The sequence below is a fragment of the Nicotiana sylvestris genome, chromosome 7 (genome assembly GCF_000393655.2).
Source record: "Nicotiana sylvestris chromosome 7, ASM39365v2, whole genome shotgun sequence".
Lineage (NCBI taxonomy): Eukaryota > Viridiplantae > Streptophyta > Magnoliopsida > Solanales > Solanaceae > Nicotiana > Nicotiana sylvestris.
The window spans coordinates 24621601-24693689 of NC_091063.1; the positions used below are offsets into that span (position 1 = coordinate 24621601).

Below are 72089 nucleotides of genomic sequence, written 5' to 3' on the forward strand. Positions count from 1 at the left end.
GTGGAATTTTGCACGTAGGTTTCCTTTTACTTACCGTACCTACTTTTGAGAATTTCAAAAGAAATTTGTTTTTAACCTTGTCTCTTCTTGGTTTTTTATAGCAACCATGGGAGATGTGGAACCTATTCCCAACTTCCGTGGTTGGGTAGACTCAATTTTGAAGATTGCTTCTAGGGAGCAAAGAACTTAGAAATCGATTTCTTCCTTACATGGCTGGAAGGTGAAAACACATGGTATGCCCCTTTTTATATGTTTTTTTTCTTTCACATGTTAAGCATTTTTTCCTCAATTTTGATCGTGTATATCCTTCCTTTAATCAGGATTTGGCGTTAGAGGAATGACAGCTGAAGTAGTTATGGCCATTCGCATGTCTGCTAATGCTGCTCTTGATTTGGATAAGGCTCGAGCCTTGCTGCCAAAAAGGAAAGCTATAAAAGAAAGTTCTGAGGAAGAGGAGGGTACCTCCCTAATTACCAGGCCAAGGGTCAGGAGGCGAATAATCATTGATGATGAAATTGAAGACACTCTTGCTCGAACCTCAACCACCGAGCCTGTTTTGATTCATTCTGAGGAGGACACCGAACCAAGAGATAATAATGAGTCAATTCAACATCTTTTTGATTGTGGTTTCGAGAGTGGCGAGCTCGGCCCTGTTTTTGATGAAGCTCCTCTTTCCTCATTCGTTCCTATTTCCTCCATTCCACTGCCAACCGTAAGTATTTCTTTACCAGTTTTGATGACTTCCGTTCTTTTGCCAATTTCTACTGCTCCTATGTCCGTTCCCGCGTTGGTTTCTACATCTTCTCCTTCCATTCATGTTTCTACATCTTCTCCTACCATTCCTTCCATTGCTCCTCTTCCCTCTGTTCATCATACAGAGACGGGTTCTAGCAGTGGAAGTATGACTATGAGAAGTGTTACTCTTGAAGTTCCTGCCAACCATAGCCTCTTGAGAAAGACTGGTAGAGCCGATGTTTGGCTCGAGCCCCTAATTGGAGATATTGAGAAGAAGAAAATGGAGAGCCCTAGCTGCTTGACTCTGATGAATGACATAGTTCATTCTACTTTGAAGGTATTTTTCCTATTCTTACCAACAAGTTTTTTTTTTATTATATTCAATCCCTCATTTCTATGAGTTGTCTCTGTAGGCTAACCTCATTGGTACGGAATTAATGGGAAGAATTTCCCTTCTGGAAAGAAAAGCCCGTGAGTATGAAAAAACTGTTTACGAGGCCGAAGAAATAGCCAGGGGAGCCCAGCTTGAAGCAGCCAATTGGAAAGAACAGTTTGAGAATGCTCAAGGGACCATAGAGGAGTTGCAAGAAAATAAAAACCTCCTGGAGCAGCAAAACCGTGGTTTGACTTCTGAACTGGCAACTGCCAAGGCTTCTTCAAGCCAATTTAAAAGAGACAAAGAGCTTTTGGAATGCTCTTTGTCAGAACAATTATCAAAGGCTAGTGAAGAAGTTAGAGAGCTTAAGGAACTTTTGGCTAAGAAAGAAGAGTATGCAGGAGAGTTAGTGCAAAGCTTGACTCAAGCTCAAGCTGACTTACAGACCTCCTCTGACGAGATTCATGCTTTGAAGAGTTCTCATGCCTCTCTTGAAGCTTCCCTTGATTCCCATTTAGCTGAGCACCAAATCTTGAAAAACGATCTTGCTATGTGGGAAAAGGAATATGGACTTCTGGAGGAGAACTTCAACATAGAGGTGAGTTGGGCTTTCCTAAAATCTCGCCGTGATGCTTTGATGGAAGCTGCTCAATAAAGCTTTGACTTGCAGTCTGAACTGGCCAAAGTCGTAGATACCATCGAGAAAAGTCAACAATCTACTGATACTCCTTCTCCTGTACTTGAAGCTCCTGGAACGGAAGAGCTTTTGAATGAAGAAGTGGCTACTGCAGCAATTGGGGTTGCAATTCCTACTCCCGAGGGTGAAACTTCTGATGTTCCAAACCCTTCAGTGACTAGATGAAAATGAAATTGTTGTTTTTGTTTTTATTACTTGGTGGTGTTATCCCTTGGCAACTTTAAGGGATCTTTTGATGAAGTCCCCAGTTATCATAATGGGGCATTTGTAAAAAACAAATATTTTGCTGACTAAGTTCGTACTTGGTCTTTTATATTAAGAAGTTTTTGTTGGTACTTCTGTATATTTTATTCTTGACCATTTATCTAGGACTTATAGAATAGCTTAGCATTTTTATCCTTTTAAAATGCTTTATGATTCTTCTCATGGATTATCAACATGAGGCTTATAAAAGAGGGCCCTTTTATTTTATCGACACTTAATGAAGAAGACGTCTCAACTTCATAATGGTGTTATAATACGATGAAAGAAATAGGAATACACACGTTTTGTATGAAACAACTTTGGCAAGTTTTTATTCATAAACTTTAACAAGTGTTTGACTATTACATGTATTACAATACATCTACAACTTTCTCGTAACTGTTTTTCTTGTAACAGATTTGTACATAACATAGAATAAACAAGGTTTTTCTTTATAACCTGTTTCAGTACATAGTCATGACCCTATCTTTATATATTAAAAAGGGTTTGAGAGGTGACTTTGTTTATGAGTTTTGAGAGATGACTCTATTATTCTCGTGAATGCTGAAGACTTCGTAACTTTTACTCAACACTTGTCTCTTTGTGGCCGACTTTTGTTCGATATTCGTATCTGCACTTCTACACGTATCTGTGTACAATATGTAGTCCCCCAAGTGTTTGAGCGGTGAAGTATGAAGCCTCGAGCACTTGTTTATTTCTTTTACTTTGGCCCTTTTCCTGAAACAGAAAGATATACGGGACTCGAAGGTGCGATTATAGATGAAGACTGTCTAACTCGTGTGTATTTCCATCAGATTAATTGTAACCCTGGGCTAGGAATTTAAGAATACTCCATTTTGCCTTGCAGGTTGTGACTCATCATTTGGCACGAGTTAGGGTATTTTGCCTAGCATCTAAAATCGTTAGTAAAATATTAATAATCCAAGAGAGAAATTTTAACATGGTGATACCTGACCGTAGGTACTTTCTCAAAAGTAATATCTTTTTATGTGGACGACATTCCAATGTGAGGGTAAAACTTTGTCGTCCATTGTCTCCAACTGGTATGCTCCTTTTTCTGCAATGTCACGGACTTTGTACGGTCCTTCCCATGTTGGACTTAGCTTTCCTGAGTTAGCAGCCTTTGCAGATTGGAACACCTTTTTAAGCACGAAGTCCGCAATTTTGAAAAATCTGAGGCGTGCTTTCCTATTGTAATATCGTTCAATTACTTGCTTTTGTGCTGTCATCCTTATCAATGCAGCTTCTCTTCTTCCTTCAAGTAAATCAAGGTTGACCCGCATCTCTTCATCATTAGATTCCTCCGTTGCCTGATCGTACCGTGTGCTTGGCTCACCTATTTCAACTGGAATTAAGGCTTCCGCACCATAAACCATTGAAAATGGTGTTTCTCCAGTGCCTGTTTAGTCGTTGTACGATAAGCCCATAATACTCCAGGTAACACCTCAGGCCAATTACCTTTTGAATCCTGTAACCTCTTCTTCAAGTTGTTGATAATGACTTTGTTAGTAGACTCCGCTTGTCCATTACCTACTGGATGGTATGGCGTAGATGTTATCCTTTTGATCTGCCAACTTTGAAGAAATTTTGTGATTTGAGCTCCAATGAATTGTGGTTCATTGTCACACACGATCTCCTTTGGTGCTCCAAAGCGGCATATTATATTTCACCATATGAAGTCTTTAACTTCCTTCTCTCGTACATGTTTAAATGCCCCTGCTTCTACCCATTTAGTGAAATAATCTGTAAGTACAAGTAGAAACTTTACCTGACCTTTTGCTTGTGGAAGTGGACCTACGATATCCATCCCCCATTTCATAAAGGGCCACGGGGCTATAACAGGATGTAGTAACTCAGCTGGTTCTGTGCATATTGTTGTCGTACCTTTGACATTTATCACATTTGGACACGAAACTGGTTGCTTCTTCTTCCATCTTAGGCCAATAATATCCTGTGCGAATTAATGTTCTTACCAGTGACCGTCCCCCTGCGTGATTCCCACAATGTCCTTCGTGCACTTCTCTCATCACATATTCTGTTTGAGAGGGTCCGAGACACCTTGCTAGTGGTCCACCGAACATCTTTCGATAAAGATTTCCTTGATATAAACAATATCGAGCAGCTTTTTTGCGAAGCGCGTGAGCCTTTCCTTTGTCATTAGGCACGGTACCGTGCTGTAAAAAGGCAACAATTTCGTTTCTCCAATCCCATGTTAAATGATTAAAATTTACCTCGTTTTTATCAGATTCGAGAACGGAATGAAATAAATGTATGACTGAAGCATTTGTATCGTTTGCTACGTCCGCTGCAGATGCGAGATTTGCTAAAGCATCTGCCTCTACATTCTCATCTCTTGGGATCTGCACTATTTTCCAAGTTTGGAATTGTTTTATTAACTCCCGTACCTTTGCGAGGTACTCTTGCATTCGCGTCTCTCTGGCTGTATAAGTCCCCAGCATTTGATTGACCACGAGTTGAGAATCACTCTTGATTATAATCTGCGTTATGCCGAGTTCTCGCGCCAATTCTAAACCTGCAATTACAGCTTCATACTCTGCTTCATTGTTAGTTATAGAATGACATTTTATAGCCTGTCTTATAGTCTCACCCGCAGGTGGTACAAGGAATATTCCTAGGCCTACCCCTTTTATATTAGATGAACCGTCAGTGAATAAAACCCAAGTCCCCGGGTTTGCACCATTAAAAACTAGTAATTCTTTTTCTGCTTCTAAATGCATCCCCTGGCTAAAATCAGTCACGAAATCAGCTAGTACTTGAGATTTTATAGCGGTCCTGGGTTGATAAACAACTTCATATTCACTTAGTTCTATAGCCCATTTTGCTAATCTTCCTGAAAATTCGTGTTTATGCAAAATATTTCGAAGCAGAAAAGCAGTAACTACATTAATGGGATGACATTGAAAATAAGGTCTTAATTTTCTAGATGTCATGATCAAAGCTAATGCTAATTTTTCTAGTTGTGGGTATCGTGTCTCAGCTTCCAATAAGGACTTACTTACATAATAAATAGGAGATTGTTTACCTTGTTCCTCGCGGACTAAAACAGCACTCACCGCGACTTCAGATACAGCCAGATAGATGAGAAGTTTTTCCCCCACCTTTGGTTTTGCCAACAACGGTGGTTTTGACAAATAAGCTTTCAAATTTCTAAGGGCTTGTTGACAATCTTCATTCCATTCAAAATGATCTTGCTTTTTGAGTGCAGAGAAAAACTTAAAACACCTTTCTGAGGATTTGGAAATAAATCTCCCCAAAGCTGCAATTCTTCCCGTTAATCTTTGTACTTCCTTTTTATTAGTAAGGATATCAGGGATTTCTTCTATTGCTTTGATCTGAGAAGGATTCACTTCAATACCACGGTTAGAAACAAGAAAACCCAAAAACTTACCTGATGCAACTCCAAATGCACATTTTTCTGGGTTGAGTTTCATATTAAATTTTCGCAAAATTTCAAATGTAACAGATAGATGAGAAATATGATCATGAGATCGCTGGGTTTTGACGAGCATATCGTCTATATATACCTCCATTGTTTTCCCTAAATGTTCTTGGAACATTTTGGTGACCAACCTTTGATAGGTTGCCCCAGCATTTTTGAGACCAAAGGGCATTACTTTATAACAGTAAGTCCCCCTGTCTGTGATGAAAGAAGTTTTTTCTTCATCACCAGGATCCATTTTAATTTGATTATATCCCGAGTATGCATCTAAAAAACTTAAAAGTTCATGACCTGCGGTTGCATCAATTAGTTGGTCTATATGCGGTAAGGGAAAGGAATCTTTTGGACAGGCTTTATTTAAATCGGTATAATCTACACAAACACGCCACTTACCATTTTTCTTGGGTACAACCACCGTGTTAGCTAACCAAGTAGGATATTTTACCTCACGGATTGATCCGATTTTTAATAATTTTTGGACCTCATCCTAAATCACCTGGTTCTTGAAAGCACCTTGCTTTCTTTTCTTTTGCTTTATTGGTGTGAAATAAGGGTCCTCATTGATTTTGTGAGGCATCACATCCGGTGGTATCCCTGTCATATCAGCATGGGACCAAGCAAAGTAGTCTAAGTTAGCTTTTAAAAATTTGATTATCATACCTCGCATGTTTAAGCTTAAATTGGCCCCGACATAAACCTTCCGTTCAGGCTATTGCTCAAATAATATCACTGTCTCGAGCTCTTTAATTGTCGTTTTGATGCTTTCATTTTCTTCAGGTTCCTGAATTGTGTCAGGCCTTGAGTCCAAATCTGTCTTTTCTTGTTCAGCTGAAGTTTGATCTTTTTTACCTTCAACTGTTTCCTGTAATTGCTATTTTTCTTTATTTACGGTGCTCGTACTTGTTACAGCGTTGACACTTCTAGCCATCTACTGATCCTCACGAATTTGGCAAATTCCCCATGGTGATGGGAATTTAATAACCTGATGTAGAGTTGATGGGACAACATCCATATCGTGTATCCATGGTCTCCCCATGATCATATTGTAGGCCATTTACATATCAACTACCTGAAATTTAGTTTCTTTAACAACACCCGTAGCAAAAGTTGTTAGAATTACCTCTCCTTTTGTTACTACACTTGAATTGTCGAAGCCTGACAAGGTGTGCGCCTTGGGTATCATTTTGTCTTCAGCTTGCATTTCCCGTAGTACCCTTAGTAATATAATATTTACAGAACTCCCTGGATCAATCAAAACTCATTTTACATTAGTATCATGTACAAGTAAAGATATTACCAGTGCATCATTATATGGAGTTGTCACTCCTTCGGTATCTGCGTCATCGAACGAAATACTTTCATTTTCTAGGACCTTCCGCACCTGTTTCCCATGTGTAATTGTTACCTTAGAAACCTTGTTGGAGGTTGTGTAGGTTATGCCGTGAATATCTTCTCCCCCGCTTATGACATCCACTGTCCTCTTGGGTGAAGGAGGTTGTGGTGGCTCTTGCCTGTTTTTCATATAAGCTTGTTTCCTTTCTCGCTAAATAACTCAGTGAGGTACCCTTGCTTCAATAGATGATCCACTTCACTCTGCAAGAATCTACATTCTGAAGTTTTGTGCCCGTGATCATTGTGGAATTCGCACCAATGATCTGGATTGCGTCTATTTGGATTTGACCGCATCTCTTTTGGCCACCGTACCTTATCTCCCATGCTTCTTAAAACAGCTACGAGCTCGGAGGTAGAGACATTAAAATTATATCCGCCGAATCGTGCCTTTAAACTTCTGTCATCATCTCGTGATTCTTGTCTGTTCCGATCATTCCTGAACTTTGAAGAAGAACCAGAGTCCCTGTTCCTCGATTTTTGATCATATTGCTGGCTATCTTGTTTCGACCGTGGGTCTTTTCCTGCAGGTCCCATATATGGATCGTACCTGTTTTTACCTGATCTTTTTTCGGTTTCTGATCTTCGGGGACCACCCCTTTCTTCATGATGAAACTTAGGTACAGTATCTTCTTCAATTCGCAGCTTCGTACTATACCTGTTGTAAACATCATTCCAAGTGGTTGCAGGAAATTCTCGAAGACTTTCTTTGAGTCGTCTCGTGGCTTCAGAACTTTTGTCATTTAAATTACTTGCAAAAGCTATTGCAGCCCAATTGTCAGGCACACGAGGTAGAGTCATTTTTTCACTCTGGAATCTATCAACAAAATTTCTAAGCAACTCTGAATCCCCTTGTTTGATTTTGAAAATATCTTCCATTCTTTTCTCAACCTTTTGTGCTCCCGAATGTGCTTTAATAAAAGAATCTGCAAGCTCAGCAAAAGAATTAATAGAATTTTCAGATAAAAGAGAATACCAGGTTAATGCACCCTTGGTGAGTGTTTCTCCAAATTTCTTGACCAGTACTGATTCAATTTCTTGTTTGGTCAAGTCGTTGCCTTTCACGCCTGTTGTAAATGCAGTCACGTGGTCACGTGGGTCTGTAGTACCATCATATTTCGGGATGTCAGGCATTTTGAACTTTTTCGGAATCGGATGGGGAGCAGCACTTGGCTTCCATGGTTGTTGTGAGTATTTGTCCATGTCTACTCCTTTTATTACAGGCGGAACTCCAGGGATTTGCTCAATACGCTCATTTTGTTCCTTAATCTGTTTCTGCAAGGTTAGTACTAAATTTTGCAAATATGAATTATTTGAATTACCTGGTCCCCCTTCCTGTGGTTCACTGGGGGTTGCTCCATTTCTAGAATTATCAAGACCAGAACGGGGATTCTCCAATGTATTATTATTAGGAGTTGGTGTGGGTGGTGCAGCAGGCAATCGACTAACAAGTGCCTGAAGAGCTTTGCCGACCTGTGCATCAATTAGCTTTTGTAAAGCTTCAGTTGTAACTCCTTCAAAGTGTTCAGATTGTTCTTGTTGATCAGCACGGGATTCAGTAACAGGAGTGCCTTCACGAGATTGACGTGGTGAATCTGGAGGGGAGGGAACCACGTCATTTTGATTTTGATGTATTTGATTCTCATGGTTTCCCAATGTGTTATTACTATTATTGTCGGTGTTGTTGTTTGACATGGTGACGACAATGGACAAGATATAGCTTAAAAGAAAAGATTATCAGATTCCCGGTAACGGAACCAATTTGTTTAACCAAAAATCTGAGTCTTTGGTCAAAGTTAAAAAGAAATTCGGGTTACTGATAATCAGGAGACGAAAATAAAATACTTTTGAGAATGATGGTAAAGCAGCAAATAGTTTTGTATTTCAATAAGTTCCCAATAGTATTTCGTGTCCTTACAAATGATGATACTTCTTCCTTTTATAGGTAATTCTAGGTAAAGGAATGAAGCCTCAGCTTTAATGATATAATTATGAGTAATAAATGATATTAAATAAGCCGTTATACAATCATTCCTATTAAATACCAATTTTCTAACGTATCAGGTATTTAATAATGAATTTGGACTCCTTTCTGTCATCAGATCTTTGTCTTTAATGCCTTCTAATCCGTTGGCTTTAAATGACTTGAATTGGTACGAGACTCGTATCTACACTTCGTCTCGTACCTATTTAAATTCCTCTTCCCGTGGCTGTCTCCATCCGTGCCTCTTAGTCAATTGTTGCGCTTTGGCCATTTAACCAAACCACGTGTCATGCCACGTCATCTTTAATATAAACTCAGTTTTTTCCCAATACAGTATGCTTATGCGATCCATCACAAGATAGTATCGACTGTTGCGAGGTGTACAAGCAGGCTCCGGAAATCAGCATCAACTACTTCAGCAGGCTGATCTGATCCGACACTTGCCAGACATCCACCTTTGCAGCCCAAGTACTTTTGCATTGGTTTGAGCAATAAGAATTTGTTGGGAACACAAGATTGACCACTTGATTTGCACACTGAATTGCTTGATTCACCTTGTCTTTCCTATCACGATATTTATACCAGCCAGTCTTGCTTCTGCTTGTGCACCAAAAGAATTTAGATGGTATAGAGAAACAATGATGAAATTCACTGAGATAAGCGTTTTCATGAACCACACTCTCTGAATTGTGACGGCATGCATCTTCCCATGCAAAAATTAAAAAGGCTTGAATAAGTCCCTGCTGTTACAGGCTTAGCTATCTTGACATTTAGAGCCAGATCCTTTTGTGTCCTAGACGGATTCAGACAGCAAGAAACACAAAACTCATAGGATCGGAGTTGCAACACTGTGAAACAAGATTGCAACCATGACAAGCAAATTGCTCTCTTTTTCCACGGCAGCAGCGAGAATGTGGATCAATGGACAGTGCATCACAGACTTGACCCATATCATCAGCAACCAAATATCTTCCTTGAACTGTAGTTCTACAGGTATATCTTTCTTGAAGACTTACATCCTTCCTGATAGCGGATACTGGAGAAGGAAATTGAAGTATGAAGAATAGAAATACCAAAAAGGACAATGCTATTAAAAATAATTATATCTATATATTTTTAAGGAAACTATTATTAAAAACAGAAAACATATATAAATAAATTACTTCAATATGTAGAGATATAAAATGATAAGACTAATTTATTCTTTGATGTGAGAAATTTTATGAATAATAATTCATATGGTCATGCCATATAGATAAGATCATATAACTATAAATATTATAATAGTCTATTTATATAGAATAGGAGAAGCACATCAATGTGATAATGCCAAAATTAGTGTTAATTCAAGAAGTGTTAATTTTTAGGATAAAATTAGTTAAGTTAGTTAATAGTTAGTTATTTTTTTAATTTAAATTAAAAATAATTAAATATCTATATATTTTTAAGGAAATTATTATTAAAAAAGAAAAAAAAATATAAATAAAATACTTCAATGTAGAGATATAAAATGATAAGACTAATTTATTTTTTGAAATGGGAAATTTTATGAATATAATTCATATGGCTATATGGATAAGATTATGTAACTAAATATTATAATAAATAAAACTAAAGACAAAAAACATAAACAATAATCTCAAGAACTAAATATAAATATATAAAGATATAATTTAACTTATTATGTAGTAATTTTAACTTATAATAAAAACTTTCATATTAAATACAAATGGAAAGAAGAATTCAATTTGATTTCTTCCTGAAAATAATGCAAAAATAATATTCGTATTATAGATAAACACTAAAAAAAATTAAAATTCAATGTGATAATGCCAAGTGTCACAATAAAAATTCAATAAAGTGTCAAAATTTTGGACAAAATTAGTTAGGTTAGTTAATAGCTAGTTACTCTTTTTTAATTTGAATTAAAAATAATCAAATATTTATATATTTTTAAGGAAACTATTATTAAAAAAGAAAAAGTATATATAAACAAATAACTTCAATGTAGAGACATTTTGAATAGTACAACACGAAATTGATGCTCGTTAGCCAAATAATTTTATACGTTTTGAATCGTACAAATTTACTTTAAAGTAAAAATAATTGCTCGATACATTTTCTTTTTCAAATTCTCATAGTCTAGTGATTTCAGATTTTACCACTTAATAGAGAGTCAATAATTTTATACATGAATAGTTCAAATATAATTTCGTCCATTCAGAGCCTATAATAAATGGAACATAAAATAATTACTTTAGTAGCCACGTCCAAAACTTCAACTTTTATGTTGCTTTAGAATATATTCATCGGAGTAATTACTACTTGCTTAGAATAAAAATAACTGACTTTTACTACTATGATTTATGATTCCTCCAAATTTGATATTGATAATGTGCCCATGAAACAACTTAAAGATTTTAATTTTTGTCCTTGTTTTTTGTCTAATCTGTCAAAGTATCCAAAGTGACAGTTATATTGCTGCTTGAGAAATTCTTCAAAAGTAATAAATCATAAGGTTCTAAGAAGCATGCCGCACCTTTTCTGTAAACTAGCTTAAGTGTACGTGTGTTGCGCTTGATTAAAACGCATACCTTATTTGACAACAAATACTACATAAAAAAAGTTGGACTTATAGCCTGTTTGCCCAAGCTTTTTTTGGGGGGGCCAAAAGCACTTTTGGTCAAAAACTGAGGTGTTTGGCCAAGCTTTTGGAAGGAAAAAAAGTGCTTTTGAGGAGAAACAGAAGCAGTTTTTGAGAAGTAGAAAAAATCAGATTCTCTCCAAAAGCATTTTTCTGAGAAGCACTTTTAAAAAAAATACACTTAAAAGCAGTTTTCAAAAGCTTGGCCAAACACTAATTACTGATCAAAAGTGTTTTTCAAATTAGTTAGCCAAATACAAACTACTTCTTACCAAAAGTACTTTTTTAAAAAGTATTTTTGAGAAAAGCACTTCTCAAAATAATTTGATTTTAGAAGCTTGGCGAAACTGACTATTAATTACGAACTTCGTCATTAATCCGTTGCTAAATTGTTTGCCGTTAAATTTTATACCCCTTGTGTATGTGCTTTGCATGCGCATGTCATCGTCAATAAGTAAAAAATGTAGTATACAAGAAGAATAAATTGTTGTAATAAAAACTCATATTATTAATTATTTGTATGATATTGTTTCGTATCTCTTTAATTAAAGTACTTTTGAATCGTGATACTAAATGACATATTTATTTAGACTTATATTTTCAGCACACTTCTTACCAAAATAGCCTATATATTTTTGTATAAGATTATACTAATTTAATGTCAAAGAAAATAACAAATGACTTTTTTGTCATTGTGGAATCTTTTAGTAAATCAAAAAATTTCAATCAACATTTCTAAAGACCTTATCATTTTTACTTTTTATATTTGTGCATTGAATTTATAATATGTATTATGTAGAAAAATATAAAATAAATTAATTGGATTGGTTTTATTTCTAAAACTTTTGTAAACGAATTATATTAAACTTTATCACTGGCGACTTTATAGTAAAAACTCCTTTTATTAATTATTTGCATGATATTATTTCGTATCTTCTTAATTAAAGATATTTTTGAATCGTGACACTAAATACCATATTTATTTAGACTTCTATTTCTAGCATATTCTAACCAAAATAGCCTATATATTTTTTTGTATAAGATTATACTTATTTAATATTTAAGAAAATAGAGAATGACTTTTTCGTCGACTATGAAATTTTTTAGTAAATGATAAAAAGTTAAATCAACATTTCTAAAGACCTTATCATTTTTATTTTTTATATTATTTATTTGTGCATTGAATTTATAATATGTATCCTGCAAAAAAATAATAAAATAAATAAATTATTGGTTATATTTCTAAAACTTTTGTAAACGATTTTACGTAAGTCTTTTCTAAACATAATTTGCTAATTTGTTTTCTTGTAATTAAAGTTAGTGAAGGACTCCTCCTTATTATTATGAGACAAAAATAGGTTCATATTTCTTTATAGTTGCTAGAATAAGTTAATTCTAACCCATCTTTTTGGGAGATTCGCATGTGTAATTTAATTCCATTTTAAAAAATAAATAAGCAATCCAAAGTTCCGAACAACTCTCATAAATAAACAAATAAAATTCTCTCCTTTAATTTAATATATTTCAGAGTATTAATGATGTATTGTTACCATGGGAGATAAAATTTCTTCCTAAATGGTAGTGTTTCTTTTATAAGGTAAAATATTAAAAAATGTTTTGAGAAAAATAGTAAATAACAATGTTGTCTATAAAGTGTCGCGCCAAACAATATAAGAGAATAAATTATTGGAGACTCCAAACAAAATATTTCATGACCCTTTCTGTAAATTAAATATAACAATTCTAAGTTGTAAATTAGCACATATTATGTTAAATTTTTAACTGTTTAGAATTCAGCTATTTATGTTTCACAACCCATAAATTTTTTGCGGTTTTAATGTGGTTGCTATCTCAAAAATATAAAGAAGATCACACATGCACAAACAGACATATATTACAAATAGCGAAAGAAGTACCGACTTTAGATAATTTTAGCATATCGAATAACCCATGGAAGTCGCCAAGTATTAGATTAATGAACTTGACAATTACTGTGTAAGAAACTATAATCCTATACAAGAAGAAAAAAATTGTATTTTAGGAAAAAGAATAAATTTACTTTGTAGAAAGGCTAGAAGAAGCAAATTGCACTATTATTATTATTATTATTATTATTATTATTATTATTATTATTATTATTATTATTATTATAATAAAAAAAGAGACACCACATCATAATTAAGCAAAAAAATCTCAGCACTTTATATGAACATAAAAGCATACCTGGTCGATTGACACTATAGATTGCAATAAAATCAAGAGAGCATAAGCAAGAACTTTAGTGAAGAGTTTATGCGGAGTTTTAAATTGAAAGTCAAAATTATTATTAGATATTAATTCATGGAAATATACTACAAAGAATAAAGCAAAAATAAAAAGCTAAACCTAAATCAAATCAAAACAAACTATGAAACAAATTGGACAACTATAGACTTCTTCAAGTCTCCATATTTGGAAAGAAATCAAAGGGAATAAGGACTTTCTTGTAATAAATTTGTGCTTAATTATTAGGTGAAATATTATAAAAATAATTAGGCAATAATTTGAGGAAAATAGTAAATGACAATTTTGTCTATTGTGGTGTCTTTTAATGAAGGGTAAAAAGTTCAATCAACATTTCGCTAAAGGCATTCGTGCTTTTAATATAGTATATATATAGATTAAAGATATAATAATTTAACTTATTATTATGCGGTTGTATAAAACAAAGGTAAATCTCCAGTTTAATGACGAGCGCAAAATACAACACAAAATTGATGCTAGTTAGCCAAAGATAGAATAGTTTAATGGCAAATTTTTTGAATAATAATTCATATGGTCATATTATATGAATAAGATCATGTAATTAAAAATATCATAATAAATAAAACCAAAGACAAAAACATAAACAATAATCTCATTATATAAATTATATATATATATATATATATATATATATATATATATATATATATATATATATATATATATATATATATAAAGATAGATATAATTTAACTTATTATGTAGTAATTGTAATTAAAAAAAATTATATGTTCATATTAAATACAAACGGAAAGAAGAATTCAATTTAATTTCTTCTTGAAAATAATACAAAAATAATATTCGTATTATCGATAAATAAAAAAAATTAAAATTCAATGTGATAATGCCAAGTATCACAAAACAATTCCACAAATGTCAAATTTTAGGATAAAACTAGTTAGGATAGTTAATAGTTAGTTATTCTTTTTAATATGAATTAAAAATAATTAAATATTTATATATTTAAGAAACTATTATTTAAAAAATATATAAATAAATAACTTCAATTTAGAGATATAAAATGATAAGACTAATTTATTTTTTGAAATGAGAATTTTTTGAATAACGATTCATATTGTCATGCTATATGGATAAGACCATGTAACTAAAAATATTATAATAGATAAACCTAAAGACAAAAACATAACCAATAATATCAAGAACTAAATAAAATATATATAAAGATATACTTTAATTTATTATGTAGTAATTTAATAAAAAAAATTAAACTTTCATTTTAAATACAAACGAAAGAAGAATTCAATTTAATTTCCTCTTGAAAATAATACAAAAATAATATTCGTATTATAGATAAATATTAAATTAAAAAATTAAAATGTTGTAGAACAAAAACTAATTTATAAAGAGGAAAATATAGAAAATGTGATTCTGTCACGACCCAAAATCCACTAAGGGTCGTGATGGCGTCGGACACCGCTGTCAGGCAAGCCAACCAAAATACTTAATTAAATTCAAATTTTAGTATTTGCTGAATTTTTTTTCTTTATGCATTAAATAACAAATAATGAAATTTACAGAAATAATCATGAAGTCTTTAACAAACTTTAATATTGAATAATCCAAGAATACCCAGAACCCAGTGTCACAAGTGCATGAACAATTTCTAAGAAGTGATATAATACAGCAACCGTCCGGAATACAACGTTGGACATAAAATAAATACAGTAATCTGAAAGAGACTTGCTGGCTGCGGGTCGTCTCGGGAAATTCAGCTCACCTAAGTCTCCATATTGATCATGCTGCTACGCCCACTAGGCCACTAGTGATGCATGTGCATGTGCAATAAAAATGCACAGAAGTGTAGTATGAGTACGAAAAAAACGTGTACCCAATGAGTATCCTGTCTAATCTCGAAGAAGTAGAGACGAGATGGTCGACTTCGACATTTACTAGTGGTCCAATAATGATATACTATTAATGCGGATAATCATGAATTTATTAAGAATGACAGTAATTTCAAGTAAGTCACGAACAGGTGAAAGTTCCTTTTTATATTAAAAGTCTCCGGATTCATAATCCATTAGTTTTCAATAATTTCAAGTCGGGGAAGGCAAATATCAATGTCAATAAATCTCAAGGCAAGCAATACAAGCATGCGTAAATCATGTCGAGGTCGTACGTCCCGATCCAACAAAAATGTAAAATGTGCACTGCCGACGGTCGAACAGCGTGAACCATAGATGCATCTATTACCCCGCTCGCGCATCATATGCGACACGATCAACATAAATAAATAACCTCGCTCGCGAATCATACATGCGACGTGGGCACATATAGATACACACAGTCAAACAGTCAATTAAGAGTTTATCGGGAAATGTTTATTCCAATAAAAAGCCAATTCTCTTTTAATGATTTTAGAAAAATGAAGTTTAATCTGTTTAGAAATTCATTTACTAATTTGATGTGATTTAAGCAATTCAAGTTGTCAATAAGTTTACAAATAATCCAAGTATAACATGCTTTTGGGTCCTAGACTACCCGGATAATAGCATAATAGTAGCTACGCACGGACTCTCGTCACCTCGTGCGTACATAGCCCCTACAAATAGGAGCATATAACCAATTAACTCACCTATGGGGACAATTCCCTCTTACAAGGTCAGAAAGGAGACTCACCTCGCTCCGAAGATCCATAACCGGCATTCCACGCTCTTCCGAAGACTCGAATCGATGCTCAATGCTCCAAAACTAGCCAATAATTATGCGAATCCATTAATATATACTCAATTACTCATTACAATCCAATTTATAACAATTCTTAACCCCGATAGAAAAGTTGACAAAATTGCCCTCGAGCCCACGTGCCCGGATTCCAAAAAATTTCGAAGATAAAGTTTACCCATGAACTCATGAACTCGAATATATGATTTTCTCCTAATTCCATACTCAAAATCGTAGTCAAATTCCAAGAATATCAATTTTCTAGGTTTTCCCTCAAACCCCAAGTTTTCTACAAATCTCCATGCCCAAATCCGTATATAATCATGTATTTAACTCAAAATAGGTGGGGGATAGCTTACCTTATCATTGATGATGAAAATCCTCTCTTGAAACTCTCCAAGAATCGTCCAAGCCAAGAAAATATGAGAGGAAATGGCCAAAACCCGACTTTAAAACAACCCACTGCTTCCAGCACTTTCCGCAAGCGGTCTCTTGACACTTCTGCGATTTCGCAGGTGCGGTTCAAATACCGCTTTTACGGTTCCTCACCAGGCTGCCTTTTTCCGCTTCTGCGTCTTCTCCACCGCAGGTGCGATCCCGCATTTGCGGCAACGTGACCGCATCTGCGGTCCCAGCTCTCCTCCGCCAATACCGCATCTGCGGCTATTCTGGTCGCTTCTGCAGCTCCGCACCTGCGGCCCATTTCTCGCAGGTGCGGTTATGACAGCAACCAGCAGCTTCAGCCTTCCAAAAATTTCATTTTTGATCCGTTAACCACCCAGAATCCACCCGAGGCCTCCGGGACCCCAACCAGTCATACCTACCAGTCCCAAAACACATTACGGACTCGCTCGAGGCCTCAAATCATATCAAACAACGCTAAAACCACAAATCGACCTCCAATCCAAGCTTTATGAACTTTAGAACTTCAAACTTCTACTCTCGATGTTTAAACCTAACAAATCACGTCCGATTGGCCCCAAATTTTACACACAAGTCATATTCAACATTACGGACCAACTCCAATTTTCGGAATCGGATTCCGACCCCGATATCAAAAAGTCCACTTCCGGTCAAACTTCTCAAAAACCTTCAATTTTCTATCTTTAGCCAAATGACTTCAAAATGACCTACGGACCCCCGAATTCACTTCCGATCGCGCTCCCAACCCCAAAATCACCATACGGAGCTATTCCCAGACTCAGAATTCTAAACGGACATCGATAATACTGAAATGCACTTCAATCCAAACTTATGAAATTGTTCCAAAATGCTAACTTCCATAATAGGCGCCAAAATGCTCCCGAGTCATTCAAAACCCGATCTGGGCATACGCCCAAGTCAGAAATCATCATACGAACCTACTGGAACCTTCAGATTCCGAGGTCGTTTACTCTGAAATCCAATCTTAGTTAATTCTTCCAACTTAAAGCTTCTGAAATGAGAATTCTCTTTGCAAATCAACTCAGGACTTTCGGGAATTCAATTCCGATCGTGCGCACAAGTTATAATACCTGAAATAAAGCTGCTCATGGCCTCAAACTGCTGAACAACGCGCTAGAGTTCAAAACGACCGGTCCGGTCATTACAGATTCTATCCATGCTTTAAATTTATTTGATAAAATTAAGTAAATAAATAACACTCAAAAATATTATTGATAAATTTAAATATCGAAATAATTTGAAAAAGTCATACAGGATAAAAGACTTATCTCTTTATACTTTTGATGAATTCAAAATTATAATTTATTAAAAGAATATTACATCTTTTAAATTTTTAATAAAATATAAAATGAGAAAACTAAGTAAATATTACAGTAGAAAATAATGTATGAAAGAGGGTGATAAAGATAATTTTATGATATTTATATTTTCAATTAATAAATAAATAAAAGATAAATAAATAAAACTCAAAAAATTATTGATAAATTTAGACAATTGAAGAAATTTGAACAGTATACCATAAGTTTAAAAAAAATAGAACTATTTTCAGAATAAGAAACTAGATATCTATTATATTAAAAGATAAGTAGTAACAAAATATTAAGCCAATAGACAAGTTAATAAAAAAGTTATATTAGTAAATATATAGTACTAAGTACTTGCTAATTTAATAATAACAAAGAATAAATAAGGAACAAATAATTTATTTGATTACTATATGATGTGTATCCTTTGATTTTGTATAACTTTTGTTATATTTATGTGCACTATATTAAATAATAAAATAACATTTAATATTTATTAAAATAATATAATATATTAAATAATTAAATTATAGTTTTATAAGATTAATATTCTGTCAAATTATCGGTGCGCTGTTCTAACACTAATCAATCAGAATACACATTTTTCCTTTTCCTCAATTTTTCATTTTTTACCCCTTTTTTCTTCTATTTATGTGCTATTTAAAAAAAACAAAAGTCATTTAGTTGCGTCTCTTCCTCTTTATCGGTTACATACATCGCTTCACTACCTCTTTCTCTTCCATTACAACGCTTCCAAGTTGACCGTTTCCTCCTCTTTTCTCTCTTAATTACAGCGCTAAACATCCATCTTTCTCATCAATCTCTCCATCGCCCAAGGTATCTTCTCTTTCTTTTTTTAGACAAATTAAGGTTTTCTCCTATGTCTCTCTTTTTGGAGAACTTTAGGATCCTTTAATGTTTCCGATTTTGAGATTTAGGCATTTTTCCATGGTTTGTTTCTCTTTCGTGTATCTGTACAGTTTACGTAATCGATTTCTGCTTGCTTAACATTAATTGTAATTAAGTTCCCTATTTTGTTATCCACTTTGTGAGATTCAGTTAATCTTTGGGAATCTTTACGCAAATGACCGGTCATATTTATTATTTAATTTTTCTAATCATATATATAGATTATAAATTAATTGCACAAAATTATTAACACATAATACATAAATTATACATTATATCTCCACCGACTATTTTTAGTTTAAGCGATTGGGTGGGCGGTTATTTGGGTTAATTCTTCTTAATCTTAATCCGTGAATGGGATATACATAAATTGCTTTCTTAAATGTGGAGGATTTTAGTTTCAATTTTCAGTTAGAGTCTTCTAAAAATATGTCTTGCGATTCCGAGAGGATGAAAGTTTCAGGCCCATCCGCTCCTCCATGTGTTCTCTCTGGTTTCAGAATGTTTGGTAAATTGGTACTTTTCCATGAGTTACATTTTTACTAGAAAGGAAAAGTTGTACCAATTTTAATCATGATATGAAGAAAGATCTCAATAAATCTGGTATTTGTCTATGAATTTCTTTTCAAAACTTAATGACCTCTCTAATCTATCTATTACTATTCCATGTGCAATATGGTACGCCACCTCGACCGTGGTCTTTGAACTTTTTATTAGTTAATTAATGTTTCAATCTTGAAATAGTTGAGGTCAACTATACAATTCGTTTGTAGAACGAGTTATACTAAAGAAATTACTCAAATGCATAGAATTTAAGACTCAGAACATCTGTAATATAAAACTTAAATCCATTTTGATCCGTATCAATCTCTTTGGTTTGTTATGTTATGATATTATTGTGTATCGTGCGTATCACTATATATCACGCACATATTTTCTGACAGTATATATCACAACATATAGCGTGTATATGTTATATTCGACAATGTATTTTATGATATATATGATATATACACAGGTATGCACGATGACATGCAATGATGTAAACCACCTTAAACATCCATTTTCACATATAATATGGCACATCACCATCACAAAAATATCGCAGCTACCAATTGTCACACTTCCTTTTTACCTATACCCCGGAAGGGTGTATAAGAGAGTTTTTTCCAACTTAAAGTGATAATTGAAATGAGATTTTTTATTTATTAAATTCAGAGTCGCCACTTGGGATAATTATAGTGTCTCAAGTCACTGATTCAGATCCCGATTCGAGGAAAAGATTGATTCTATATTACAGTCCGCGAATACAGAAATCCGGGTAAGAAATTCTGTTAACCCGGGAGAAGGTATTAGGCATTCCCGAGTTTCGTGGTTCTAGCACGGTCGCTCAACTGTTATTATTGGTCTATTATCTGATTTTAATACATGTTTTAGCCTATGGTTCAATTTTAGCTTTAAAATCGCTTTTATTTATTATTTTTAGAAAAGATTCAACGTCATCTAAAACACGTCTTGAACCACGTCACATAAATGCACCCGCGGTCTACGACACATTTTATTTAACGTTGTTGGAATTTGGATTTGGGTCACATAAATGCAGATCCGAGTTTAGGAAGGTAATTTAAATACCGCGTCTACAACAACTACGAAGGTTCATGATTTTTCCTAAATTTTGAAATTATTGGAAGGCTTAAGCGTTATGGCAATTATTGTAAAAACGTGTATCACTTAGCTGTGATTACAGTTAAGAAGATTATCTACCTTGTAAGTCGTTGACGGGCTAGTGATTGAACATAACCAAAATTACTTCAAAGCCAATTATAAAACAAGAATGCAATTCAATGTCACATGGCTCCATGGCTTAACCAGTGATCAAAGGGCCCATTACTAGAACAAATCAGAACTAAAATCAACACAACCAAACTTATCAAATTCACATCAACGCAGCATAAATGCTTTTGATGTTTAAATCAGTGAAACATTTCCTCATCATCAATAATCCCATAACAATATTCAGTTTGTTCACTCAAGTCAAATTGAACAAAAACAAATACATCAACACAAATTTTACATCCCAAAAAACAGATATTTATGAATAATGCTCCATATACAAAGACAAAGAATTAATCGAATTGAAGCATTTCGATTACAATAAACCTCCAAATCCAATCACTTCAAAGCAATTTCAATGAAGAACAGAAAATCACAAACAAAGAATATGGCTAAATATATCATTCCAGCACCAAATAATACAGTAATTGACAAAGGATAGAAACGAACCTTTTATATATGGAAAAAACTTCTTGAATACAAAGGTCGAAGCGAACAGAGGACTCGCCGCAAAACTGGACCTCGACATACCCTCAAACTCGAACAACCATACCTCGACATTAATTGGTTTTTGGACTGGTTTCAGGTGCTGAAACAGTCATTTTTAGCTGGTTTCTCACAGCCACTGTTGCTGCGTTTTTTCCCAATTGTTGCAGCTGATTTTTGGGATTTTTGGGTTGAGGAAGAAGGATATTTTTGGGTGAATTTACAGCTGATTTTTGCTGGGTTTGAGGGCTGTTTTTCAGCTCATCGTTGCTGGGTTTTGATGGTGGTTTTAAGTTGATTTTTGCATTGGAAAACAGAGCTATTTTTTAGCTCGTTTTGGACTGATTTCAGCAGGTTTGTGGCTGATTTTCGTTGGGTAATTGGGCTGTTTTTCAGCTCGTTGTTGCTAATTTTTGGAATGCACTTGAGTTGGTTTTTGGGTGTTGAAAAGGAGGGATAAAAATGGCGTTTCAGCTGGTTTCATGGCTGCGCTTTTTGGCAAACAGAAAATGGTGTTCGGAGCTAAAGCGAAGAGCTATTTTAATTAGCTATGACAACATTTTTGGCTAACTTTCTCAGTTAGGCGAGATGCTGCCGTTTCTCTTTTTGCTGTAGAAGAAGATGGGTCCAAAACAGCTGATGGTGTAGGGGTCTGATGGTTTTTTTTTAGGTCTTAGTTATTAGGTACTATTATATAGGGATAGAAATTAGGTTAGTGGTATGAGCCTGGAATTATGGGTTAGGTCCAAAATTAGGCCTAAAGATAGATTGTTCGAGCCCAAATTTTATTCTTTCCGTGAACAAGACAAAAATACTATTTTATTTACTAGTTAAACTTACTTAAATAAAAATAATTATTAAAATAAGACTAATCGCTAAAACAAACCTATTCTTTGGTATTTTTCAAGATTAAAAAAAATGACTACAAAACCTTAATGAAATTATATTTTGTAATTTTTATTTTCTTGTAATAAAATAAAGTAAAAGAGTCAAAATTAGTTGAAATAGCGATATTAGGCCTAAGTTAAATAGTTACGTGCTAAAATATGAAAAATCTTGGGGAGGGTCAAAAATCACATGTCTACAGCTACCCATCTTTGACTGGAAAGACGAAGTATTTTCAGACAAAGAACGACTAGACATGTTTTTTGACCCGACTCTTATTTAAGGAGACCAAAAATAAGAGAAAAAGGGAATGTGACCAAGCCCTGGTACTTGAGCTGCCTACATATCCTTGACTATAAAGGAATCAGGCCATGTGTAGTTCAGAAGTGAGTGAGATGATGGAGTATACCGAGGTGGAGAGCCGGTCGAGGTGCCGTTCCGCCGAGGTTTCGATCCGCGATCCTAATGTTACATCAAAAATCAAAACATGAAAAAGACTAGCTAAGCCTATCAACTACGAGTTACAAGATTCCTATCTATAAGTCTTCTGAAGCTTGATCTTGAGTCTTGAATGGTTCTTCATGCAGACTTTGGATTCGAACCTTGACGCTTGCTAGTTGCAGGTGCTAGCTTGTTCTTCTTCAGCTTTTCGGATCAAAACCGGGCATGCAGTGCTTGTGACCTCGGCCATGTCTTGAGCAGCCCACATCTTTCATCAACTTCTGCATTTGGATTAACTTCTTGTCATTCTCTTTTTTTCCTTATTGTGACTAACTTCTGTTGATCATCTCGAACTGTTGACTCGCATTCTTGCCACGAGCTTCTTTTGTTGCTGACTTGAATTGTAATCTGAGATGTTTTCCCTTATTCTCCAGGTGAACGTCTGACTGCTGAACTTGAACTGTATTCCCTTGCTTTCCAGGTGGGCGCCTGATTGTCAAAACTTCAACTGTATTCCCTTGCTCTCCAGGTGGGCGCCTGATTGCCGAAACTTGAACTGTATTCCCTTGCTCTCCAGGTGGGCGCCTGATTGCCGAAACTTGAATTGTATTCCCTTGCTCTCTAGGTGGGCGCCTGATTGCCGAAACTTCAACTGTATTCCCTTGCTCTCTAGGTGGGTGCCTGATTGTCGAAACTTCAGCTGTATTCCCCTTGCTCTCTAGGTGGGCACCTGATTGCCAAACTTAAACTGTTTTCCCTTACTCTCCAGGTGGGCGGCTGATTGCCGAAACTTGAATTGTACTCCCTTGCTCTCCATGTGGGCGCCTGATTGCCGAAACTTCAACTGTATTCCCTTGCTCTCCAGGTGGGCGCCTGATTGCCAAAGCTTGAACTGTATTCTCTTGCTCTCCAGATGGGCGCCTGATTGCCAAAACTTTAACTGTATTCCCTTGCTCTCCAAGTGGGCGCCTGATTACCGAAACTTGAACTGTATTCCCTTGCTCTCCAGGTGGGCGACTGATTGCTAGAACTTCAACTGTATTCCCTTACTCTCCAGGTGGGCGCCTGATTGTCAAAACTTCAACTGTATTCCCTTGCTCTCCAGGTGGGCGCCTGATTGCCAAAACTTTAATTGTATTCCCTTGCTCTCCAGGTGGGCGCCTGATCGCCAAAACTTAAACCGTATTCCCTTACTCTCCAGGTGGGCGCCTGATTGCTGAAACTTGAACTGTACTCCCTTGCTCTCCAGGTAGGCGCCTGATTGCCAAAACTTTAATTGTATTCCCTTGCTCTCCAGGTGGGCGCCTGATTGCCAAAACTTTAACTGATTCTCCTTGTTCTCCAGGTGGGCGCCTGATTGCCAAAACTTTAACTGTATTCCCTTGCTCTCCAGGTGGGCGCCTGATTGCCAAAACTTTAACTGCTTCTCTTTGTTCTCCAGGTGGGCACCTGGTTGCCAAAGCTTTTACTGTATTCCCTTGCTTTCTAGGTGGGTGCCTGATTTCCAACACTTTAACTGTATTTTCTTGCTCTCCAGATGGGCGCCTGATTACAACATCTGAACTGTATTCCCTTGCTTTCCAGGTGGGCGCCTGATTACCAAAACTTTAATTATATTCCTTTGCTTTCCAGGTGGGCGCCTGATTACCAAAACCTTAGTTGTATTCCATTGCTCTGCAGGTGGCCGCCTGATTAAAACATCTGAACTATATTCCCTTGCTCTCTAGGTGGGCGCCTGATTTCAACAAAATAGACAAAACAAAGAAAATTTGCTGCCCCAGTTTGGTAGCTGGGCGCATATGTGAGTGTTAACTGAATCATGTTACCAAATATTATAAGAATTTGAAAGCTAGATCTAATTATCTAGAAGGGTCCTGAAAACCCCTAGTTAAATGACGGTTTTAAATCCAAATTATATCTTCTAAGGGTGTGACTTTCGCTAAATCTTGTTATCTAATGGAAATTTTAGAGCTAAGTCCCATTATTCAAGAGGGTCCTAAAAACTCCTAATTGAATCTTATCTCATGCATGCAAACTTTGAAGCCAACTTATATTCCTTTGGGGTACATTTATGCTAGATTTTGCTACTCATGATTGTTTCGAATTTTAAACTAGGTCCCATTTTCCAGGAGGGTCCTGAGAATTTCGGTCAAACCTGTCTGGTGCTTGCTTTTTCTTACGGAGGGTTTCTCCGAAACAAACAAAATTTTCTGCCCCTGTTTCAATTAAAGAAAACTTGTGAATTTAAACATGGTGGTTGGTTTATAGCCTTGAACTTTGAGGACGATTTCTCTTTCACTTCCTATGGTAACTTCGGTTTTAACTCGAAAGATCTTGCCTGTTTGTTGAGTGACCACTTTTCTCTATCACCTTTATCGCGGATAATACCTCTGATCCGTTCAAACCCAATACCATTCATCTGTTGCATTGTGCTCATGTATTGAACCTTTGTGTTTCTCATGAATCGCAAAGCACGTCAATTATCATCCACTCAGTGCGCATGCTGTTATTTCCTGACTCAAATCACTGGCCTTGGCCTTGAGGTCTATTGCTCCATCACTTGCCATGATAACTTTGATTTCTGCTTGGAAGACCTTGCTTGTCACTGGTTAACCACTTTCTTTGTCAATCTTATCACAGAAAATACCTTTGATCCGTTCACCCTACACCCTCCATCAGTTGCATTGTTCATGAATTGATATATACCAAACCTTTGTATTTCACATGAACCCCAAAGCATGTTGATTGTTACCAACTCAGTGCGCACGTTGTTCTTTCCTGACTTATGCCACTTTGATGTGCTAGCCAGATCCCGTTTTGTGCAATTGGAAAGCTGGTGGCAAATTGAAGTCATTTCTCACTTGTTCTGACCAAACAGACTCAGGAAGAGGAAGTAAACAAGACAAAAGGAACAGAATAAAGGACAAAGGAAAGAGATGATTCCTAACAAGAAAACTACAAAGTAGAAACCTATCAGATGTGGATACCAACTCTAATGACCATGACATGCACATATTAATTAAGTGACATAATCTGTCAAACAATTCTGATGTTCAACTTTTGTTATACCCCTAAATCGTGAACTGGGCTTCAATACTCCGATTATCTAATCTGATTCACGATCCTTATTTGACTTGTAGTGCCTGAAGGGTTTTCACCATCAAGTCTCTCTCATTTTGTTCTTTCTCTCAACTTATCGTCGCTTTATGGTGAATGTGAAGGTTTTCACCGATAAGACTCTCTTATTTTTGTTTTCCTTGTTCAGAACGGAGTGTTGCCCCTGATATGAATCATCTCTACTTGCTCGACTTGGCATCTCTCGAAGATTGTTCGGAAGGTCTTTCTTTGGACCGTAATGTGGGCTTTTGGATAGGGTTAGAAAGATAGGGTATTACGAAGGTTAAAAACAACTCGAATGGGTTCAAACTTACAACTTTTGGAATCAGATCTTTTACATAACCAAAACTTCTGTCCCAGTTTCTTGCTTGGGGACTTTTGAATTTTTATTTTGATGGGACCGAACCATGAGGCTGCCTACGTATCCTTAAAAGGAATCAGGTCGAACGTAGTTCATGTCATAGGAATTACTTTGTTTGTTGTGATTTTTCTTTTCTTTTTTTTGTTTTTTTTTTTGTTGTTGTTCTTCTCTTTCTCTCTCTCTTTTTTTCTTTTTCTTTTCATTCTTTTCTTTCTGTTTTCATTCTTTCCTTTCTCTTTTCATTCTTTTCTTTCTCTCGTTCTCTTTTTCCTTTACTTATCTTTTGCGCTTGCGTTCCTGAACTTTGCTACTGATTCCAAAAGAAGGGTATGAAAGAAAATAAATAAGGCTCAAAGGGGTAACAAATAATAAAGTGTTTAGATAGCAGAATAAAATGCCCTTGTCATTCCAATCTTCAAAGCATGTCATATGCCAACGGCACAATTAAACAAACCAAAGAAATCACACATAATATCTTTTGACTGCATCAGAATTGATAGTCATATCCACACATTTGCCTTCTACATCTGTTAAATACAAAGCACCATTGGACAACACTCTCGTTACCATGAACGACCCCTGCCAATTTGGGGCAAACTTGCCTTTAGCTTCAACCCGATGCGGCATGATGCATTTCAATAAGGTTTATTTATGTTCTATCTGCCCCAGTTTCACACAATTCGGGATTGAAGTGATCTCAAAATTCCTTTACCCATTTCCCTCAAATGTCCCTATCATCTTCGAAATTGTTTCGTTGTTTCATGATTAAACTAACTTTAAGACCAGGTTTGGAATTATGCATGCATGTCATGTCACTAAAGCCAGTCATAAAGGAACTATAAAAGAAAAGAGAACTAAACAAAAAATGACTAGAAATAACAGAAAACAGAAAATTACATTAGACAGATGGTGAAAGAGTTTGAACAACAAAACAAGTAAAATAAACTAGGGTTACAACCCTGGAACAAACCTAGACAACACTAAACGAGTTACTACGAAAAAAACAAACTAGGTAAAATAAAAGGATAGAAGGGTTTGAATCACAAGACAATATCCGGATTACAATCCTGAAAATAACCTGGACAACAGAAATGACAATAAAATAAACCACCAAGACTCCTCTCCAGCTAGCCAAAAGATGGAGCGTCTTTCCAATTACCAAGTACGACATCTTAGCCACTGGGTTCCACATCAACATTGCCAAAATTATTAACAACTTCAATATCATTAACTTCAGTCAGCAAGTTCCCAAGAGGATTCGCATGCTCCCTGTCATTGATCACAATTACCCCTTCTTGAATCATTCTTTCTATTTCCCTTTTTAAAGAACGACAATCTTCAATGCTATGCCCTTGGACATTAGAGTGGTACATGCATCGTACAGTAGGATCAAAGCCTTTTGCATATGGGTCTGGAGTATAGCCGAGGAGCGGCTCAATCAGGCCAGAATGCTTTAACTTTTCAAACAAGCTTGTGTAGGACTCCCCAATTGGCGTGAAACTATTTCTTTGCCTTTGTTCTCTTCCCTGCCCCTATTTCCTAGGGTTGTTGGGTGCTCGAAAATGTTGTGAAGGCAAGAATACATTATGCGGTGCTGGTGCTCGCCATAGGGAGCTACCTAGTGGTTGGATAGATGACCGGACATTGTTCGGAGGATAATACTGAGGTGGATTATGTGGAGCTCGGGGATAGATTTGGGGTTGGAGTTGAGGCTGAGTATATTGGTGAGGCAGGCCCTTTGGTCCATGTCGTGACTCTGAAACAAGCATGGCAACATCATCGTGTTCCTTCTGACCCAACAAGCTTCCTATGTCGTTCTCAATTGCTTGTGTTGTTGTTGTTTTTAAAGCAGAATAACTCATGATCTTGCTCGACTTCAACCCATCTTCAACCATTTCTCCCATTTTTACCACATCATTAAAAGACCTACCCACAGCCGTGATCAAATGCCCAAAGTAAGTTGGCTCTTGAGCTTGGAGGAAGTACTCGACCATCTCTTTTTCTTCCATCGGGGGATTGACTCTGGCAGCTTGCTCTCTCCATATGAGTCCATATTCCCTAAAGCTTTCATTAGGATTCTTTTCCATCTTGGTGAGGGACATGCGATCTGGGACAATTTCTATATTGTACTGAAAGTGTCTGGCAAAAGCCTGAGTCATATCATCCCACGTGTACCACCTGCTAGCATCTTGGCGGGTGTACCACTCCAGAGCTGCCCCACTCAGACTTTGACTGAAATACGCCATCAATAATTTGTCTTTCCCACCGGCGCCTCTCATCTTACTGCAGTAGCCTCTCAAATGGGCCACGGGATCTCCATGTCCGCCATATAAATCAAACTTTGGCATCTTAATCCCATCAGGCAGTTGGACGTCAGGAAACAAGCACAAGTCATTGTAAGCCACACTCATCTGGCTCCCAATCTCTTGCATGTTTCTTAAAGACTACTCTAAGATTTTTACCTTCCCGAATATCTCATCTTGCTCCACTGTCTTTACAGGCTTTTCAGTTTTACTAGTAGGCTCAAAATGAGGAGTGTAAGGATATGGACACGAGACTTTGAAAGTTGGTTCTGGAGCACAGTGTTGGGCATCAGGGACTTTGAACACAGTCTCATTAGAGGATCGAGGAAAAATAGCTGGTGGAGGAACTACAAGAGCACGAGTGACAAAAGGAGCGGGATATGAGGTGGTTTTGACGGGTAGAGTGTGAAAAGGTCGTGGGGAGATATCAGCATCAGTGGGAATCTGAATTTGTGATAGTGGTGGGATAGTTGCAGGGTTTTCAGTGTAGTTAGTGGGGAATGAAGGTGGAGGATGCCCCCTGATCCAAGACTGATACATTTCTGCCATCTGTTGTTTCACCCTTTGGACCTCCTCTTTCAATTCAGACTCCGACTCCTCAAACTCCCTTGACGGGTCAACAACTCTTGTGCCCAAGTTTTTGCTAGTCATGACTACCTTACCCTTTGACCTTGTGTTGTATGGACGAGTTACCTTAAGAACCACAAATCAACCACATTTCTGCTATAATCAGGAGAACAGAGAGGAATAAAATCAAGTCATCATATTAGCATTAGGGCATTTAACAGCTAAAAATATCACATTTCGTGCAATGCACCTAGCAACAAGTAACGGTTTAATAATGACTTCGAGGGTCACAAGGTCACTTGGCATCATCCCAATTTGTTCATTTGAATTTCCTCTTTTCTTTTCTTTTCTCGCACTTCTTAGCTCGCTCATTTTCCTTCTTTTTTTTTCTTTCTGATTATCGCTCTTTTCTTCCCTCTCATTTCTCACATCCCATGATTTCATCTCTTTTTTTTTGTTTTTTTTCAACATTTTTTTCTTTTTTTCTTCTTTTAATAAATAAAAAAATAATTTGATCGAACCCTATGTAGGTTGCCTACGTATCATGACGCCGCATGAATCAGATCTTTGCGTAGTTCGGGAAAATCAGGAATAAAGGAAACAAACTAACGTTCTCATTTTTTTTACCTTAATGACTAATCCGATGAGAAAAGAGAAATAAAAGAAGCAAAACCCTTTTTTTTGAATTTTCTAGACTTAATGTTCTATAACCTATTCAAAACTCAAGCTTAACGGTTTTTTTTTCTTTTTCTTTTCTTTTTGGAAACAAATACTCTATTAAGGAAAAATCCTAGAAGAGAAAGATATTTTTTGACTCCTTTTTTTTTTAAATTTTCATTTGATATCCCTGAAGAAAAACTTCGTCGAGAAATGAAAAAGATAAAAACTGTTTTTGGTTTTTCAATTTTTAATTACCTAAAGGAGAAATTTTAAAAACAAACAGAAGATAAGGTATCTTATTTCTTCTATGTACAATGTCCTAAATCTAGTAAAAATAAAAGAATTTTTTTTTTCTATTCATTTTTCATTAATTTCGCAAAGAAAAACCTCAAAAGAAAATCTTTTTTTGGATTTTTGGAATCAATATCTTAGAGAAAACCTTTAAAGAGGTACTAAAAAACAAAAATTCTCTTTTTTTTTAGTCATAATATACTAAAGGAAATATAAAAATAAGTTTTTATTTTAAGTTCTATATATTAATTGCCTAAAGAAAAAACCACATCAAATTATTATTTTTCAATTTATGGGAGTAGTATTCCTAAAGAAAATTCTAACGGAAATATAAAAACGCAAAATATCCTTTTTTGGATTTTTGATTTATAACACATCTTTTTCCAATACAAAATAGGAAATACAAAAACAAAAGACCCAACATTACTGTATAAAACTGGAAGGTAAAAGATGACATAAAAAAGAACAACAGACTTAAAATATAATAACTAAAAAAAATCTCCTTAAGTAAACTCATGACTAGATGGTCCTAAGGCGTCTGTCATGCCCAAACTCCGATAAGTAGATCCACACCTGTATGATAACACTGAAACCAACACTATGTGAGACAATAACATTCCTTACTAGATACATGTCAGACATGATTGAAGCTATTTCTGCAAAATTAACCTATGCGACTAAAAGTGGATAAAATGCAAGATTTGGCTAAAACCCCGCGAAGCCAAGAACCTAAGACTTACTAGGAAGACCGGACCCTATGTGGGTTGCCTACGTATCACGCCCTGAAAGACGAGAATCAGGTATGCGCAGTTCGGGTAGATTGGATACGGGCGAGAATTAAAACAAAAACAAGTAATTTAGAGAAAATATATTTTTTTCCTTTTCCTTGAAAATGATGAAACATGCAACATCTTTTTTTTTCGGAAAATGATGAAAAAGTGCAAAATCTTTTTTTTTTTGAATTTTCAAGTTTTTTTTTTAACAAAAATGTGACAGAAAACATTGGGCTCCATTCGCTTTATCTTCACACTTCACCCTTTTTTTTTTCTTTTTTCATTTTTTTCAATTGCTCACAATTATCATTGATCCGCCAAATTACCCTTTTACCCTTAAAAAATGTAACATGTAGCACATAAGATGCATCAAGATGGTCTGTTATTTTGGGTACTCCTGTCCTAGACGGATCCAACCCCTGTGTTGAGTCCCCTAAGTCAAATGCACGTGATGTAAACAAACGTTCCTACTAGGGATCCGACATGAGGCTGAGTTATTCTAAGTATAAAACCTGGGTATACAGTTCTAGACTTCTGCACCCGAGCGGACAACTCGAGCCGAGGAGGGGGCTACGTACCGGGAACCAAAAGGCTATCCGGCTTAGTAACTTGTCCGAACCTCTTTCTTATTTCAAGGTGTGACACTAACAGAATAGGGAGTCACAACAGCGTGCACATCCCTAAAGATGAGAAGAGAAGGGTTTCGTATCAGTTTATATACAGTTCAAATAATATCAAAGCGGTAAAAAACAACACTTATCACATTAGGCCCAAACATATGAATAAAATCAGATAATAAATAAAGCCAAATACAACAATTATTCTAAGCTCGAATTCTGAACCCTGAACCAGAGATTCTGGGTTCTTATCCCCAGCAGAGTCGCAAGAGCTGTCATACCTCCTTTTTACCTACACCCCGGAAGGGTGTATAATGGAGTTTTTTCCAACTTAAAGTGACAATCAAAACGGGATTATTTATTTATTAAATTCAGAGTCGCCACTTAGGATAATTATGGTGTCCCAAGTCACCGATTCAGATCCTGAATCGAAGAAAAGATTGATTCTATATTACAGTCCGCGAACACAGAAATCCGGGTAAGGAATTCTGTTAACCCGGGAGAAGGTATTAGGCATTCCCGAGTTCCGTGGTTCTAGCACGATCGCTCAACTGTTATTATTGGCCTATTATCTGATTTTAATACATGTTTTAGCCTATGGTTCAATTTTAACTTTAAAACCGCTTTTATTTATTATTTTTAGAAAAGATTCAACGTCATCTAAAACACGTCTTGAACCACGTCACATAAATGCACCCGCGATCTACGACACATTTTATTTAACGTTGTTGGGATTTGAATTTGGGTCACATAACTGCACATCCGAGTTTAGGAAGGTAATTTAAATAGCGTGCCTAAAGCAACTACGAAGGTTCATAATTTTTCCTAAATTTTGAGATTATTGCGAGGCTTAAGAGTTATGGCAATCATTGTAAAAACGTGTATCACTTAGCTGTGATTACAGTTAAGAAGATTATCTACCTTGTAAGTCGTTGACATGGCCCTAAACAGGGAATTGTGGAGATCGAGCATTAAGGTTGTAGGTTAGGGGAATTTGTGATGTCTTTTTTACAGCGCACTAGAGTGAGGCTAGCCAGTTAGGAATTAGTCTTAGAATGCTATTGATCAACTACTGATGATGGGCTTTATCTTCTGTGTATTAATACCTTACATCTTTCTCGTATTTCCTATATCTCTTATATTGCTGTTATTTTGTTTTTTATGGAATTTATGTTATGTTATGGATTTTACAGTATATTATGTTGTTTTATTATGAGTCTATTGATAGTACTAATATAGTGTCTCTTGTTGCCTCTTTGAGCCGAGAGTCTCCTGGAAACAGCCTCTCTGCCCCTCGGGGTAGAGGTAAGGTCTGCGTACATATTACCCTCCCCAGACCCCACTTGTGGGATTACACTGGGTTGTTGTTGTTGTTGTAAGTCGTTGACGGGCTAGTGATTGAACATAACCAAAATTACTTCAAAGCCAATTATAAAACAAGAATGCAATTCAATGTCACATGGCTCCATGGCTTAACCACTGATCAAAGGGCCCATTACTAGAACAAATCAGAACTAAAATCAACACAACCAAACTTATCAAATTCACATCAACGCAGCATAAATGCTTTTGATGTTTAAATCAGTGAAACATTTCCTCATCATCAATAATCCCATAACAATATTCAGTTTGTTCACTCAAGTCAAATTGAACAAAAACAAATACAACAAAAATTTCACATCCCAAAGGCAAAAATTTTAACGAAATTTAAAAAAAAAACAGATATTTATGAATAACGCTCCATATACAAAGACAAAGAATTAATCGAATTGAAGCATTTCGATTACAATAAACTTCCAAATCCAATCACTTCAAAGCAATTTCAATGAAGAACAGAAAATCACAAACAAAGAATATGGCTAAATATATCATTCGAGCACCAAATAATGCAGTAATTGACAAAGGATAGAAACGAACCTTTTATATATGGAAAAAACTTCTTGAATACAAAGGTCGAAGCGAACGGAGGACTCGCCGCAAAACTGGACCTCGACATACCCTCAAACTCGAACAACCATACCTCGACATTAATTGGTTTTTGGACTGGTTTCAGGTGCTGAAACAGTCATTTTTAGCTGGTTTCTCACAGCCACTGTTGCTGCGTTTTTTCCCAATTGTTGCAGCTGATTTTTGGGATTTTTGGGTTGAGGAAGAAGGATATTTTTGGGTGAATTTACAGCTGATTTTTGCTGGGTTTGAGGGCTGTTTTTCAGCTCATCGTTGCTGGGTTTTGATGGTGGTTTTAAGTTGATTTTTTCACTGGAAAACAGAGCTATTTTTTAGCTCGTTTTGGACTGATTTCAGCAGGTTTGTGGCTGATTTTTGTTGGGTAATTGGGCTATTTTTCAGCTCGTTGTTGCTAATTTTTGGAATGCATTTGAGTTGGTTTTTGGGTGTTGAAAAGGAGGGATAAAAATGGCGTTTCAGCTGGTTTCATGGCTGCGCTTTTTGGCAAACAGAAAATGGTGTTCGGAGCTAAAGCGAAGAGCTATTTTAATTAGCTATGACAACATTTTTGGCTAATTTTCTCAGTTAGGCGAGATGCTGTCGTTTCTCTTTTTGCCGAAGAAGAAGATGGGTCCAAAACAGCTGATGGTGTAGGGTCTGATGGTTTTTTTTTAGTTCTTATTTATTAGCTACTATTATATAGGGATAGAAATTAGGTTAAGGGTATGAGCCTAAAAATTATGGGCTAGGTCCAAAATTAGGCCTAAAAATAAGTTGTTCGAACCCAAATTTTATTCTTTCCGTGAACAAGACTAAAATACTACTTTATTTACTAATTAAACTTACTTAAATAAAAATAATTATTAAAATAAGCCTAATCGCTAAAACAAACCTATTTTTTGGTATTTTTAAAAATTAAAAAAATGACTACAAAACCTTAATGAAACTATATTTTGTAATTTTTATTTTCTTGTAATAAAATAAAGTAAAATAGTCAAAATTAGTTGAAATATAGATATTAGGCCTAAGTTAAATAGTTACGTGCTAAAATATGAAAAATCTTGGGGAGGGTCAAAAACCACATGTCTACACCAATCATTCAATCCTAACAACACATAATATCATTTTAATTCAAATAAAGAAAAGAAGAGGAGAAAAATTTAAATGTGTCGCTTAAGGTTAGTCAATTCATCCAAGCCTTCTATTCATATTTTCCATCCAATGGAATAGTGTGCCAGATTCGGAGTGCATACTACTATTCCTTGATTTAAGATTTAGAGTGTATTTGGTATGAAGAAAAATATTTTTCGGAAATATTTTCCCATGTTTGTTTGGCTTAAATGGTTTGGAAAATATTTTCCTTATGAACTCATCTTCCACCAATTGGAGGTAGGGATGGCAAACGGTGCGGGGCGAGTTTTCTCTTAACCCACAAAATTTCAACCCGCCCTGCCCCGCCTTGCATAGGAGTTGCACCCGCATTCACCCGCCCCGCATAATTATTTTTTTATTCATTTTTTTAGTTTTAAATGTTCTCTTTTTATTTTTGCTTTTTACAATACTTTATATTATATTTTCTTTGAGGCCAAAGTGCAAAAATCAAGATCTGCCATCTATGGAGCCATATGCAATAATTGACCAATTAAACATATCGTACATTTATAGGCTATATGATATAGCTGTTTAATAACTATTTAAAACACAACCATTTACTTAATTAGTAGTAAATAATTTGTGGATAATAATATCCCTCTACATAATAACATTGTTGTTGCTTCTTCTTGAACAATACAAAAACATCGTAGAGGCGATTTTGGGAGAGTTGAGCCCACAATCATATTTTAATCTTTTGGTCCTTCTTTTATAATTTTCACTCAATAATAATAGTATCTCACGACCTAGCTCGGAGGGCTGCGATAGGCACCCGGTATTTACTCAACCAAGTACCAACATAACGTATCTTTCTTATTACATCATCATGGGTAAATAGTCCAAAAGGGCCATCATAATATAACTAGAATAAAACATAAGGGAATGCTAGATATAGGGCGACCCAACATGATATAGAAACTTATACATGTGATATATGGCCCTATAAGACCGAAATGATCATTTGGATACTCAAAACTAGGCCTACAAGGCCATACAAGTATCCATATACATGAAATCTATCTACAAGACTCTAAGAGTACATAAACGTCATAAAGGTCGGGATAGGGCCCCGCCATACCAATCAATACATGTCCAAAGCATACTGACTAAATAGGCAACTCTAGAGCAAGTGGAGTGCACCAACACCTTTCATTGAGTTGAGAGCTTACTAAGAGGACTGTCAACCTGTCAATCAGGACCTGCGAGCATCAAATGCAGTGTCCCCAGGCAAAAGGGGCGTTAGTACGAATAAAGTACCGAGTATGTAAAGCAGGAAAACATAAACAAGAACAGTACTGTAAAGAGAGATAAAGAAGATATAACCTGTAACATCTGAGTGCCTCTGGGGGCTACTGACATAAAATGCATAATACATATATATACATAAACTTTTAAAAACATACGCCTCTATCGGCACCATCATCATCATATCGTACCCGGACTCAAAGAGGACTCGGTAAAAAAGTACCCGGCCATCATAAGGCTCGATCGAATCGTACCCGATCATGTGAAGATCGGTAAGCCCAACTGATCAGTGGTTGCATAATAGGTGTCGTACCCGGCCAACTATAGCGCGGCTCAGTAGATTAAAATAGATACTATATATAATACATGCTAGACTCATGGAATCACGTTCTAAATCTTTCAGAGTGACGTAAGGTCGTTGCACATTCGATTAACATTATATACATCTATACCATCAATATGAACCTCAGTAGGATTTAAGGATCATACACGTTTGCTTAGAATAACTTTATAAGGAAAGAACAATATGGGCAACCTTAGTTGCTACAAGTAAATCCGTTATGAAATAGCATATCGTTTATGTTCATTTCATTTTAGATCATGCCAAAAGAAAGAAAGAAGTGCCTTAACATACCTTTGAAATCTTCTATCCAATCGTCAAGCAAGCTCAATATGATATTCTTACATCTACAATGAGTAAACCAACTTCGTCGTCATCATATAAGCGTTGTAACTCTCATATTTGGAAACCAATATTCTATAAGAAAACGGACAACACCTCCCATGTTTGTACTACATCCCATATGTTACCGAAAGTCACCAAACAACCCAAACAACAATAATATAATTTACAATAAGCTCTCCAATTAATTCAACAACCATTTTGAGAGGCAAGCTCGATTTACGATTAACAAAATATGGTTTGAATCCAATTCTTTTTCCATGAATCTGTCTACCACATGTATAACATCATACTTATGCTTACAATTCCATTTTCAACCCAAAATATCATAAGCATAATATTCAAATATAGTCCACAAGCCTAGCACCTTAACCTTTATCGTCAACATCTTATTTTTTATGTTATCTTCTTCAATACACTAAATTAGCATATACATAAGCTTAACAACATCAACCACAGTATAATAAAACTATTTATAATAATTTCCAGCCACAACAAACCATATATATAGCCTCAACACAGCTCACAAAAAAATATAACGATTCCTTAAACCATGTCAATTACTATCTTGCAGATTTTCACTCAAACAACTCAACCAACAGTTGATTGACCTTAAGCACAACCAAGAACATGATTTAATTACCTTAGGCAATAGATACAACTTGAAATCCCCAAATGGTGTAGCTCACAACAACCCTCAATCACACCACAACACTATAGGAGTTGTATTCTATTCTTGAATCAACTTTTGTGTTCAATTGGTGTGTAAACACTTGTATTTCACCTTGAAACTCTAATATATATGAAGGAGGGGATGATTCTTAGCTTAATCATAAATAAAGATGCAAAATCTGAGATTACTTACCTTTGAAGAACCCTCCAAAACAGCCACAAGATGAAGAACTACGATCTAGCAAGCACCACGGGATTTCTAGCGTTGGATTCATGTTTTTATCTTAGGTTTTCACCCTAGAATCATGGAGGAACCCTTGGAGAGAATTTAGTAGGGTTTAGGAACTGTTGTGGATGAGAAAAATGAGTTAAAACAACATATAATTGACTTAAATACAAGCTGAAGTTGAAACCGACTTTGTGGGTCCCATGGGAGCTGCTTGTGTGGTCTCGCAAAATGCAAATATCTCTCTAGTCCTATGTCGTATCGACAAACGGTTTAATGCAATAGAAACTAGACTCATAGGTATTCAATTGTATATTTATATAATCCCTTGATTCCAAGTATATTGGAAGAAAAGTGCAGCTACATTTGACCTAAATTTCAGCATATTATGAATGCAACGTGTGATGACCTTTGCCAACTTTTGTTCCACAACTCGCTTGACTTAAAAATATAATACACGACTATCATACGACTAAAAAAACTCATAACTTAACCTCCTTATAATGTTAATAACCCTAGTCTCACCCCAAAAGTATATGTTATAACATTCCAAACTTGTTGACTTTCGGTGAAACTTATTTTCTTCAATTCGTTTAGCGTCTAAGCTTTTCAATCCTTTGGGTACTTGTTATTCATGATATTAATGATTTGTAACCTCCAAGATAACATGATGAACTTATGTTATGTACTTTCAAAAACTATCTCATTTCTGAGCTTACATCAATTGGCTTACGACGTACTCTCACGTATGAAAACATGGGATGTAACATCATTCTCCCATTTGGAACATTTGTCCTCGAATGTTGACTGATGTATTTATCAGTCTCATAACATATAGCTCTTACAAATACTTTAATATTGTCCTTGACATCTAGGAAACTGTTTTGTAAATAAATCCAAAGGCCAGGGTATTCCCCTCTTTAGGCCTCTTTCTCATACCATGACCTATGGTCGGAATTCTTCTAATCTCGTAACTGTTGTTACCTTCTGTCATGTATCATGTACAACCGTGTACGTATATGTGTGCCTATGCAACTCTTTTCTCCTTTTTTCCTCCAGATTTTATCCAATCTCTAGGCCTCACTTTGTGAACATATACAGAACTATGACAAGATGTCCCTCTAGGCATCTATATGTGTACTAAAGTTCTTCGCTTGGTACTTTGTCGAACTTACGACTATTGTTATACCTTGCTTCATAGCCTCGGTTATCTATGCTTATGGTTTTACTACATCTAGGTAGGTCATACTATTTCCTAACTCTTACTTCGGTTTATTATTACCGAGGTCTGCTATCCAACTCCAGGTTACCCTCTCACCGCTTATCTTATATATATAAATCTAAGTCATTTAATGCTTTCTTATTACTGTTCATCTAAATAATGGCATCATAATCTCCTCTCATACTTTGGAACTTTTATCCATATATTATTGATTCATTTTAATGTTGATCTATACTCTACCACTGATAACTTGAAACCTCTTACGTAATACATTGTCTCGTGGAACATTTGAAGGGGCTTTCCTTATCCACCTAGGGATGATACCATACTTCAATAACCGTATTTCATAGCATCCCAATGTGATTCGTCTTATAGGAGTATTCTAATCCCATGCCATCCATGGAATCTCTTCTCTTTGAATTATTACTCAATTGAAGTCCTAAATATCATCCTTTTATAATTTACCACAATTACACCCTTAAATTACGACTAAGGCAGCATTCCATCACTTCTAAATGCTCTTAGTCTTAGACTCCTCCGTGTTAATTCAATTTATACTGAGCTTTTTATATAATACATAAACCATCAGCTCTCTTGTTTGATGGTCTTAATACCGAGGTCTTACCTATTCTTATCAACTTCTAACTCACCTTTTCTTATCCTTACTCCCATATACCTAAAATCTTGTCACTCTGCCATACTTTAGCTTGCGACCTACACATATATATTTGTACTACTCACATCCTTCCTTTAACTTGCTAGCACCACAGATTTCCTTTTGTGCCTTCTCGGTTGTCTTTAAATATAAGCAATTACTTTTCCTGCTCGTTCTGCCACTTGTTGCATGAATACTTGGATTGTCTTATTGCCCACGAATACTATAATTTCTTGTACCTCATATGATCTCAAACATCACCTTTAATTTTTTTCATTCATTAGCCACTATAGACTCCACTTTCTTATGTAGTGCATCCAATGTTGTCATGAGACTATTATTACCAGACCAATTCTTCTTCAAGTTAATATGCTTAGGTTGAATCCCTCTTCTTTATTTCCTGAGCTAGTCTTTAGTGATGGTAGTTAGGGGAGATCCTCTGACTCCTGTAAACTACAAGCTTATTACACCGTATACCGAAGAAATTTTTGATGTTGTCACTTACCTATAATTATCCTTCGTTACTTACCTTCACGCCCTTGTGCTCGTAGGGTTGCTTCTGAACTGAAATTTTTGACTGTCTTCCTAGTGACACCATCTTTTATTTTCGTAACATGTATACGGTACCTTTAACAACCCCAACTCCTATTTGAATATTTCTCAAGGATTACGACGTCATATCTCCAAGACTGAATTCACTATGTTGGGGTTCACGACGGTTATCTTGCACAATCTGGTGATTTGTCTGTATCCTCTTATTTAGCCATAACTAGGCTCTTCCTCAATCAACTACTAATTACTCGTTGGTCCATTCTCATATCTATATTCTATGTAATGTCTCTTGGGTTATGTTCTTTGTCTTAACTTGCCTCTCGCATAGGCTCTTTATGTGTCAAGTGTTCATTCACACTTATTTATCAATAACATCTTGGGCGGGAAACCTTACTGCCTCTCCCCGGCATCGTGCTTGCATAATGTTCTGGAGTTGTATCATATCTGTAGGATCTGAATAAATGCAACCTCATCCCTTTTGCTTTTTTTTTTCCATCACATTCTTCCTTTACTATTCCATAGTTACCTAAACCACATATCTCCGACTTAATACCATATCACACCATCTTCCCCCTTTAGGAAAGTATTAAGATTTAGTGCTACGAAGATCTACCTATATGTGTTTTACCTCTTCATCTTTGGCGTCTTTTCACATCATCAATAACCCTTACTCGCATGGTAACCTTTCTATACCAGGGATAACTGAATTTCTTACGCACGAAGGTGACACCTAGTGTAACTGGCACACTTAGTCCCTTAAGATTGACTCTGCTCAGATTGCTTGTTTTAGGTAAGCGACTTCCTAAATGACCTTTAAAGGTTATTCGTCTGTTGTCTATTCTATTATTGTTGGAACACGATCTCTGAAATTCTCACGATGTTGACTATTATCAAATCATCTAGTCCCTAATTCATGTTTAGTTTTATCTTATTTACTAGACCATACTAATTTCTATTACTACAGAGGGGGTCTAACTTAGCCTTCTGGTAATCACGTTGGACTCACCAACTCATTTCTCGAAATGAGGATATGACCTTTGGCCAATACTCTATTATTGTCTCAAGGCTTGTCACCTCTTGTCTTTTCCTTCACTTGACTATAGACTTTATCATCGTATCATATTTTGATTTACTGTTATCACCCACTTATCACATCTTACTCATAATACTTTATTTACTTTCTTTTTATTCTCCTGCTAATATTTCTGTTTATCACCTTATTCTGAAAACTTCAACAAAACGTTCTTTCGCTTTTAGCTCCCTTTGCTCCATCCATTATCTCTTCGAGTCACCTAACATTCTCTCATTACTAGGGACGGGAGCCATATAAATATAAATATTTATCTCTTCTAGGATTGTGCCGATCATCTAAATTTTCTGGATATTCTAGTATTTCATATCTAAATGTATTATTCTAGAGTGCACTAGCGAGCTGTCTCGCAAGGAGAACTATTACCATATTTGCAATATCCTTTGGAAATGTCAGCTAATGCTAACAATCCATCCACTATTTTGGGTTACTCTAACTCCAACTGGATCATGATATCCCATATTTCTCTTAAATAATATCTGTTAGCTTCCATAGGGCATAACTGAGATGGGTGTGGCCAATTGTATAAATCTCTGTTATTGTTGAAAGTAACTCATAATACTTATGTTTCTCTGCCTAAATTGTAAAAACTGATAATCTTCACTAACTGGATACCTCGTACCTTTCTTCACCTTGCTTCTTTTGCTTGTTGAAACTTGTATCTACCTTCTAATTCTCTTATTGTTGTTTACCATATGGGTGGATAGATATTCATGCTTTAGAGCTCCTTATCAAGAAGCTTACACATCATAGTATATACATAATCTACTGAAGACCTTACATTTACTCATCATAAGCGTGATACGAAATCGAGTTCCTCTAACTCAGCTCTTCCAGAGCCATATTTAATCTCTTACCAATTGTCTTCGTGGATGTAGGTATCGTTGTATTACGACTAAAGTCAAATTTAGGAGTTTGAATTCTTACAGCTGAGCTCTACCACACGATCTAGAATAAGAAGAAAGAGTGACAGTCCTAAATGCCCTGTAGACTCTTGCTTATAAGTTTGTGCACAACACACCCATAAACAAGACTCTACGAGACACGACTTGTAGACTCTCTATGACAGAACTGCTCTGATACCACTTTTGTCACGACCCAACTCGGAGGGCTGCGACAGGCACCTGATACTTTACTCAACCGAGTACCAACATAACGTATCTTTCTTATCACACCATCATGGGTAAATGGTCCAGAAGGGACATCATGAGATAACCAGAATAAAACATAAGGGAATGCTAGACATAAGGCGATCCAACATGATATAGAAACTTATACATGTGACATACGGGCCTATAAGACCGAAATGATCATTTGGACACTCAAAACAAAGGCCGACAAGGTCATACAAGTATCCATATACATGACATCTATCTACAAGTCTCTTAGAGTATATAAATGTCATAAAGGTCGGGACAGGGCCCCGCTATACCAATCAATACATGTCCAAAGCATACTGACAAAATAGGCAACTCCAGAGCAAGTGAAGTGCACCAATACCTTCTGCTAAACTGATAGCCTACTAGGAGGACTGTCAATCGGGACCTGCGGGCATGAAACACAGCGTACCCAGGCAAAAGGGGCATCAGTACAAATAAAGTACCGAGTATATAAGGCAGAAAAGCATAAACAAGAACAGTAATGTAAAAAGAGATAGAGGAGATAGAACTTGTAACATCTGAGTGTCTCTGGGGCTACTGACATGAAATGCATAATACATACATATATATATATATATATATATATATATATACATAAACTTTTAAAAACATACGCTTAAACTTTTAAAAACATATGCCTCTGTAGGCACCATCATCATCATATCGTACCCGACCATCATAAGGCTCGGTAGAATCGTACCTGACCACGTGGAGCTCAGTAAACCCAACTGATTAGTGATTCCACAATAGGTGTCGTACCCGACCGACTATAGCGTGGCTCGGTAGATTAAAATAGATACTATATGTAATGCATGTTGGACTCATGGAATCACGTTCTAAACCTTTCGGAGTGACGTAAGGTCGTTGCACCTTCGATTAACATTATGTACATCCATACATGCTTGCTTAGAATAACTTTATAAGAGAAGAACAGCATAGGCAACGTTAGTTGCTAGGAGATAATCAGTTATGAAATAGCATATCGTTTATGTTTATTTCATTTTAGATCATGCCAAAAGAAAGAAGGAAGTGCCTTAACATACCTTTGAAATCTTCTATCCAATCGTCAAGCAAGCTTAATGTGATATTCTTACGTCTACAATGAGTAAACCGACTTCGTCGTCATCATATAAGCGTTGTAACTCTCATATTTGGAAACCAATATTCTACAAAAAAACGGACAACACCTCCCCTATTTGTACTACATCCCATATGTTACTAAAATCACCAAACAGCCCAAACAACAATAATCTAATTTACATTAAGCTCTCCAATTAGTTCAACAACCATTTTGAGCGGCAAGCTCGATTTACGATTAACAAAATATGGTTTGAATCCAATTCCTTTTCCATAAATCTGTCTACCACATATATAACATCATACTTATGCTTACCATACCATTTTCAACCCAAAATATCATAAGCATAATCTTCAAATATAGTCCACGTGCCTAGCACTTTAACCTTTATCGTCAACATCTTATTTTTCATGTTATCTTCTTCAATCCACTGAATTAGCACATACATAAGCTTAACAACAGCAACCACAATATAATAAAACTGTTTATAATAATTTTCAGCCACAACAAATCATATATATATATATATATATATATATACCCTCAACACAACCCACAAAAAAAAAGATAACGATTCCTTAAGCCATGTCAATTACTATCTTGCAGATTTTTACTCAAACAACTCAACCAACAGTTGATTGACCTTAAGCACAACCAAGAACATAATTTAATTACCTTAGGTAGTAGATACAACTTGAAATCCCCAGCTGGTGTAGCTCACAACAACCCTCAATCACACCACAACACTATAGGAGTTGTATTCTCTTCTTGAATCAACTTTTGTGTCCAAGTTGGTGTGTAAACACTTGTATTTTGCCTTGAACCTCATTCATATATATATATATATATATATATATATATATATATATGAATAAGGGACTGATTCTTAGCTTAATCATAAATAACAACACGGAATCTAAGATTACTTACCTTTGAAGAACCCTCCAAAACAGCCACAAGATGAAGAACTACGATCTAGCAAGCACCACGAGATTTCTAGCGTTGGATTCATATTTTTATCTTAGGTTTTCACTCTAGAATCATGGAGGAACCCTTGGAGAGCATTTAGGAGGGTTTAGGAACTATTGTGAATGAGAAAAATGAGTTAAAATGACATACAAATGACTTAAATACAAGTTGAAGTTTAAATCGACTTTGTGGGTCCCATAGGAGCTGCTTGCGCAGTCTCACAAAAATGCAAATATCTCTCTAGTCCGATGTCTTATCGACGAACGGTTTAATGCATTAGAAATTAGACTCATAGGTCTTCAATTTGATATGTTGATCATCCCTTGATTCCAAGTATATTGGGAGAAAAATGCAGCTATATTTGACCTAAATTTCAGCATATTATGAATGCAACTTGTGATGACCTTTGCCAACTTTTGTTCCACAACTCGCTTGACTTAAAAACATAACACACGACTATCATACGACTAAAACAACTCATAACTTAACCTCCTTATCATGTTAATCATCCTAGTCTCACCCCAAAAGTTTGTGATGACCTTTGCCAACTTTTGTTCCACAACTCGCTTGACTTAAAAACATAACACAAGACTAAAACAACTCATAACTTAACCTCCTTATCATGTTAATCATACTAGTCTCACCCCAAAAGTATATGTTATAACATTCCAAACTTGTCGACTTTCGACGAAACTTATTTTCTTCAATTTGTTTAACGTTTAAGCTTTCCAACCCTTTGGGTACTTGCTATTCATGATCTTAAAAATTTGTAACCTCTAAGATAACATGATGAACTTACGTTATGTACTTTTAAAAACGATTCCATTTCCGAGCTTACTTCAATTGGCTTACGACGTACTCTCACGTACGAAAATATGGGATGTAACATAGTAATAACAATGACAACATATATGATAACCCATATTGTGATAACCCAATCTGCTAGTAAATTGTTTGCTTTAGGCGTAGGACCACACAATTTTAAAACTGTCACCAGGAGTCTAATTATAATTATTATCCAACAACGATGTTCATTAGGCAAATTAGTAAGATAATTGAGAAATATAATCATTCATTATGCTTCAATACATTACGTGAAATCAATTTCATTTTTAGAATGTTAAAAAGTTGAGTTTACTTTTTTGATGAAGTTTTTAAACCCACACCCGCATAGATTTAAATTATTTTTATTTTGACCCTTCCCGCCCCGCACCCACATATGTTTAAACCCGCACCGCCCCATTGCCATCTATAATTGGAGGAAAATATTTTCTTTATCAAGAGAAGGGAAAATATTTTCCAAAACTCCTTCTCAACCTTGCCCACCCTATTCTCCACCCTCACCAACCCATCCCCACACCCCTTCACTCACCCACCCAACTCTCACCCCACCTCCACCCCCACCCTCACCCTAAATAAAAATATTTTTAATATTACTTTCTTTTCATGTTATAAATAGATTTTTTTTTGCATTTCAACAAATGAGTATTTTTTTACATGATATAATTTTTTTTATTTCAACAAAAAAGTACTTTATTTTCATAGAAAAAGTATTTTTTTTCATTTCAAAAAAATATATTTTCTTTTCATGATGTAAGATTTTTTTTTTCATGTCAACAAAATGAGTACTTTATTTCCATGTTGTAGAAAGAGTACTTTCTTTTTCAACAAAAAAAAGTTTTTTCTTTTTAGTTATGGAGCACAAATGTTAACATTATTTTTGCGTAAAAAGTAAAGCAACATATTAGTTCCTTTGACTTTGTGTGAACTTTTAGAAAAATAATTAAATTCACGAAGAAAATAAAGTCCTGAAAACATTGAGTATTTGGGGGAGGGGGGAGCAAGGAAACATGGGGACTTGGGGAAAGGGGGTGAGGAGAGTAGCATAAAAAAATATTTTCTACTCTCTAACCAAATGTTAGAAAATATTTTCCAAAAAAGGTTTTCTACTCGCCAGCCAAACAAAGAAAAATAAGTGATAAAACCACTCATTTTCCATGAAAATATTTTTTAGGAAAACATTTTCCTTTGTACCAAACACATTCTTAGAGTAAAAGTTCCGGAGATGCCAACTTATATTAGAACTCGGATGAAGAATTAACATGATAAAAATAAATTGGAATAAATAAATCGGAGTATGGTCAAAATATTATAAAAATATATTTAATTTTTTTTTTTGATTCCGACAGAAACGGTCGGAATCTTTCTACTACAATTTTTACTCGGAATTTTCCAGTCGGAAAACTGTCAAATTCTAGTAGTGATATATATACATTATGGTTATTTGAAAACAACTTTCTACTTGTAGTATGTGTAATAATATATCCATTTTTTTTCTTTTTGCAAGTGAAGCTTGTTCTATATTATACAATAACATCCGATAGCAATTTTTCAGGGAAAGGTCTCAGATGGATTCATACGATGGAACGTACCATATATTTTAAGGAAGGTCTTACATGAGAGATGAGAAATAGAAAAAAAGAGATGAGGAGATAAAGGGGCATTGACATTTGAGTGAGAGAGGTAGACAAAGATAAATGGAAAGAGAAAGAATATATGGAAAAGTAGGTTTGAAACTTTGAATTTCGAGGGTGAAACGAGTTTTTTTTACCGCAAATTTTGCATATGCTAGTTAAATATTTTGAATTGTTAATTATTTGGCTTATAATAATTTTAGGGAACTAAAGATTTTATGTTCAATTCGGTTAGAATTAATAGGTTTAAATATTCAAATTTTAATTATGACACATAAATTGAAAAAGACGACTATTATAATTTCGAAAAAGAGTCAAAAATATCCCTAACGTATTAAAAATGGCTCAAAAATGTTTTCTGTTAATCTTTTGGTCTAAAAATACCCCTAACGTATTAAAAATGGCTCAAAAATACCCTTAAACGTTTTATTTTTGGCTCACATATACCCTTGAAACTAACTAAACATGGATGGTAATTTTTTGGTTCACCTTCCCATCAATATATCATATATTTTCTTATATGTATTTATACCACATATATAAATTATATATATATATATACATCATAATACACGTAAACAAATGAAATATCCTATACATATTCTTCAAAGTTGTGTATTTTATAATTATTTTATACTACTATTATATAATTTATCACATATACTATTATAATAGAAAATATATAAGAACTACTGGTCGAAGTTATAACATGACAAAAAAAGGGAGCGATTCCGCTCCATTACAATTTGTTCCATTAGATGTCAATATAGTTTTGAATAAGTAACATATGTCTTTGTTAATTTTTAAAAGATGAGATTTTATTTATTTATTCTCTATTATTATAATGGTTAAGTTTCTATTAATAAACAAAAAAAATATGTGAATGACCCGTCAACATTATGCTCTTCCCAGAAAGTAATATATATGTATGTGTGTGGGGTATATACATATAAAAATATATATGATATATTGATGGAAGGTGAACAAAAAATTTACCATTCATGTTTTGTTAGTTTCAAGGGTATATATTATAACTTCGATCGGTGATTCTTATATATTTTCTATTATAATATATATGTGATAAATTATATAATAGTGGTATGTGTAAAGTATAAAATACACAACTTTAAAGAATATGCATGGGATATTTTGTTAGTTTTTATATATATATAAAAATATATGATATATTGAGGGAAGGTGAACCAAAAATTTATCATTCATGTTTTGTTAGTTTCAAGGGTATATGTGAGCCAAAAATAAAACGTTAAGGGTATACGTGAGCCATTTTCAATACTTTAAGGGTACTTTTAGACCAAAAGGTTAACAAGGGGCATTTTTGAGCCATTTTCAATGTGGTAGGGGTGTTTTTATACCAAAAGGTTAACGGATGGTATTTTTGAGCCATTTTCAATACGTTAGGGATATTTTTGGCCCTTTTCCGTTATAGTTTTGCAGATAATTGAATATGCTAGGGGGAGAATTACGAAAATTAAGAAAATATGGTGCAAATCAGAAGTAGTGCATAGATTAGAGTGAGCCAGAAACTGCAATTACTTATAAGTTATGGGGCTAAAGTTAACTTTAGCTATAAAGTTGCTGTAAATTGTAATTCCCCAATTTGGTGTAGGGTTTCGTTCGAGAGAAACATGCAGCCGCCGCCACCATCACCACCAGGATCAAGCTTGTCAATCGCATCGGATTCGCTGCCGGAGAAGACACAAAAGCTCAACGAGGGAGATGGATATGGATATAAAGGAAGCTTGTCAATCGCATCGGATTTGCCTCCGGAGAAGAAACAAGAGCTGAACGAGGGAGATGGAGATAAAGGTCAAAGCGGAGACTTATCAGCCGAATCGGATTCGGATTGCGAAATTCAGGAGGCTACTCCCGTCATGAAGTATTATTTAGAAGGAATTTGCCCTTGCTGCGATCAGAAGGTGGCTATTTGGCAGAGGTACCGCCAACTAATCAAAGAGAGCGAGGTATATTCAATTAGTAGTATTTGTATCATTACTAAATTTTCGCCACACAAATATTATCTCTTCTGCTTAATCCCATTATTTGCAGTTATGTGTATATACATATGTCTCTACCTTCTTTTGTTTCTTGCTTTATTGTTTAGCTCTTACATGTCTTTCTTACTACTGTAAGTTAACTATGCGTCTGGTGCATGCAGTAGGTGATGTTTGTGTGTGATTGGTTGAGTTGTACTTTGCTAGGGCTTTGACATTAAAGATGAAGTCCTAGTGGATGCTCGATGGTGACCATCTGGCCCATGACAGGGTACTTAAATAATCCTGAGAATGTTAAGGAGTTGGAAGATTATGCTGAAAAGGCACTTGATACATGCAATGCTCGAGAGGTATGCTCTTTTCACAGTTTCTATTGTCTTTCCAGTTGTTCTTTTCCTTTTGTTTTCTCTAGAAAGCTAAAAGCGTTCCCTTGTACTAATATTAGGGCACTAAATATGTGGTCGAGAAAATTCTTAAGGTGAATGGAAGTGGCTGCCGTGACTTCCATTTCTATATTACTCTTACTGTCAAGACATCTGATGGCGAAAAGCTGTATTTTCAAGCTAAGGCGGTGCGAAGTTTAGAAGGTTCTTTGTATTTCCCAGTCGTTAGGCCTAGGGTAATGAGAACTGCTATTCATTCCTTAATTCTGTTTATATTTTGGCATGCTGAAATTTCTAGCTTTAGTCTTCAAGTTTCATAACTTTAACGATCTCATAGAAGACCTCGTGAGTTTTAAGTCATTAGGCTGCTGCAAGGTTTAGATTAGTCGATTCATTAAGAACCAACTAGCTGTTGATGGTAGATATAAGTTCTTGTAGAGAAAATGTTACCTGTATCTAACTTTATGCAACACTATTTGACACCACATGCAGTTCAAGATATTAATTTTGTTTAAAATTGTATAAGTAGTAGAAGAAGAAAATCTCAAAAATAGAGTGTTGAAAAGTTTTTTGATAAAAGAAAACCACATGAAAGTTCAAGTTTGATTAATTACTGGACCTCAAAATATGTTTGTATGAGATAATGTTATTAGTTGAATACTAGAGTGTCAAATATTTGAGTTGTAAGTAAAGTGTGATTATTTAAGATGTAGGAGGCATTGGAGGACCTGAAACATATATCTAAACTATATGTGACATCCAAGTTGCTGTCCTTGTCAAATAAATCTCTGAAGAGAAACTTGTCCTAATACTTATAGACTCTGAAATTAGGAAAACTAGCCACTGGATCAAGAGCAATTGTGCTGTTTTTTGGGAATTCTTTCAGGATTGTGAACCTGGAGAGAGTGAAAACTTGGTGCATTAGACCTTAGCCAAGACACCGGTTCGTTTGAGGGCTTTCCTCCCTCCCTCCCTCCCTCTCACCTCTCCCTTAATATGCTCTCTCTCTGTCTCTCCCTCTCCCTTTCCCTCCCCCCTCCCTCTCTCCCTCCCTCTCTCTCTCTCTCTCTCCCTCTCTCTCTCTCTCTCTCTGCATGTTGCTGCTGCTGCTGCACTCAACCTAAATTTCCTAGTCTTTTGTCTTAATCCCTTCATGAAAAACATGTCATAATTTGTGCTTCATCAAGTTTAGTTTGTCCCCTCTACCATGGCCTCAAGGTTTGGTTTCGTTTCAATTCCCCTTATTCTGATCTATATTTCTCCATTCTCACTTTCATTTGGGCTCATCCGCACCACACCCAGCCGTCACAGATTCCTCCTGTGCTCTCCAATGCTAAGAGATTAGGCGTCCTGTAATTTATCAGTTTTTTGTCAACTCTATGTTATTTTTATATGTGGGGTTTGGGTGGTCAATGAAGCAAGAGTAAAGAAAGAAGACGAGAAACTTGGGACCCAAATTTGTGGCAAATGAAGTGTGTGCAAACCTTAGGAGACTTGAGTTCATATTCTAGCGGAAGTAAAAATATTAGGTGATTTCTTACCATTTGTTGTGGGCGGCGTTACCTTGTAATTGGGCTGGTGGGAGGCACCAGCTACTAGTGGAACAGTCAAGGTGTGGCGTAAGTTGGCCCGTACACGAGAAATTTGAAATTGTCGTAGTTTCACTGATGCATCTGTTGTGTTTGCTTTCTACTTTTGAAATCTCAGCGAACATAAATTTTTGGTAATACACTTTCCTTTATATGCAATATGATAGCTTTATTTGTTAGATAGACGTTCTTTAATTGCTTATTGTTTTTATATGAATTCCAGTGTTTCAAATGATTTATACTCTCTATCTCATCTCTTGATTTTTAGAGAAATAGGTAAAAAGTTGCACAGGATTCTCCCCACCCACCATTTAATCAATAGTGCCATAGAACTCACAGTTTTTGCAAACTGAAATTCATTCACCTATGGTAGAATGAGTGTTGCTATGTCATGATTATGTAACTTCCATTGCTTGCTGGCAGCTTACATAATGTGTGTGAAAATGAACGCAGAAATGATATATTCAGTTTTGATTAGGCCCAAGAAGTGAACCTGGAAACTGTTTTTGTAATCCTGATTTACTTAAGGATTCTGGGGATAATGGGTGCTGTACTGCTCTAGGAGCATTACCTTTTCCACGGGTGCTATACTGCTTAAAGACTGGTAAATTTCAGCATTTGCAAATTGCTAACTCTCACTTATGCTATTATATATATGTAGGCGAAGGGAGATAAGGACATATGGTGATGTGAGGTGAAGGGAGATAAGGACATATGGTGATGTGAAGGGAGATAAGGACATATGGTGCATCAAGGTTTAGCTTCATGGTAACAGCTTGTGGAAATGTTGGACAGGATTAGCAGCTTTGTGGTGATATACTATTTAATTGCCCTTCTTATAGCCTGTTTGGCCGGGCTTCTTGCTAGTCCAAAAGTGCTAGGAAGAACACTTTTTTGGGAAGCCTGTTTTTTTTTTTTTTTTTTTTTTTTTTTTTTTAAATACTTTTTTTCTAAACCTGAGGTGTTTGGCCAAACTTTTTTGGGGAAAAAAACGCTTTTGGGAAGAAGCAGAAGCACTTTTTATGAAACAAAAAAAATAGCTTTTCCGTAGAAACAGAAGAATTTTGACTTTTCTTTTTACCGAAAATACCCTTAGCAAAATGTAGTATTTTTCAAAATAACCTTATTCTAAACCTAATACTTGGGATATTAATTAATAAATATATTTTTTTTATTTTTAGGATAGCTTTCTAATATATAGTGACTTCTGGGGTGAATGTTTTTATATTTGTTGAATATTTTTTTGATATATTTAAATCATCTTGAAAGAATTAAAGTACTTTTTAATTTTATTTTCATATTTTATTTAAATAAAATAAAAAACCTTAACTATTATCTTTAATAATAAAATTTTGAAGTTTTTTATTTACTCACATAATATTAACTATTAAGTAAATCCCTTCATGTCCTAGTTCTTAATTTGATACTTAAAAGTACTTTTTGAAAAGTTTGGCCAAACACAAATTATTACTCAAAAGTGCTTTTCAGATTGATTAGTCAAACACAAACTGCTTTTCTTTAAAAGTACTTCTTCGAAAAATACTTTTAGAAAAATCACTTCACAAAATATTTTTCTAGCTTGGCAAAACAGGCTATTAAGTTTTTGGCCATGTTAAAGTTATGTCTTAAGATGTTATAATTAACTAAAGATTTGGTCGTTTAAGGTGGAAGAATTGCTCCATTTAATTTTCTGGTGTGTTTATTTGGGTGGATCTTGAGACTCCCGGTCATCGCTTGGTCCGTTGCCATTATAAACATGGCTATACTAAAATGTTAACAAAGAAACTTGACTAGGGTATGTTTAATAAAAAATTATAAGTAAAGTGTTGCTCTCAAACGCACATGCAAGTATATCTGGTCGACAAGTAATATAGGATTGTAAGTTCAGATATCATACCCATAAGGACGTGTGATTAACTATCAATTAAATTAAGCCCAAACAATTAGTTCAAGCGATTTTCTAAAGGGTGAATTTTTAACTAAAACTAATCTAGAGTAACAAACTAAGAGATACAGGAAGCAAGTTTGTAATTTTAGAGATAAATTCAATAGGAGAAAATATTCTAGAGCTATGAGTTAGCTAACAATCCCGTTGAGTTTTCTACTTAAATTGTCTAATTAATTTATTTGGTTTGTTGGTTGATAGGGTTAATATTACTTGTAATATTCTCTTGAACTACTACTCACCTATTCAAGCTAACCTATGGTCACTCAACTTTGTCAAATTATCTTTTAAAGTCACTTTTCTTTTGTTTGTAACAATAAAGTCATTGAACTATGCCTATTGCACTCAGAAGATCACTCAACTAAATATTTCAAATTTTGGATTGTCAAATACCTACTTTACCCTCTAAATTATAAATATTTATCTTCTTTTGTTTTTTTAACTTTTTAATATTATGATTTTTTCTTTTTAATTTATATTATGGACTTACCTATAAAATAAATAAATATTATTTATATATTAAAAAAATAAAAAGTATTTAAGCATCTATAATCTATAATGTTGGAATAACAAAATAATGAGCATAGTAAAATTAATTAGAATAATTTGTTCGTAATAATAATTTTAGTATTAACAACAAAAATTTTAAAATTTATTTATACAATTCAGAATGAAAGAAAATAAAGGTTGTAAAATATATATTCCATGCATGTAATATAAAAATAATTATTTAAATAAAAGTATTTTTATAATATACATATATATTCTTGAAAATTATGCTCAATTATATTATATATATTCTATGCACGATTTAACATAGTATATTTTACCCTATACAGATAGTCCCCATACTTTCCGGTGACATAACTTTATGTCGTCGGAAAGTTGATAGAAACATAATAATATAATTGAGCATAATTTTCAAGAATATATAATGTATATTATAAAAATATCTTTATTTAAATAATTATTTTGGTATTACGTGCATGGAATATATATTTTACAACCTTTATTTTCTTTCATTCTGAATTGTGTAATAAATTTTTGAATTTTTGTTGTTAATACTAAAATTATTATCATTAACAAATTATTCTAATTAACTTTTTTTTTACTAAGCTCGTTATTTTGTTATTCCAGCATTATACATGCTTAAATACTTTTTATTTTTTTAATTCTATAGATAAGTCCATAATATAAATTAAAAAGAGAAAATCATAATATTAAAAAGTTTAAAAAAATAAAAAGAAGATAAATGTTTATAATTTAGAGGGTAAAATAGGTATTTGGCAATCCAAAATTTGAAAAATCTAGTTGAGTGACCTTCTGAGTGCAATAGGCATAGTTCAGTGACTTTGTTGTTACAAACGAAAGTAAAGTGACTTTAGGAGATAATTTGGGATAGTTGAGTGACCATTTGAGTAATGGACTCTATTCTTATGGAATTAGGATTAACAAGAATGCATTAATAATTCATGTATAATAACCAAGCAAGGCGATTAGGTATATCCCTATCCTAACCGCAAATGCGTCCCGATGCTCAGGTTCAAGATTTTGCTATACTCAATCTTATATGCAATCTAAAATTCCATTTCCCGAGTTCAATCCTAGATTTGTAAATAGTATTTAATTGATGATCAAGCAATCAAACAATTAAGCACAAGATTGAATAAATAAACCAATATGATAAAATAATAAGAGCAATTCAAGTTTCAAATTACAACGTTCATGTAACATCCCACAACTCTAGAGCTAATAAACTATGAAATTAAAGAAAGAGAAAAGAAAAAAACTAGTTGGATCATGGATGCCTTCTCCAAGCGCGGTTTATGATCTCCCCTCTAAAGTAGCGTGTCTCCTCCCAAAAATATGTTAGGTATTCTCCGAATTAGGTTTAGCCCTTTTTATACGAGTAGGATCGTATAGAACCGAAATAATTTTGTCCAATGCAGTAGCGTTTTCACACTCAATCCCATTCTTCACTTCAATGACTTGGTTTGGATTTCACTCCTTTATTTTTCTTGTCTTCCACTTGGGGACAAACACCAAAGGATGTTCCCCTTTTTTTCTCCTTTTTATTTGTTTAGTTTTCTTCTTTTTTTCTTTCGTATTTTTTAGTTTTGCTCCAAATCTCTTTATTTTCACACTGCTTTATTTCTATATAATTAAAATATAATATTAAACACAAAGTAATATAATTAATACTTAAAAAATAATTAAAAGTGCTATAATATAAAGCAATAATAGTTAAATATATGCATTTTTGACCGAACATTATAAAGCAAGAGCGTCCTGCAAAATGTGGTGTTATTTTGAGTGTTTTTTTTTATTACCAAAATCGTCTCTTGCCTGATTAAATATCATAGTTTAAGTCGACTATAGTTGTGTACCTTATGCTAGAGTTTTGAAGAGCATCAGACCATTTTATTCATCATAAGTAAACGGATTAACAAATGATGTATACAATTGGCAATGAACCTTATTCCATGAAGGAATTGACCAAATTGGAAAGCCTTCTTTCGCCGTTAAATTAGAAGGTTAATTGATGCATCATCGTAAAAATAGCACGGTATATCCAGTTTTTGGACTGGTCATTCAAAAATAGTCAGCGTTTACTAAGTCAATGAAAAATAACCACTATTTTGCTGCAACAGAGACCGGTCCAACATAATATACTGGAGTTCGGTGCACCTGTGTATGAACTCTAGCATATTATGCTGGACCGGTATACTTTGCTGGCTCCAGGATAATATACTGGAGATTGGAGCACCGGTGCTCCAAACTCCAGTATATTATGCTGGACCGGTATACTTGCTGGAACTCCAGTATATTATGTTGGATTTCTATTGTACTTATGCTAGAACTCCATCATATTATGCTGGAGTTCCAGCATAATATACTGACGTATTTTTCGGATTTTGAACAGTGTTTTCGTTCAAATATATCTTTACATAAAAAATGGCTAAATTTTGATTACTTTTAAAATTGAGCTATTTTTGAACGACCAATTGTAAATCTGACTATTTTTGAATTTCTCCCAGCATCATCTTGTCCAGACTTGGATCAAGCGACCCACGACGATCCGAACATGCCTTGGCGGCGTGTGGAAAAGTCATCTTACATGTCAACACCCTAATTGCTTTAAAAGATAATTTTTTTAGTATTGAGATGAAATAACATTGGATAAGATGGAATAGATACAAAAGATTGGAGGAATAATCGAAAGAAAGTAATGTGAAATTGAGGCACAATTTATTAGTTAACTCGCATATGAAGCAAGAGGAGACCATTTATAAGTTCGGGGCTAAAATAAAATTTACCTATTACTATAAATCAGCATAAATACCCCGAATGTGGTAGTGCCGTGCCATCCGAAATTCTAATTTATCATTAACTCAATTTTCATGCATTTGTTACTTTAACCTCTTTAGAAAAATTAACTCTTTCAATACAAAAGAAGGCTAACACTTTTATAGCCTCTTAAACATAACGCTTTACACTACCAGAAAATGATTCAATTTCGATCAAAAAAAGTATAGTTGGACATTTGCGACGGGTTCGATAAAAAATGTGATAGAAAAATATTACTCTTGTTATGATAAATATCACATTATGATGGATGTCTACTCTTCTTTCATGATCTTCATCTCAAATGCTTAATGACATATTCAATGACATATTTTGTATGTTCAATGACATATTCCATGACATATTTTCTTCACTTTTTATGCCTATATAAAGGCCTTGTAATAGATAGGAAAATACACACAATTGAAGAAGAAATAAGAATCTCTCTTCCTCTCTTTCTATCTATATCTCTTAGTTTGTTTTGCTTGTTCTATATTGTTATTTTGGGTTATATTTTATAACACGTTATCAGCACGAGGCTCTACCATCTCAAGAAGATCTTTGAGAAAATTAAGGTATAATTTTTCTCAAATTTGTATTTTTTTAAATGTCTGATATTATGAAAAGAAAGTTCGTTGCCCTTGAAATTTCGGGCAAGAACTATATGACATGGGTATTGGATGCTGAAATCCATTTAGATGCAATGGGTGTTGGAGACGCCATTAAAGATAAAGATAAAGCATCTACACAAGACTGTGCTAAGGCCTTGATTTTCTTGCGCCATCACCTTGATGAAGGGTTGAAAATTGAATATCTCATAGTGAAAGATCCATTTGTTTTGTGGAATGGTTTAAAGGAAAGATATGACAACTTAAAGTTGGTCACTCTTCCACAAGCACGATATGATTGGGCTCATCTTAGGGTCCAAGACTTTAAGTCTGTTTCTGAATATAATTCTGCTATGTTTAGAATTACTTCCAAATTGAAACTCTATGGAGATAATATCAGTGACTATGATATGCTTGAAAAAACGTTTACAACGTTTCATGCTTCCAATATGGTCTTACAACACTAGTACCGAGAGAAAGGCTTCACAAAGTACTCTCAGTTGATTTCTCTTCTACTTGTGGCTGAACGAAACAATGAATTGCTTATGAGAAATCATGAAAATCGACCCACTGGGTCTACACCATTGCCTAAAGAGGATGAGGTGTATTCCCATTATGCTAATCGTGGAAAAGGTCGTGGCCATATTCGTGGTCGTGGTCGCGGTCGTGGTCGTGGCCATGTCCAAGGAAGAAATTTTTCTGGTGTTAATCATCCTCCACCGAAAAATAACTTCCAAAAATGGAAAGGTAAAGATGAGAAGCGAAATGCAGAGGGTTTAGAAACTAAATGCTATCGTTGCGGTGTAAAAGGGCATTGGGCAAAAATTTATCGCATACCAAAACATTTGGTTGAGCTTTATCAAGCATCTCTGAAGAATAAAGGCTCTGAAGTCAATCTTGTCTATGATAATGAATTTGACATCACCCACTTGGATGTGACAGATTTTTTTGAGCACCCTGATGAAAAAATAAACACTTGATCGGTGATGGATCTGTGGTTAGACATGATTGAGCAATTTAATTTTTATGCTTTTCTATTCGTAGTATGTAATGAATAAACATCTCGTAATTTTTATTGCACTCTATAATTCTTCTTATGTAGTTCTTAAGAATATTTTTATTTCCGAAATTTTATAAATTTCACAAACAATGAGTAATATCCTATTAATTAGTATTCTAGTCTCAGTGATCTTTTAACGATTTTAACTTTCCTATACATTGCTTTAATTCTCTTTAAGAAAAGGTTTAGAAGCACCCTGGAACAACTTTTGTTACTTCACCCTCAATTTTTTTTATGAGTATGTTCTTTTCTTACACGGATCAATTATGTTTCATACAATGTGTAGGAAAATGCAAATAATTTATACTTGTAAATAAATTTGTTGCAGTTGTATTAGTCATATGTGTACTTATATTATTTTTTGCGTAATTATTTGTATAATAATTAGAATTTGCCAGAAAATGCATTAAAGGCTACTATTGAATTATTGGTTTAACTTTATTTCTTTTCCATTTTTCTCTAAAAATACTAATATTTATTCATATACTTCTTTTGTATGTCAAACTATGGGAAGCAAATATGGATATCTTTCAAAGCAAACTTGGATCAAAGTTCAATTATAAAAATATTTGCTTAATTGATTCATGTACGACACATACAATATTCAAAGAGAAGAAATATTTCTCTCATTTAAGTATGTGTAAGGCAGATATTACTACAATTTCTGGTAGTAGTAATCTAATTGAAGGCTCTGGAAGAGCTACTATAACTCTGCCTATGGGAACAATAATTATCATTGAGAATGCAATGTTCTCCTCCAAGTCCAAGAGGAACTTGTTGAGTTTTAAAGATATCCGCAAAAATGGATTTCATATTGAGACAATAGATGAGAATAATATGGAATATCTCATCGTTACCAAGAATGTCTCTGGCCAGAAAAGAATTATTGAGAAGTTCCCATCTTTATCTTGTGGCCTGTATTGGACAAAAATTAGTGCAATTGAGGCACATTCTACCTTAAACCAAAAGGTTACTGCTTACAATACTTTTGTACTTTGGCATGATCGATTGGGCCATCCTGGATCAATTATGATGAAACGAATCATAGAAAACTCAAATGGGCATCCATTAAAGAATTTGAAAATTCTTATAAATAATGAATTTTCTTGCACTTCTTATTATCAAGGCAAGTTAATTATAAGACCATCACCAACAAAGGTTGGGATTGAGTCCCCTGCGTTTTTAGAACGTATACAAGGGGACATTTGTGGACCTATTCACCCACCTAGTGGGTCGTTTAGATATTTTATGGTCTTAATAGATGCATCCTCTAGATGGTCTCATGTATGCCTATTGTCATCTCGCAACCTCGCGTTTGCAAAATTAATGGCACAAATAATCCGATTACGGGCACAATTTCCCGATAATCCAATTAAGTCTATTAGACTTGATAATGCTGCTGAGTTTTCATCCCAAGTATTTAATGATTATTGCTTATCAATTGGGATAAAAGTGTAACATCCTTAGCTCATGTTCACACTCAAAATGGCCTTGCAGAGTCTTTAATTAAACGTGTGCAATTGATAGCAAAACCGTTACTCATGAAAACGAAGTTGCCCACTTCTGTTTGGGGTCACGCCATTTTACATGCAGCAATGCTAATTCGTCTCAGACCGACAAATTATCACAAATATTCCCCGTTGCAATTAGTTTTGGGTCATGAACCTAATATATCTTATCTAAGAATTTTTGGATGCGCTGTATATGTGCCTGTAACACCCCCATATCGCACCAAGATGGGTCCCCAAAGAAGGTTAGGAATATATGTTGGGTTTGAATCACCCTCCATTATTCGTTACCTTGAAACATTAACGGGAGATTTGTTCACTGCTCGTTTTGCAGATTGTCGATTCGATGAGGCATTTTCCCCAAAATTAGGGGGAGAAATTAGTGAAACAAAACGTGAAATTTTGTGGAAAAATACATCATTGTCTCATCTTGATCCACGTGCATCTATTTGTGACACAGAGGTGCAAAAGATTATCCATTTGCAGAAAATAGCAAATCAAATGCCAGATGCATTTACGGATTTGAAAAGGATAACAAAATCACATATCCCTGCAGAGAATGTTCCAATCCGTATTGATGTCCCTATTGGACAATCTTCTAGTGTCATAGCTAATGAGTCAAAAGCACGCCTAAAACGTGGCAGACCATTAGGTTCTAAGGATCGAAATCCTAGAAAAAGAAAAACAAATGATCAAGATGACACTACGAAAGAGTCTCATAAAGAAATTCACGATTTAACCAATCCTGAGATTCATGAGGAAATCAATGAGCCTGAGACTCAAGAAAATAAGGAACTATCAATAAATCCAATCGATATTGAGACAAATTTGAATCGAATGGATATAGTGGCAGATTACATCTTTGCATATAATGTTGCATCTAGCATTATGCAAGAAAGTGAGGATCTTGAACCTCAATCTGTTGGAGAATGTCGACAAAGACTTGATTGGCCATAATGGCAAGAAGCAATCCAATTAGAGTTAAGTTCACTTGCAAAACGTGAAGTTTTTGGGCCTGTAGTCCAAACACCTAATGGTGTTAATCCTGTTGGCTACAAATGGGTCTTTGTACGCAAAAGGAATGAGAAAAATGAGGTACAAAGATATAAGACACGCCTTGTTGCACAAGGATTTTCACAAAGGCCTGGTGTCGATTATGAAGAGACATATTCTCCTGTTATGGATGCTATAACATTCCGTTATCTCATTAGTTTTGCTGTCCATGAAAAGCTTGACATGCATTTAATGGATGTAGTTACAGCCTACCTTTAAGACTCACTTGATAATGAGATATACATGAAAATTCCCGAGGGATTTAAAATGCCTAACGCACAGAATTCAAATTCCCGGGAAACATTTTCAATCAAATTGCAAAGATCTTTGTATGGTCTAAAGCAATCAGGAAGAATGTGGTATAACCGTCTTAGTGAGTATCTATTAAAGGAGGGTTATATAAATGATGTCATTTGTCCATGTGTTTTTATAAAGAAAACAACATCGGAATTTGTTGTACTTGCCGTATATGTTGATGACATAAACCTTATTGGAACTCCTGCAGAACTCCAAAAAAAGCAACTGATTATTTAAAGAAGGAATTCGAGTTGAAAGATCTCGGAAAGACAAAATTATGTCTCGGTTTGCAAATTGAACATTTGACAAATGGGATTTTTGTTCATCAATCTGCCTACATTAAAAAGGTATTGAAACGGTTTTACATGGATGGAGCACATCCATTAAGTACTCCGATGATTGTTCGATCACTTGATGTGAATAAGGACCCGTTTCGACCTCAAGAAAAGAATGAAGAGCTTCTTGGTCCTGAAGTACCATATCTTAGTGCAATTGGTGCACTAATGTATCTTGCTAACACTACAAGGCCTGACATAACTTTTTCGGTTAATGTCTTAGCAAGATATAGCTCTGCTCCTACAAGGAGACACTGGAATGGGATCAAACACATATTGCGATATCTAAAAGGGACTACCGATATGGGCTTATTTTATGGCAATGATTGCAATCCCGATCTTGTTGGTTATGCCGATGCTGGGTATTTATCTGACCCGCATAAGGCTCGATCTCAAACAGGTTATGTGTTTACATGTGGCGGCACTGCCATATCTTGGCGATCGACTAAGCAATCAATCGTGGCTACTTCTTCTAATCATGCTGAGATAATTGCTATTCATGAAGCAAGTCGAGAATGTATTTGGTTGAGGTCTATAATACATCTTATCCGAGACAAATGTGGTTTGAAGTGTGAAAAACTACCCACAATTTTGTATGAAGACAATGCAGCATGCATAGCCCAATTGAAGGGAGGATTCATAAAAGGAGATAGGACAAAACACATTTCCCCAAAGTTATTTTTTACACATGATCTTCAAAAGAATGGTGATATCAATGTGCAACAAATTCGTTCAAATGATAATATGGCTGATTTGTTCACCAAATCTCTACCAACATCAACCTTCAAGAAACTGGTGTACAAAATTGGGATGCGAAGACTCAAGGATGTGAGTTGATGCTCTCATCAGGGGGAGTTAATACGCGTTGTACTCTTTTTCCCTTACAAGGTTTTGTCCCACTGGGTTTTTCTTGCAAGGTTTTTAACGAGGCAACCAAAAGGCGTATTTCTAAACATGTGTACTCTTTTTCCTTCATTAGGATTTTTTTTTTCATAGAGTTTTTTTTTCTCCTAATAAGGTTTTAACGAGACACATTATCTTTGGACATCCAAGGGGGAGTGTTATGATAAATATCACATTATGGTGGATGTCTACTCTTCTTCCATGATCTTCATCTCAAATGCTTAATGACATATTCAATGACATATTTCATGACATATTTTCTTCACTTTTTATGCCTATATAAAGGCCTTGTAATGGATAGGAAAATAGACACAATTGAAGAAGAAATAAGAATCTCTCTTCCTCTCTTTCTATCTATATCTCTTAGTTTGGTTTGCTTGTTCTATATTGTTATTTTGGGTTATATTTTATAACAACTCTATTTTTTAATAAATTTTACGACAAATATTCCGACACTACCCATCCCATTTTCCTTCTCTTTTTTCTTCTTCTCATTTATGCTTACCCCCCTCTCCTCCCTAAGGTAGCTCCACGAAAGCAACAACATCAGCCACCATGATCCAAAGCAGCTCCGGCGAGCTCTATCTATCTATCTATCTATCTATCTATCTATCTATCTATCTATCTATCTATCTATCTATCTATCTATCTATCTATCTATCTATCTATCTATCTATCTATCTATCTATCTATCTATCTATCTATCTATCTATCTATTTTCTGGGGGGGGGGTTCCCTCTCTATAGCTTTCGACGCGGTTTAGCTGGGTATTGATTTGCTTGTTAAATCTATTTTTGGTGGTGAGGGAGGTAGTCCCATGACGGAGAATAATATTGAAATTTTTTGATTTAATAAAATTTGAGGGATGCTTTTGAGATGTTCCCAGGGGCTCAATCCGAACAAATGATGAGGCTAAAAGCTTCTTCAAACAGCTAGAAGAAGCTAGTTGTCCACTGTAAAGGCTTAGTGCATTTCAAGTTATCTGTTTGCAGTTAGATTACTAAGTATTAAATTAGATAGTTTTGTTTCTCAAGAGAGCATAGATTCTATCATTGAGTTTATGAATGAACTTAATCCGAGTAAAATTGACCTACACAAAAATTTTTACACGATAAAAAAATTGATTTTCATGTTGGATCTTTCCTAAGAGAGGATTAATTATTGTGAGAAAAATTTAATGTTATTATATAAGGATGATGAAGCTTTAGAGAATTGCAAATTATAACTAGCCTCGTTACAAATGCTACTAAGAAGAAGAATCTAGTGAAGGTGATGCACTACTTGCCCCTTATACCAAAGTTAAAAGGTAGTATGGATCCGCTCCTCATATAAGATGGCACTATGAACATAGAAGGTCAGATGTTGTTCTATGTAATCCATCAGATAGAGAAGCATGGAAGCATTTTGATATGGTGCTCTCAGACTTTGCTAGTGAACCAAGAAATAGTAGGTCGAGATTATATGCTGATGGATTCCCTTCATTTGTTGTCTCTACTACAGTATATTCATTGACAAGTATTTTTTACGCCGTATAACCTTTTGTAGGACAATTCCATATTTATTTCTAACATATATTATTCGAGGTCCGCATAAAAATTAATTGATGCATACATGCAACCTTTGATTGATTAGCTATAGTTATTATAGCATCAAGGTGTGGAAACTTATAATATATCAACTAAATAAAATTTCAGATTATGTGCTGCTTTGAGGTTGACTATAAATAGTTTTTCTGCTTATGAAATGACGTCGGGGTGGTCGACTACTGGAGTTAGCTTGCCTAATTTGTATGTTAGATACAAAAGCATTCACTTTGAAACATGGAGGTCAGAACATATAATTTGACTGCCCCCGTCGACTTTTGCCTATGGATCATGAGTTTAGGAGAAATACTAGTGTATTTATGAAGAACCATACTGATTATAAGGAGCCATTGTCTGCCTTATTGTTAGAAAAAAATTTGAACAGAGTTAGGGATATACCTAAGATAACAAAGTCCTCATTGCCTAATACGATACCCAGTTATGGTGTTACATATAACTGGACTAAATAGGACATATTCTGGGAGGTACTTTATTGGAAGTATAATCTTCTACGGTATAATCTTGACGTCATGCATACTGAGAAGAACGTTTTTGATAACTTAAGTAATACTTGATGTGCGTCATTAAAAGGACAAAAAATAACTTAAGGCCAGGATGAACTTGAAAGAATTTTTAAGCAAAATGTGTTGTACCTAACATGCTTGAACAATATTTAGAAGCCCAAGGCCAGATATAGATTCACCTTGGATAAGAAAAAAAAGATTTGTGATTGAGTTAGAAATTAAAAGATGCCAGATGAGTATGCATCAAATTTATCTTGGTGTGTTGACATGATAGAATAGAGCTCATAATCATATTAAAGATAGTCATTTTGTTGCTAAGAGTGGTGGCAACATGCTCGATTGATTACATCAAGATGCATGGGATAAACTTTTGGAGAAATGGAATATCCTTAGACCATGAAGAAGAAGAAGAGTGAACAAGTAAAGAAAAATAGAGCCTCCAGTAGGAGTGACTCATTGCACACCAGAGGTTCAATTAGTTTTACAGCCCATCGATTGATATTGATAATTTATCTATATTTTTTTTTAGTTTTACATAGATGCGATGAAATATATATCTCTAACTCTTATTTTTTAATTTTGCATGAAAAAAATACATTGAAAGGATATGACTCATGTTAGGTATTTGCGAAGACACATAAGAAAAAGAAAAATAATGATTCAAGAGAATGATGAATCTAACCGTGGGCGCTAGAGACATATATAAGATCCTAACTTCAACATTATTTCATTTCTTCCTTAAGATTGATTTGTTTATACAATGTTTATAATTTTTATTTCAGGAAGGGTATCAAAGAAGTTTGGAGGAATGCCAACAAACTCAGCCTGATTCAACCCAACCGTCACGAGAAGATGTGACTTCAATATGGACACATGTGGCTAGTGGAGTAAATAAAGGTACAAAGTTATATAAAAATATCCGTTTTTTATTAGTTTGCAAGTTGTGTGTTTTCTCTTTGACTCATTTTACTTCCTTTTTCTTTATTTCTCATCAAAATAAATAAAGGTAGTACCTAAGAACTTAAAGTACAACTATCCTCTAATCGTCCAGCTACATTATTCACAGGTGCTTCTATTTTACAAGAAGAAATGGAATCTATGAGGAAACAAATTAAAGATTTGACACAATAATGGAGCACATGTCAGAAATAATAACTATAATGCGAACATTCACGAAAAAGCATAGAAATCAATCTACAATAGAGTAATCTAATAATGAGGATGAGACTGAATCTCACGGCGAGGAGAAATATTTGAATTGTGGCGTTATGTTTTAATTTGGTTGTAGTATATGAAATTTTAGACCCAGTTTATTTTTAGATTCAATAATGAACGTGATTTTATAGACTATTTAGACTTTATGTGATTTGATTAAACTTTTAGACTAAATGTGATAAAGTGTTTACACTTGTTTGAAGTGTTTACAATGCTTAATGTTTCTTTAGATGTTTAGTGTCACTTGAGTTCATTGTGAATTAGGACTTTGGGTTAGCTGTTTTATTTGGCAGGTAGTAAAGTTAAAAATGCTGCCGAATTCTGCATAGATTTTTGACAGAAGCTGTCGAATAACAAACATGAAAATTCCTAATTAATTTCCAACTGAATTTGTCAGAATAGATGAACTTCTAGTTTTTGTTAATTCTTGCGTCCGATTCGATCGGAAAAATATGATTTTTTAGTTAATTTATTTTTTAAATTATCCAACAGAATTAGTCGGTATGTTTTATTTTCATTTATTATTATTTTAAAATAATCCAACCGAATCGTCGAAATATTTATTTATATATTTTGTTAGACCATATATATTTTAATTGATAATTTCTGTCAAATATCTGTTTTCGAACGATTTGCTAAACGGAATTTACCATCTTCTTGTAGTGTTAGTTGGTGACAAAATAGATATTTTTACTTAACATATACGTATCTCTTAAACACATGCACAGGGCATAAGTAGAAATTTTTATAAGCGGTGTCGATATTTAAAGACGCGATCGACATCATATTAGAAAATTAAAAACACATATTCTAATATATGAATAAAACACAATTCAAGTACATTATTAATTTTTTGAATATATTATTAGTCTCGTTAGAATTAATATTAAATATTTTCTTTTGTATAATGCACCAAACAATCACTCAAAAATACGCCATTCATTTGATTCTGCATAGCATGCCCAATTCTAAAAATCCGCAAATCGCACAAAATAGCTAAAATAATTACCTTTCGCAATAAATTATTCGTTGTGGCTCTAATATTGCTATAAGCACATAATGACTACTAGTTTTGTTTGCCCTTACCACCGAACGGTCTAAGGGTTCAAGTCTTTTTTATCTTTTTAGCATATACTGCATGGATTAAAAAATTTTAAAACTAAGCAACAGGGAATCAAACTTCAGATCTTCCCAACAAAGATATAGCGCTCGACTAAGTGAGGTAAGAGCTCTTTCTATTAAGTGCCGTCACTTCATTTAATTTGTATAGTTTTTAGTTTGCATATCAGTTTGTATTTATATATTTAGTAAAAAATTTCGGCCAGACACCACTTGAGTTCAGGTGTGTCCGTCCCTGCACATGCATCATGACGTGGAAAATAGTGTATGTGGAACCATATTTTGAATGCGTGAGATCTCTTAAAACTAGCTAACATGTGAAAATAATCCCCTTTTATCCTTATTTTTTATTTTATATCTGAAAAAATCCCTACATTTTCCGGTCATCTCCATGACTCCACCCATCTATGCTATCCGGAAAAAATGACAGTCGCCGCGGACAGGGGTGGAGGCAGAATGCGAGATGCGGATTCGACCGAATTTAGTGGCTTTTGCTTAAACTATATATTTGTCTTAAAATTTTTGTTGAATATGTACAACTTATTAATTTAGAATCTAGTAACTTAAAATGATTACAATTCTAAACCTATAAAATTCAAATCCTGACTTTGCCCATGGCCGTGGAACTCCTCAGCATGTGCCCTCTCCTCTGCTAAGCCATCACCTCCTCCAGTTTTCTGTTCTGGCTGTAACGACATCACCACTACTGACAACTTTAACTGAATTCTTCCATTTTCTTAAACACAAAGAAAATACCTAGCACAATAACATCAAATTTCAAGCTTAAAAACTCAAACAAAAAATCAAAACTCACTTCAGATGCAGAGAGGCAGATCAATAGAAATCTCAAAATATCAAACTAAAACTTAAAAATGAAAACCTAGATCAAAATGAATGAAGGAAGAATGAGTTTCTCGTTCATTTTTAGCTAATTCTCGCGATTAGGTTGCATCGAAAAATAATTGCTTCTTCAGAGAACGAGCTGTTTTTATTGGAAGGTCCAAATTTAATTGTTTAGTGCCTCTGAAATTTTTACGACAGCTAACAACAATTTCTGATGAAATAAACAAAAGAGGGATTTGGTGGTAAGCAATATCTTGTAGTTTTATCAGTGGGGTTTGAAGAAGAAGTTAGACTTGTATTTTTTTTTTTTCATTACATATCTTTACGATAGATTTGACTATCGACAATAGATTAGGTCAATAGATTTGACAAAGACTGAGTTACTTTTAAGTGAAAAATATATGTTGCATGAACTATATGTCATCAAACTGAAGTTTTTTTTAGTTATGAAATGGGTTTAAATTTTTGTTTTGCCCGAGGGGCTGTATACGAACTATGTTTTACCCGAGGGGCCGATTATGGTTTTCATCTCTTTTATTATAAATGGTATTGCACCCCAACTGAAACTGTTGGAAAGAATTTTCAAATGATTTTTACCAAAAGCTGAATTTTAAATGAGACAATTGACTCGTATTCTGATTTGAAAGCCTGTTGTGCTTATTGAGTTTACATTAATGTGGATTTATCGTTTCCTACTGCTCAGTCTTTATTTACTCTTATTACGTACTGGGTTGGAGTACTCACATTACTCCCTGCACCTCGTGTGTATATTTAGGTATTTCGAAACCCGGTAGCGGGTGTTGATTGCTTAGAGACAGAGTCATTGAAGTTAGCAAGGTGGCTGCACGACGTTCGCAGCATTGCTTTCCTTCCCCTCATTTTCATTACTGTATTTAGTACATTTTTAGACTCTTGTTGTATTCAGACCTTAGTAGATGCTCATGACTAGTGACACCCCGATGTCGGGCTTGTGTAATTATTTCGTACTTTTCTTTTAAATCTTCATTATGAGATTATTGGTTTATAAATGGTATAAAAACAACTTTTATTGGAAAATGGTTGATTCGGGAGTTGTGTCGGCTGGCCTAGTTTCACAATAGGTGCCATCACGACTGGGTTAGCTTTTGGGTCGTGACAAGCTGGTATCAGAGCCTAGGTTACATAGGTCTCACGAGTCATGAGCAGGTTTAGTAGAGTTTCGCATATCGGTACAGAGACGTTTGTATTTATCCTTGGGAGGCTGCAGAACCTTTAGGAAAAACTTCACATTCTTGAATTCTTATCGTGCATCCTTGATTCAGCTTGAAAAGTAAGTCTTTGAATTCTTTCCACGCATTCGTATGCGCGCATGAGTGCTCAGTATCAGATATGCATCGGTGGGCTTGTGATTCCCTGATCGAGGGCGAGATATGATCTCTGTGTGTTGATGTTGGGCCAGTCTGGAAGACTTGGGGCCAGATTTTTGCCTATAGCTTGAGCCTTAAGCTATTGATTGTGTGAGCGCGTGGATCTATATGTTCTGTGGTATCCCTATTAAGGGAAGTAATGATTGGCGTGATGAGGGTGAAGTGTCTACGGGATGTGTTCATATGAATCGAATGAGGAGAGAAGGGTCTACCCTGGGGCAACAAGAAATATTAGGTACTTGATTTTCATCTCGATTTGAGGTATAGCCCTGAGTTATAGGCGTGTGAAGAATCTTTTCATGTTTTCTAGTTGGGAGTGAAGTAAATTCATGTTGTGGTATGAGTTCAAACTCAGGAAGACTAAGTGACTGCATAATGTTTATGGCGGTGGAAGGTATACAGAAATGTTAGTTGGAGGCAAAGTAGATGGGTTATCTCCTGCGGAGTGTTCTGAGGTTGTATGATCATTATGTTGTTTGTTAGGAGATCACATTTACAAGTGTAATATATGTGTTGCAATTTAAATTTGGGCCGCTTAAGAGAGTGGGCTTGACTGTTGCGAGGATGAATGCGAGATTTACAGAAGATTAAAAGTACCAGATGGTATGTGTTTCACGAGCTTATGAAGGATTGAGTTTAAATCTCACTATGGTATTATGGCAGCAATACGAATTATTATGTGTGTTTTGGTCTATGGCTTCGAGCCAAGTGGGGGAGTCCTCTATTAATTAGTTGATTGCACGGTTATGTGCTATGTTGGTTCTAGTTTGAGGCGCAGGTGAATCAGTTATGGCTTACGGAGATTGAGACCGAGGATGGCTCGAGTAAAGGACAATTTTGACAAAGGTTATGTCACGCTTCATAGGTGTATGAGAATCATGGAATATCTTGAGTTGTTGTTGGTAATGGATGCTCGGTGCATAGAGCAGGAAGTTGCTTGGTTGTTCTAGGATGAGGTTACACTCTGCGGTGTCGGAGTGCTATTGAGGCATGGGCGGTTTTGTTCGTTTGATCAGGCTAATTTAGTTTGAATAGAGTGAATGACTCTCGAGAATGGTTCTAATGTGTTCAAGATTTTACATGTAACATTTGGGTATTTTCAAGTTGTATATGTGTCTAGAAACTGATTTTTTTTGGAAGATGTCAAGACTTGTGGTATTTTCTATATTAATTATGGGATTCTATGTATCAGTATCAGGAAGGTAAAGGTAACGAATTTAGATTCGCAGAAAGCCTCTTAAGAGTAAAGTATTTTGAATGTGGTGCTTTTAGGAATATTTAAGAGAGTATTCAGCGGCTTATGAGTCTTAGACGGTGTGGTTTTGTGTTTGGGTCTTGTGTGGTGAGTCTGGGTTGAGCAATTGTGGTGTTGTAGCAAGAAGAAGTTCAAGCTGACGGTAGATCAGAAGGGAACTGGATAGATGGGATATCTTGGTAGTAGGGCGAGTCGGTATGGTAATGATATGATTAGTTCTTAGATGCTTATGAGGTAATGAGCTTCTACAGGTGTTTTGCGGCAATTCTTTTGGGTTTTAGTGACCTTCGTAGCTCGGGTGAGTTAGAAGGATTCAGTCCTGACGATTTAGTGGTGTGCAAATAGAATTCAGAGAGCTCTAGATGGTTTCCACCACAGTTAGAGAGGTATATTTTTTGTATTAGCATGGGGAGCATGAGATGTATAGTGATTTACTTCTAGATGTGATCAATGGGAAGTTCTTGGCTAGTGGAGTACATAGTTGCTTGTGGTTCGGAAGGGATATGAAGTTCTCATGGTTATCCTAGGATGGTACGGGTTATGCGGTATGTTGTGTATGATTGAGATTTGCATGTGTAAGGTCACAGTTCAGATTTGAAAGGGTGGTCACAAATTCTTAGATAGCATGGGCAGCTTCAGGTGACTAGATAAATGAGATCACTGATTAGTGTGGCTTGATGAGGGTATACAATTCAGATGGTCGATGTGTTTGAGTTATGGATGCTTTATTGGTATTGCGACACTATATTGTCCGATCGTCTGATCATATTCGAGTTTGCTTGGTGGCACAGAAGAATTATATGTGTACCTCTCATGAGATGATTGAGTACTAGAGGTGTGTTATATATGCGAGCGACGTAACTGGGATCAGATATGGTAATTCGTGTGCTTTTTGAGCTTGGAGACTAGAAGTTCTCATATACAGGTTAGCTTGTGGTTGTGAACGACAAAGATGTGGGTAAGTTAGCAAATGATAGTGTGTGCTATGATTCAGTCATTGTGAACCTTCGAAGGATTATTTATCTGTTGTGTGTGACTAGAGTTGATGTGTGGTTCATTGGTAGACCTATATGGATGTGTGTTTTCCATCGAGACGACGTTGTTGACTTTGAGTTGCCATTGATGAGGGATATGTTGATTCGGTTATTATTGATCTATTAGTAATTATAGGGATCTATGAGTTACCTTTCCGTGTTGCGAGCTGTTAGGATTTGTTGATTATAGGCACATATGGTGCAGTGTTATTAGGGCCTCTTAGTGGAATTCGAACGAGGAGAACTGGGTATTGCTCGGTGGATGTCATATCAGTTATGTCCGTTCGAGTTATGTGGTGTTATGTAATTGCCTCGCGGTGGTTATGATGATTGCACTGGTTTTAGACATCATACTGTGCACGACTATCGATTTTGAGCATAGTAACCTAAGGTGTCTCATGTGGACCAGTGTTTGGATGAGGTCGCGCATTGGAGCGAAGCTATGTGGAAGTATGATCCTGCAGGTTATATTTGTGTGTTCTGTTTCTACAATGTATGGCGAGTTCTCAGCCTTGTGTTGTGGTGGTACTAGTTAGCTTGCGATACGGCTTTTTCATTTGAGTCATTTTCAGGATTTGAGTAAGTTCGGATTGTGGCTTATTGGTGCATAGATTGCACAAGTCATGGCTTTAGTCTGTATTGATGTGTCAATGTCACCAAAGTAGTTGTGTTGGATTAGATGAGATCGTCGGGATCTTTAATGACTGCAAACGGATTTGATTTCAGCATGTTGGAAGGATAATATCGAGGTTCAGCTCAGGAATTTGCTATGGTCTTTGCCAAAGGAGAAGTGGCTTCATGAATGGTTGATATAAGAAAATGGTTATGGCTTACTGCGTGTTTCATTTATCATTGGCAGTATATGAAAGTGTTGGAATGAGACTTTAGTTGATAAGAGATTTCCTATCGATATTCGGTTGTCCTGTGCAGCTACTGTGACTAGAAGTTATCGCTGCAAGCGTTTGAGTTATGTGGTATATCATGTAATTGCACCGAGGTTGCTTGTATGGGTTATTACAGCTTGTTCGGGCTTAGTTAGAGTATAGATGTGAGATTTTGATCTTGTGGATGATTTTAGAAGTGGGAATGTGGTTCTAAGGTTAATGGGCTAGGTTAGACTGTGAAATTTTAGTCACATTGTGTTATCGGACCTATACGAGATAGGTGACGTGGGATCACCCTCGGGTATTTTCATGGTAAGGTTATTCAGCGAATAGTTTGCTTTTGGAACAACTCTGGGCATGTTCGAGGACGAACGTATGTTTAAGTGGGGGAGGATGTAATGAACCAACCGGTTGTTTTGAGCTTTTGCACCTTGTTGGTCAGTTCTCGAGCATGACTTGCCCCGTGTGATGGATTATGACTTATATAAATCGTTGGTTTTGGTTTTCAGGGTAATCAGAATGAATTTGGAAGAAC

General features: G+C 35.2%; 2 protein-coding genes, 1 long non-coding RNA gene and 1 pseudogene across 6 annotated transcripts; 2 read left to right on the plus strand and 2 right to left on the minus strand.

The window, feature by feature from the left end:
* Nucleotides 1–8879: 8879 nt before the first annotated feature.
* LOC104246192 (uncharacterized) lies at nt 8880–22251 on the minus strand (annotated as a pseudogene).
* An 8219-nt stretch (nt 22252–30470) lies between these two features.
* LOC104216273 (uncharacterized) lies at nt 30471–34132 on the minus strand. Its single transcript, XR_708441.2, has 2 exons — nt 33447–34132; nt 30471–30725 (listed from the first exon to the last, which is right to left on the minus strand). It is a non-coding gene; the product is annotated as an uncharacterized lncRNA (long non-coding RNA).
* A 14129-nt stretch (nt 34133–48261) lies between these two features.
* Nucleotides 48262–51738, plus strand: LOC104216271 (uncharacterized). 4 transcript variants are annotated; one of them, XM_009766294.2, is made up of 4 exons: nt 48262–48635; nt 48830–49015; nt 49111–49284; nt 51299–51738. In XM_009766294.2, exons 2-4 carry the CDS (start codon nt 48911–48913, stop codon nt 51323–51325), a joined length of 306 nt encoding a protein of 101 aa, XP_009764596.1. In that variant the 5' UTR covers nt 48262–48635; nt 48830–48910; the 3' UTR covers nt 51326–51738. The 4 variants fall into 4 exon arrangements, 3 of the variants coding, with proteins under 3 accessions (XP_009764596.1, XP_009764598.1, XP_009764597.1); XM_009766296.2 differs by having other exon boundaries at nt 48833–49015; XM_009766295.2 differs by having other exon boundaries at nt 48873–49015.
* A 4853-nt stretch (nt 51739–56591) lies between these two features.
* LOC138872861 (uncharacterized) lies at nt 56592–57002 on the plus strand. The gene has a single exon (XM_070151282.1). The coding sequence runs from the start codon at nt 56592–56594 to the stop codon at nt 57000–57002; it is 411 nt and encodes a 136-aa protein (XP_070007383.1).
* Nucleotides 57003–72089: the final 15087 nt, after the last annotated feature.

What these genes read in the sequence shown, in the direction of transcription:
- LOC104216271 (XM_009766294.2), top strand. Translation starts at nt 48,911, where the DNA reads ATGGTGACCATCTGGCCCATGACAGGGTACTTAAATAATCCTGAGAAT. An exon ending in ATACATGCAATGCTCGAGAG is followed by an intron (nt 49,016 to 49,110) that starts GTATGCTCTTTT and finishes TACTAATATTAG; the next exon opens with GGCACTAAATATGTGGTCGA. An exon ending in TCCCAGTCGTTAGGCCTAGG is followed by an intron (nt 49,285 to 51,298) that starts GTAATGAGAACT and finishes ATATATATGTAG; the next exon opens with GCGAAGGGAGATAAGGACAT.
- LOC138872861 (XM_070151282.1), top strand. Translation starts at nt 56,592, where the DNA reads ATGACATGGGTATTGGATGCTGAAATCCATTTAGATGCAATGGGTGTT.